The 72089-nt window shown below is 39.0% G+C and overlaps 2 long non-coding RNA genes across 2 annotated transcripts; one reads left to right on the plus strand and one right to left on the minus strand.

Moving 5' to 3' along the window:
- The first annotated feature begins 25596 nt into the window (after positions 1-25596).
- On the plus strand, positions 25597-28300 carry LOC146501961 (uncharacterized). Its single transcript, XR_014869560.1, has 2 exons — positions 25597-27194; positions 27321-28300. It is a non-coding gene; the product is annotated as an uncharacterized LOC146501961 (long non-coding RNA).
- A 27474-nt stretch (positions 28301-55774) lies between these two features.
- Positions 55775-57226, minus strand: LOC146501962 (uncharacterized). Its single transcript, XR_014869548.1, has 2 exons — positions 57020-57226; positions 55775-56943 (listed from the first exon to the last, which is right to left on the minus strand). It is a non-coding gene; the product is annotated as an uncharacterized LOC146501962 (long non-coding RNA).
- Positions 57227-72089: the final 14863 nt, after the last annotated feature.

A 72089-nucleotide genomic window follows, 5' to 3' on the forward strand; every position in this document is an offset into this window, starting at 1 on the left:
CCTGCTGTGCTAATTATTCACAGTACACTTAATTATTTGGCACATCGATCCATGGTCTGCATAAGACCTGACAGCTGGCCGCTGAGAATATGCTTTCAGGCTGCGGCTACAACAAGGACATCATGTGTAATCTGAAGACACAAGAACATTGAAATTGTACTACATTTTTTTCATATCACTCTAGTGGTAGCAATAAATAATTACAATATAGTGTTGATTTTTTGAAGAGTGGAAAAAAGCTCTCAGAGCTGGCTTACATCATAAATTGAATTTACCAAGTTTATTTGGAGTGGCTACAAAAAGTGACAAAGCATTATTCTTACTGGGTTATAAATAAGTTGCTACAGAAACATTGCCTGCAGTAGACTACACTGTGATTACTTGTTCATCTTGTTGTTCTTTCTGCTACTGTCTGTCACACACACACACACACACACACACACACACACACACACACACACACACACACACACACACACACACACAGAGCTGGTGTGGTAGGGCCTCTTATGTTCTGGCTGTCAATCATCTGGATCACCAAACTGCAAAGTAACCTACATCTATCCCGCATCTCTCTGCTATTAGTGAAAGATACAATCAGCTATTGCAATCACTGCCCAGCCGGCATTGCACTGGTGCTGTCCGTGGTGCTGAAGCAGCAGGCTTAAGACCATTTAGTGGCTTTTAGTTCAGATGTTTGATGGAACTTGTGGTGAAGTAGATAATGTGACTGAGGAATATAACCATCACTGACCATGCAATAATCAGCTGCCACAGTTACATATAATTCACATCATGCAGACTATTGCACTCACTATAGTACATTATTTGAAACAAAAATCTCAGCCTGGGTAACTTCAGTTTGCAACATAGAAAATCAAACTTATTATTTTAATAAATATGTAATATACATTTAATACACATTTAAGCTGTATAATATTCTGGATATTTGTAAATTAGCTATCTGTATATATTAGATTTCTTATATTTTGTATCTTTGTAATATATTGTGTCATTTATTGTTGTTCAGTCTGTTGCTGTTCTTATTATATTAGCTGTAACAACATAATTTCCTTACGGATTAATAAATTATTCTGATTCTGATTCTAAATAAAAAAGACGGCTGCTGTAGAGAAAGAAAGAGGATAGGATAAGGTGAAATTGAAAAATGTGAAATTTGAAAGTTTCTTATAAAGGAAGTCTCATTTAGGGTCACGTTCAGGCAGCAGACAGAAGATATGCATACCTTTGCAGCTTGAATCTCATGTCGAGGTTGGTGTGTTCTCGGATTAATTTGTTATGTCTTAATTATCCATATTGCACAATGCCTGGCATGCATTCTTTTGTAGCTTGACCCTCATATCGATTTGGATGGGTGTTTTTATTGAAAAACATCTGACCTTTGTTTCACTACATCATTTTGTGTAGATGGTTGTGGAACAAGTATGAATGTGTCATGGTTAGGGTCATGTTTGGGGTTCCTTCTCTGACAGGTGGTTATGGGTTATGGGTGGTTCTTGTCTTTCTGAGCACCTGTTCATCACCTGGTAACCAACTTTTTAATGACCTGCACAAACCGCAACTCAAAATGGTTGTCTTCAGTCAGTTTGACCATCAGGTTAAAGTCTATTCTTAGGTGATGTCACTAAAAACCAGTGTTGGGACTAACGCGTTATTAAGTAACGCGTTACAGTAACTACGTTATTATTGTGGTAACGCGCACGGTAACTAGTTATTATGCCAAAACCAGGAACGTGTTACTCGTTACTGGGATTTAGATAGGCTCGTTATTCGTTACTTCGTGTGGTGGCTATCGCGGAGCTTCCACAGATTCAATAACATTAGCAAGTGGTGGAGGCAGCAGGTGGATGAAGGAAAAGGGAGGCAAGAGGAGAGACCCGAAGCGGCCGCTGGTCCGAGAGTGTCAGGTGAACTGAACTTCAGGTAAGAAGTTATAACCTGCAGTCCATCTGGGTCAGATATGAACCAAGTTTAGGTGGAGTTTATTTTCGTTATGCTGACTTTTTCGTACTGCGTGCTAGCTAGCATGACGGAGTTTCTATACAGCTGGGTGGGTGCTATGTTACTGATGTTGAACTTTATTTTGTTCATAAGGTTAATTATTAGAGTTGCCAACCGTCCTTCAAAAGACGGAATTCGTATTCAGAGAAAATATTACGCGTTTTGTATTGAGCTGAAAAGGAACAGTTTTTCCCGGACTTCAGCTACAATGAAAAAGACACAAAGTTGGAGTTATTCTGTGTTTACGCTGCACAGCTGCCTCTTCTTCTCTCATCCTCTCACCCTCCCTCTCCTGTTTCTACTTCAATCATGAAACTGATCAATGATCAGCTGATTGGCTTTTCTCTCTTGTTTATTTATCACCCACTTTGCACCAGAAAGAGGAAACCAGTGGATGTCATGGTAAACAACAGCAGCACTTTTAAGCTTGATCAGCTGTTGTTAGAATTTATTTAATATTAATTAAGTATCAGCTGATGTTTGCTGGAGCCACAGCTGTAAACCTGCTGGTCATGATATCGGTTTGAATATGTGGTGAGAGGGAAACATGAAGATGAAACCAGGAGATGACAGCTGGTAACTGTGCAGGGGCGGGTCTAGCAAAGTGTTGCCAGGGTTCCATGTAGGGCATTAAAAGGGAAAGGGGGGCACAAGGAAATACTTTTCTTATTCTCATTTAAAATGTCTCACTTTTAAAAAAATAATTATCTGAGTCTTACAACAAACGATTGATAGATTGCTACATATATACCATCAGAACAGTGTACATCACTGTCACAACAGTGTTTATTTTCATTCAAAGGCTTTATGATTTTTCCTATAATGGTGGGCCGGTCTCTAGCCAAAATGCCCGGGACGATTTTTTTTGTCCCAGTCCAGCTCTGTATGCAGCTCATCTGCAGTCTGGTGTTACCTACATCTTCATATTCAGAAGGCAGAATTTCCGAGTTCTGAGTACAATCGAAAGCACCACGACTGCAGTTTCTGTGTTGGATGTAAAACGCAGGCTAGGATAGAATCAGACGTGGGATTTCTCTCGTGGAAATGTGCACATTATTTTTTCCTTTCTATTGGTAGGTGGCACAGTGCACTTGTGGCAAGTAAGCAAGCTAGAAGACTGGCAATCTTGCTGGGTATCCAGTTACGGAAGCAACACATTAACAAGAGAATTCTGAGTAAAACCAAAGTTACTTTCCCTAGTAACTAGTTACTCTGAAAGTAACGAGTAACTTGAAGTAACTGAGTTACTTTTGATAGAAGTAACTAGTAATGTAACTAAGTTACTAATTTAAAGTAACTTACCCAACACTGCTAAAAACACTTCAAATATTCATTGTTGGGATTTTCTGACACTGATACCCAACAATAGTTTCATGTCAAGGTTCCATCTTTTTGTATATCCTGAACTGAACTTGTAAGCGGCCTCCATTGGGCAACAAAACAAATTCTGGTGAGGGAGAGTGGGGAAGGACAAATTTGTTTATTGTTTGTTTATTATATCCTCAGAGATCCCCAACCTCCCCCCAAAATAGGCCAGAAATTTAGTTTCTCCAAAAAATAACATTCTTGCCGTAGAAGGTTATATTATAAAAACTATATCCCTGTAAGTCCCAGACAGTGAGTTACAAAACTTTACTAACATAAGAACCAAAGGGGATACATCTGCCTTTTAAACATTCCTTCTCTCCACCATGCATTGGGGTACCGGCATCGTGCACTGAAACATTCATGTTTTGATGATCCAACACCATCTGGTTAGACGGTGATGTTGGGAGTTTGCACAGTGTTTGATTTCAGAAGTCTCCTGTGGCAGCAGGCGGAAATTACCTTCCAATTAGATCTAATAGATAAAATTAGAGTCCAAAGCATAAAGTAAAGCCACAGTTATATCCTCAGGCATGGATTGCCCTGGGTTTACAAAATTAATTAGAGACTGCAGAGAGTATGTTGATAACAAACAAAATGGCTTTATTATTTGCAACAGATTTCCTCTGGTTTTTACCCCTCACAACTAATAAAAACTATAATGAAATAAAGCGAGGGAGAAATCTCTTGTTACTAAAAGGAACAAAATGACAAAACAAAAGAATGTTTCTGAAGTTTGGATGAACTGAATTTTATTTGTGCTTCAGCACGACACAAATACAAGAAGGTTATTAAACGCGAGTAATAATGCAGCGATGACAACAGAATAAGAATAATGTAATTAATGTAAGTCGTCTTTTACAGCCTATAAATATTGTTATAGTTGTTGTTGTACTACCTGTTGTTGTAGTTGTTGAGCTACCTGAATAGTTACTTTCATGTTACGTTCATTTTTTTATGTGACATCCAAGTTTATAGCACAATTAACTTTTTTTTTATTTGACACTGGTCTTGACAGAGGCTGATTTCCCTTTAGGATGGAGAAAGTGGCTTTTTCCATTCTTTATGATTTTGAACTGTTTGTTAAATCCATAAGCCACTGAAATGTGGCAAACACTGAAAACAGACCTCTGAGGATCTTTGAAAAAGGCCTTTTCTCAATGCCCCTTTTTTGCTGCAGACTCCAAACTTCTCTCCTAATTGCATCTGATTTTCCAGACTGATAAATCAAACAAAGGGTTGAGTGTCTAGCTCCTGAAACTGGGAATTATATAATAATCTCATGTTGCATATAAGCAAGAAAACCTTTATTACAGTAAAACAAGAGATCAGAGTGGACAGGAGCAGAAAGGGCAATCAATTTACTTGAAGGGCTGATAGACTTTCCCAATAAATCCCAACAGGTTGTAATCCACAGTGTACACCATCACCTGAATGAAAGGAGAAAACCGACACGTGCATTTTACTTCGTTTGAAGAGAAAGACAGATTTTTTAAACCCCAACATCCACTCTCGAATTCTTGTTTTTATTCTGTAGCATTGCATATCATTATTAGCATTATAAGGTGTGTTTACATTCATATATTGTCATTTAGATGCTAGCAAGTGCTGATAAAGTCTTTCCTTTAAGCAAAACGTCCCGAATGGGTTGATTCTGTTGTTTCATCGCTCATCCAAGTGACTTAATAAGCATGCATCAGAACATTTTAAGCAAAACGGTTTATTCACAAAAGGCTTAACATCTTACTGTAGGGATGTAACAGACACTTTGGATATTTATTTGTCAGACAACTCTTGAGTTTGTTGAGTTTTTATTGACTGGGTTTTGGGTCTAACTTTGGATCTCCAGGCAGAACTGGCCTGGTAACGCCTGGGGATCCAGCAGGGAAGTGTTGCTGGGAAGCAGGATGTCTAGAATACATGGACATCTGCTTAGCCTGCTGTTACTGCAACGTCTCTGTATTTTATTATTATTATTATGTAGAAAACACTAAAATATCAACTATACTGTCTATTGTTTTGTTCTTTTTCCCTTTTTCTTTTTCTTAAACCAGTCATGAGATTTAATTGAGAAATCAACAACACTGAACAATCAAGGTAAGCCCATCTTCAATCCTCTGTCTTTTACTCTTTACTCTTAATGGGGCGATGATTTAGGAAATGAACATGAAACCATCAATTGAGGCTACAAACTCATTAGGAAGATGGTAACTGAAGTCATAAATTCAGTGAGGCAGTTCGAGGTCATTTCTCTTAGAGCACAATAAATAAAACTGGACTTCTGTTACAAGGAAACTCTTGATCTGATGTTTCATCCATCCTGAGTCAGTGGCATGACACTGAGGCAAGATTAAAACATTTTAAATTAAAAAACAAACTATTTTGGACTACATGTAGTAATTAGAGACAGTTTAAAAAGTTACAATGTTTGGCTTCAGTTGGGTGTTTACACAGCTCCATATTTGCACCCAAACCTGAACAGGGGGAGCTGTATTAGCACACAACCACCATCAAAAACAGCCGAGAGACCTTGAGGAGGGAGCCTTTTTATTAGGCTAGTCAATGGTCAATTAATTTCTGTATGGCACAGAGGAAGCCAGCCAAATGACCTTGATGATGGAGAAACACAGACTAGGACTACTAGAAAAAAATGTATTTATAAGAATAATAAAGGAGGAGAATAATGTGTGTTAAAATATACATTAATTTCTATTTATAATACATAACATATAAATTATATAAATGATTGTAAATAGTAGTGTAATGATAATAGCATTAACTATAATATCATAAATAAAGACAATTATATTATTACATGTTTTGATTATATAATGACTATTAAAAGAAATAAAACAAAACTTTTTATGTATTCATATGGTGAGCAATATTACTGTAACAGTATTCATTATAGATCCCAATGTGGAAGTATTATATTAATGTAAATGTAATAATATATCATATCTGATATATGTGGGCATGATGTTTGTACATTGCAAATCAGGCATGTCCGTGGGTTAATGGTATGCTAGAACTATAATGAACAGGTTTGAGATACACCTGCTCTGGCTTCACTTTTTAGATCTGGAAAGTACATCCATATTTTATGTGCGATCTATGGTTTTCACCCACTGACACATTTATATGTCATTTTGATGTCAACCATTCATGCAGAATAATCTACAGTAACAAACCCCTATCCTCCAGCTGCACACTCACTTATAGCCCTCTCTGTTTGAGAGATAACAGCACATAATTCAAAGGCACAAGCCTAAAAATTGCACTTGACATCAAGGCAACACCTCTCCCATTAGACTACGACTTTAAAAAAAAAGTGGCTAGTGAGTGGTTAGGGGCAGCAAAGAACACCTCAGATCTTAACATTATAGTAATGGACTTCCTGACATAGGCACTACACCAATGAGCCTTGAATTATGTATGATTTGGAGCCATCTGCACAGCTTCCAGCTTTGATGCATGGCGAGACGATTCGTATTATGCTGCAATGGAGGGGTACCTGCCGGACACTTAACAATTCTGTGAGTGTTGCTGAGGACTGCTGGTTGGTGAGAGGACTGATCTAGCGTTTGTGAACGACTACACTTCCAACCCTTTAGAAAATTTGTCCACACGCTAAATGCGGTGTCACCGTGGACCATTGTTGCTAGGACAACTGCAGAGTCGAAAGTGGATGTTAACAAGCAATGGTGATGTGGAACAAAAAGCCTTTTGTCTAGAAAGGAAGGAAGCGATTACCACACAATGTTTGAGAAAAAAAATGAGATTTATGGGTGGAGTGAGAAAGACTAAGAATATTACCTTTAGAACTCTTTCTATAAATTATGCACATTTACACTGTAAATAGTCTTAATGTATTCTTAATGTTGTGTGTACACATACTGAAAAATTAATCCATTCTCATTACCCAGGTGCCAAATATGACCTTTTTATTAAAGAGACACACAAAGTTTTCTTTGGTTTTATCAGTGCCTTTGACCCACCAAGCAGCAGGAATATGTGATGTGATATGTGAGTGAAATATTCAGGTATAAATAGCATCTCAGTTCAAAATGTTTTTCTTTCTTTTCCAATTCAATGTAGATTTTGTATTTATTCTTAATTTTTGGGTTTTATTTTGTTTTTTAAATTAATTAGTTCACATTTTAGGCACAGTTTTGGTCAACAAATATTCAATTTCACACCAAGCATTAGTTAACTGAGACAGGCCTAGACAACTATCTGAATGGTAGTAGTGTATTGTTACTAAAATGAGAAAAAGCACAACACAAAACTGAGTATGTTCCCCTTTAAAGTCAAGTGAATTAAACTTTAAAGTCAAAGTTTAATTCACTGCCGCCAGCATATTTCCAAAAAGGTGCAGCTTTTATTTTGAAGGCAATACTCAGCTTCGTGTTGTGTCACACTTTTCACAGTTTCAACATCACTCTGAGAGATGCTAGCAAGTGATTGCAGATGAGTGGATGTCTTCCATACAAACTACAGGCAACAGGCCAGCCAAGGAGGTTTTAGTTGCAGTACTCTCTTTGTGACCAATTTCACCTTGTGAATGCCTACAAACATTTGTCAATCACTCAGGGAGTACACATTTTTCCCACAAACCTGAGGTTGCCAGTGGGTCACTGACTGATCTCTAGTCCTGAGCAACTAAGGCTTAAGCAATCGATTTCACAGAGACTGCCAGAAGTCTCTGGCAACCAACCAGATGAGGCATACAATTTTTTTCCTTCCTGACTGGTGGTTGTGAAGGAAAGATCATTGCCAACAGGTCTGTAGGCCTGTGTGACCGGGGTCTAAAATTGCAGGAGGGTTCATGGTACAGAACACACTTAATCAGAGGTAGAGACGTAGTATGTGTCCAGTTAATCCCTTTATTGTATTTTTTGCATTTATCTTTATTTTTGTTCAGACAAAATAATGCTTACATATTTACTTGTGGCCAGTGACTCTGTAATGTTAATATTTATAACACCAACACATTTGCTGTCATATAAAATAATCTTGTACAGTATTTTTGTCATGTTATCCTTTGCTTAAATCTTTGTTTAAGGTTTTGTGTGATAAGTATTTCCTTATAGATTTCGTCAGGCATGAATGGTAGCTAATCCATATAGAGCTATGTTACGCTCCAGTCTAGGGGTACCAGTACGCAACATAAGAGTTCAAAAAAAGAGGAAGTGACCCTGCCCTGGTCCCCAAAACCATACACAGGAAAAACAAATTTCTTAGTGAACAGTGGTTTTCTGTCTAAACTGAAGTGTGACTCCGGGGTGAACAAAGGCCAAAATAACAACCAAAACCAGCTTAATCAGTCAAGGAGGTGCTACCTAAACATTACGTGATGAAAAGAACAAACAAAAGACAAATGCTACACCTAACTCCCTAACTGAATAAACTGGAGGAAACAATACAGAAAACAACAAGGCAGCTCACCCCTTCGGCTTCAGTGACTATTTACAAGGTGCTATTTACAAGAGATAGCTAATTTACACACTATATACAAGTTCACTAGGTCACAAGAATCACAAGTTACAGAGTTTGGAGGCCAGAGTCAGGTCTGCTGCTGCTGTCAGTTGCTGCCCTGGGACAACTGCTAGTGAGGGATTTTGAAACCACGTGATCAGGAGACCAATCAGCAGCCGTCAGCTTATCCAATCAGGGACCTGCAGAGACTTAAAGACACAGGAAAAGAAACAGCCACCAAAACACATTACGGCCAGGGCCGTAACAAGCTACTACTTACCTTGGAAGAATATACCAATTAAAATAAATTGGCACAGAACTCTCTCTATTCAAAAGCAATATAGAAAACATGAGAATTCATTTTGATCTTTTTGACCTCAAAATTTTAGTAGGTGGAAAGTGAAAACACAGTATACATTACATGGAAGCAAAAAGAGGCTTAATTAGTTGCTACAAGGCAGCATAATTCATCAACAGAACTCATTTTCACTTTTTTTATTTTAATCTTGCTGTATTTACTGTGAAAAGAAAAGTTCTAGCAAGAGCACACTGATTTATCATTATCAATAGGGAAGTCTGCTGTCTCCTGCACTCTAATACCAAGGAGAAATAAAGCTGCAGGAAATACTCGAGTCTAAATGGGAAGTCCAGTCTTACTCAGTTAAAGCAATAAAAACAGGCGAAATGGAGCCAGACTGTCTCTGCACAAATTACCAGGGATGGAGAGCATGGGGAAATATACTCAGGCATATATACTCAGGCATATACACCTGTGTGTCTGTGCACATGTGTCTACTATATATACAAGCAGTCTAGTTTCAGAGCTTAGTAGATTAATTTTTGTTACTTATTGTTTTTATTGCAATGTATTTCATCACTCTCTTAGCTTAGTCAGAAAGATCAGATTTAAAGGGTTTGTCCTTGTTTTCTGCTGTTAGAGTGCTGGATACCCATATTAAAGATGTGAATAGTTTTAAATAAATCTCACAGTCACTTTTTTGTCAGGTAAAATATTAGAAAATAGAGAAAAATATGTTTCATTTATTTGTTTTACCACACCAGGGTCAGGGTGAATATTTCAGATTCCAAAGCCTTAAAGTATTCAGTTTCTAGTTATTAATACCAAAAACATTTATGATCCTCAAACCACCAGATATCATTTTCTTACTACTTTAACATTTTTAATCATCTGTTTTACAAGTTTTTGGTGTTCTGACCTAATGTTTTCAATGCCAAACACCACATGTTCAACAGCAAGCTCCCCTTCTGGGTCTAGCTCCAGGCGGGGGACCCAGTTTCCCTCTTCTTGGAAAGTTTTAGAAGTGCATATCTAATTTATTAGTTTTGGGTTTGTTTGTTTTTGTTTGCATACTATGTGAGTGTGTGTATGCATGTATTTTTACATTTACCATATGCATGTACAGAATAAATTAGTCTCAAAATTTTAAAAAGAACTGATTTTTACATATCTGCTCGCACAATCCAAAGGCTGACTACTGGTCAGGCCCAAGAGGTGATTAACTGTGCATCATCAGGTTGCACAGCCTCCAGGAACACAAATGAAGAAACTAATGAATTCCATTAGGATTTAGCAAATGGCCTCTGTCAAGGAACGGCGACCAGGAAAACTGTGTGAGAGCAACGTTGTATGTAAGAGTGCATGTGTGCAGGCATTTAATCACTGGGCAACTTTTAATTAAAGGCTGTGAGATTACTTCAAGCACACAGAGTAAAAATCTGAAAAACTTGGACCTTATTTGGTATTACAGTATGGTTTATTGGGTACGGGGGTACTGTAGCTGAGGAATACAATGAATTAACCCACTGCTTTCTAGCTCTGCTTTAAACCCAGTCACACTCTGCTGACAGTAGAACAACATCCCTCAATGGATGAGGTCATGCATTTCAATTCGAAGCACTTTGGCTTGCTCAAATTGGCAAATGGCTATTCTTATTCTCACCAGCCTAACTTCTTTTAAGAAGCTGTAGTACTGCTCAGCAGCCAACTATGGGCTACTCAGAAAAATAATATCCTGAACCTGCTTTTCACAAGCTCTGTTTTCTTATTTTTATTATAAAAACCTTCTTTGAAACAAAAGTACATTTAAACATCCCTGATTCTCCATTCTTCTCAAGCAAACATTACACACACAGTCTGCATTTGACCCCTTCATATTAATCAGTTTCCACTAACTGTTTATTCCCAGTAATTAAAATAAATTTAATGTATCATATCATTTTCCCTCCATTTTCCAAATCTCGTCACAAAATATGGCACTACCTGACATGTGTCTAACCCAGGTCAGACACATTGCTGATGTGCGTTTTAAATTATTTGCTCTAAATGTGCAAGTCTGAATTGTGTTAGCTTTACTTAGCAAGTTACAGTAATAGAAAATCCTTTGAGATAAAATGTAAAAGACTGAAGGTTATTCAAGCAGGCATAAGGTGGAAGAGTAGACATCAAATTTTCAGCAAGAAGGAGCCAAGACTAACAAACTTACAGTATAAATGCTTCCTGTGAATGGACAGGCTTCAGAAATGGTTAATAATGTGACCAGAAAACATGAGTGATTGATCTCTGTAAAAATACACACAATAAATATTTCTAAAGTAGACCGGGACCTGGACTATAAGGCAAGTTCAACATATTGGAATCAACTTATACTTTCCATTATGAGGCTTCACTTAAACTAACATCAGCAATCAGTCTAAGAAGGGGAAGGTGGTTATTAACTGTTAATAAAGTTTGGCCCTTTTGAAACTGGGAAGGAAGGTCGACACAAATGCTGAGTGTGCAACTTAACAGCTGTGTCATTAAGATGCTGATGGATTACACTGGTTATACCATTAAGTTAATGTTCAAATGGGCTTAACACATCGATGTCTACATGCAAACTGAGTCCTGCAAGAACTCCTCTGAGATCAGACTGAGCCATCACTGGTAACCTGGCAGCATCAGCTGGACCAAAGCATAATGTCTCAGAGGTGTTCTGTTGGATTTAGTCAGTTGACCATATGGGCCAGTCAGTGGTATCAATTCCTTTATCCTCTAGAAACTGCCTGCATACTCTCACTAAAAAGGGGCTGGGCATTGTCGTGTACCAAGAGGAACACAGGACCCACTGCACCAATATCGACTCTGACAATGATTTAAGTATTAAGGATTTAATCTCAAGACCTAAAGGCAGTCAGGGTGCTGTTTCCTAGCTTGTAAAGGTCTAGAAACTGCCTGCATACTCTCACTAAAAAGGGGCTGGGCATTGTCGTGTACCAAGAGGAACACAGGACCCACTGCACCAATATCGAGTCTGACAATGATTTAAGTATTAAGGATTTAATCTCAAGACCTAAAGGCAGTCAGGGTGCTGTTTCCTAGCTTGTAAAGGTCTATGCGTCCTCCATGGATATCCCTCCCCAGACCATCATTGATCCAACACCTGGAGGTCACACTGAATGATGTTACAGGAAGCTAAATGTTCTCCATAGCTTCTCCAGACCCTTCCACATCTGTCATGTGTGTTTGATGTGAACCTGCTTTTATCTATGAAAAGCATAGTGCGCCAATGGTGGACCTGCCAATACTGGCATTCTATGGCAAATTTGTTCCTCATGGTTGTGGGTCTCCTAGCTTTCACTTTCTCTGCTCCTGACTTGCAAGTGTGTTGGACTTTTGTATACTGTCAGGCTACAGCATTAAAGCTGATTTTGTACTTTATTCCTGTTTCCCAAATCCTGCGAGTGGGTCAACATTCTGCATGCCACATAGCCTATAGAAGAGACTCGCTTGCACTGGTTCATACACTGTTAGGTTTCTTGAACTCTGCCTCAATTTTGAATAAAAATCAAGCCATATTTAAAAAAAAAGATTTCTGTCACACTAATTTCTTTAAGGCTTCAATAATTACTAAATTACTGAAGTTGTGATATACTGTATCAGACATTGACCTCTGACTCTGTTTTGAGATGATTTATTTCATGTGAAAATATGGAGTCAAAGTCCTGTTTTTTGTTTGTGTTTGTCGGCTTTCATGCATCATTAAAGCTGGGATTTCCTCTATAACACAGCGTGTTCCAAATTGTTTGGCAGGAACTTCAAGGAAAACTGAATTTTCTTTCCAGCCAGTAATTCTTTCTTCTACAACAGACAGGGATTATTTTCCATCTGGTGTGGGAGCAGCTCATTAATTAATGACTACAAACTGGATCATGATTTGCAAGTGTTTATTTCTTTACTTTAATACTGAGACCATGTTTTATAACTCATACTGTACATTTTGTGTTTGTTGTAACCCTGAGGGAATCTGTAATGGACTGCATTCATTTGTTTGCTCCTGTTCAAATGCTTCGCTCCATTTTTTATTTTAGTTTTAATCAAGATTCCAACTGTTGCTCTATATTCAACTGATCTACACACTGAGACTGAAAAATTAAAGGCCTGACTGGTGATAATGCAGATAACTGGATTTAACTCAGCACCGGTGGGGCAACAATCTGGAAACATTGTTGTGACATAAACAACATGTTTACAAGGCTTCGGGATGAAATGCTGATTATTGTGCATAATGTGGATATTTTAAGAGATTACACTGGAAAATAGGAAGTATTTCTCACTGCAGATAACACCCAGTGTCATCCAGGGTTGTTTTTTCTGGTTCATTACCACTTTCTGGAATCATGTTGTATTTACACTGTTATTCATTTTACACTGTATTTTAAACATCCCAAGGCTCCTTTAAAAGAAATGTGAGTGCTTTAAAATATCAGATTCCAGCATGAACTGATTTTAGTGTTCGGATGACTTGCATGACCAAAACAATAATAACAAAAGATGAAATACCCAAAATACTTTTACAACAGTAACTAAAGTCACCCAAGTCATTGTTTACAGCTTTATCTTCAAGCTAATACGCAGTAAAAGCTGACAAATTCATAAGCAGATCAAAATAAGAGCAAAGAGGAGCTTAAATAGACTTCTGAAGAGAGATTTGTGTGGATAACCACATGCAGCCAGGTCTCGTAGTCTAATCAAATTGCACTGGGACACTGGGTCATATATTGGTGCACTTCCACTTCCTGGTACTACAGGATATAAAACTGTAGCATAAGTCATCCCTAAGTTTGACTTATGCTAGTGGGAGGATTTTTGTTAAATTGGTTTTTAATTCCAGAATGGCAGAATATTCCCTTATGTAAGGCAAACTGGGCCTAAGAATGAAATAGAAACAAAAGATTATGTCATATGATCAAGTGAGGGGTAGCATTACTGAGTATGACGACCACGACAGCTCATATTCTTCATATAAAATCAATAAATGAAACAGACTTAAATTCTACCTGAAAAGGAAGTAACAGGGAAACGTCTCTCGAGAGTGTCAGGATAAAGAGACAGCCGCCGTGTCTGTCAATCTGACATCTTCATACATAAATGGTTTTGCGTCAGTGTGGTTTGTCTCTTGTGATTTTTGTTCAGAGCCTCACATGAATTCACTAAAAGTATTTCTTAAATAATCTGTTGACTTTAAAGCAAAAGAAACAAAACTATACAATTCTTTCTCATGTCTCTAGAGACTGTTGAAGAAAGTTTGTTATGCAATTTTTATGAAACATGTAAATGAAGATAAGAGGAAAAGAGTAGGTTTTTATTTTATTTATATGCACATTTCAATTACACATGCTGCCTGTCTTGCCTGTTTTTTCTTTTTGTTTTCTGTCTTATTCCTCACTGAGATTTAGTGTTTTGTTTTAGACAATCCTATGACAGCAACAATTCAACCTCTTACAGGGGTGGCAGATACAAAACACTTTAAAGTTCCTCTAGTCTGATCGGCCGAGAGAAGTGAGAGCACAACAAACATTTTGAGAGAAACAGAATCACATAATTTAAGGTGAGATGTACATGACTTGGTTATTGTTTTTCCCTAGGTTCCCAAGAAATTCCATTGAGTCCAAAGAAGAAATCATATTTATCGCATTTCATACACATTCTTGCTCTTGAGGTTTCTTCAGTAAAATGCAGCAGTTAGGATTCCTGTATGCAGATTGGGGTTTGACTCTATCGCAGGCACTTTGACACAAAATCAGTCAGCGCTATCCTTCAAAGCAATGTATTCATCAAAACAAAACAAAACAAAAAACTATATAGAAAATCTCACACACATGTGCTTCAAAAACATTTCCCACTTGTCCTTTGTTGCATGCAGGCCACACAAAGACTGGACGCACACACTTGCACATACACAAACACGCATGCAGTCACACCAATACTGCTTTCTTTCATTATTTCTGTTCAAAACTCAATAAATAACCACCACGCCACACCAAATTACAGGACTCTGCAATTTATGCACAAAGAGTATCCAGAGAGAAGGAGGGCATCTATTTTCCCTGATACACACATGCATTCCCACACTCTCAGAGCTACAGCACCAAAGCTACAGCACCTAGCTGTTGGGGAAACCATCACAAGTTGAATTACAATATGGTGATTGAAATAGCTTACAGAAATCACATTTTAAATGGAAGGAGAAGCAACACATATCTGCCCTCCGTTGGTCATGCTGCATGCTCCAACCACTGTTTTCCCTGGTGTGACTGCAGAATAAGTCATCCCTGAGTTTGACTGATACTACTGGGAGGCTTTTCATTAAATTAGTGAACAACAATTTTCCAAATTAGTTTTTTTTTAAATGATGGTTTTGTATTTCAAAAGCTTTATTGTCCCATGATGAAAATGTAAAATGCTTTAATGGCACAGCAACAGTTAAACTATTGAGCTAAATTCTGAACTTTTTTCATAAGGTCTTCACAAATTAAGTCAATGTGACTCATAATAACACATAATTGCACACAAAAATGAATTACGTTTAATGAATTTCAAGTCAAGATGCCACCATTGACATCTAATTTTCCACACGACATCTTGGTGTGACACTATAGCATACTAACTTAACCCCGCTGAGGCAACAGAAGCTGAAGAGAAGGCTTTTTCACAGATAGACTGTTATTGCATTTAACTGGGCCCTGGTGTGTGGAGTAGGTTGGAGTGTTGATAGGTTTTACAACAACAGTAATTAAAGTTATTTGACAGCTCGAAATAGGCAGAGGACACACCAAATCAGGCTGTTGGTACAATTACTGAATTCAGCTAAAAGCTCAGTGTGCTGTCTGTCAGGGCAGTTGGTAAGAATTTTGTAGTAGAGGTGACAAAGACTGCTGAACTTCCTCTGGAGCAAAATATAGTTAACACTGTAAGGGGGCTATTGTGCTTTTCCTTAAGTACTGGCATGGAGGCCTCACCCATCTTCTCTATTCAAATCTGAGGAGCAGCCAATTAGGACAAAGCAGGCTGAAAGTGACCGTGGTCTTAAAGGCAGTTGAGCTCAGACTGAGGATGAATCGTGAGGCTGCACCAAATTCCAGTATATGATATTTATTTATTTATGTAAATGATGCTACTCTACAAAAGTACAGGATTGACATCAGAGGCCAAGCACGTGCTAAAATGTAAATGGCCATCATGGTGGAGTTGACATATTTTGATCTTTGTGTCCAATGCACAATGATTTTTTTTTTTATGTTTCTTCCATTTTCAGCATTAATAGTCAGTTATTTTCATAACTGTAACAGAGCCCACTGCCTTTCCCCCTTTCCTTTTATAAAAGCTCAGCTTTATTCATTGTCATGTCTAGGGATGGGTACCGGTATCCGGTGCCATCATGGCACCGGTTCTGACATAAACGGTAGTAACCAGACCGAAAAGCAGCGCGCATTTCGGTGCTTTATTTCGGTGCTTTTTTTTCCTCAGCTGTGGTACACTTTCTTCTTCCTTACATTTCTATTGGCGGTTGGCAAACAACTGAAAGGTGCATTACCGCCACCAACTGGTATGGAATGATACACTTTAGATTCTAGCCAATCATTTTACGTTTCGAGGATAGTAGGCGGGTCCAGGTACGTACGTTCTTTTAGAGCAGAGCTACAGATTAAAAATGCCCAAGGCAAAGCGGTCAAAAGTCTGGCTGTACTTCACAGCAAAAGATGCAAACTCAGCAGCTGCAACAAGTGCTTTAAGCTGATACTGTCAAAGGAGGTCACACTTTAAATCCGATGAACCTAGCCCTGCCAGTGTAGCAGAAATGATGATGGCAGCAGCAGCCGTTCTTCTCTGCGTGAGTAGCTTAATGTTGTTCGTGTGTAATTTACGTTGAGTAGGCTAACCGCGTTATTAAATTAATGCATGTAACGTGAACTAGCAAACACCATCATAGCTACATGCGGCTGTCTTCTTGTTTGATGGTAGATACTTCCTTCACCCTGGCCAAAAAGGCTAAAATGACCGAAGAAAAAGTGGAAAACAGCTAAACATGAGAGGTTTTTGGACAAAGTTTGTGTTTTTTCCATTGTTTAAGCACTGCTTCCAGCCCAGAGTGATACCATATATGCCCTATACCTGCAGAAAAGACTAACATTGTTATCTTTTTACAAAAAAACAGCTGAACATGAGAGGTTTTTGGACCAATTTTGTGTTTTCCATTCTTTAAGCACCGGTTTGGGCACCGTTTAAGCACCGGCACCGTTTCAAAAGTACCGGTTTGGCACCGGTATCGGATAAAACCTAAACGATACCCATCCCTAGTCATGTCTCAATTCTTCACAGACATGAATCTTTCACATCTCTCAATATAATCTTTTGGTCACTAAAGCCGAAACTCACAGAAGCTACTTGTGTGTGACAAATGATGTGTGAACCATAGTGAGTAGGGCCTTAACAGATCCTATATAACATTTTGTGCACAGTAGCTACCGTGGCTAAGAGAGGGAGTCGTGGGAGAAAGATTTTTTAAAAGAAATGGAGTAGAAATGTAAATCTAATTTTAAAATGAGCAAACTCAGTTTGAGGTTGAACTTGCCTTCAGACTATTTTAACATGCTAGAAGGTTTTTAAACAAAACCACCTGGCCTTGAAACTTGTTGGGCTGGCATTTACTTGGGAGGTGTTTGAATAAACCATCTTCTAACTTAGACCAAAGGTTGTAGAGAGCCCTGAAAAAGAAAAGCTGTAGTCTGAGGAGATTAGTAGGCTAGCAAACAGTTAGGATAGCACCCTCCATGAACTTGATTAACTGTTAAAAGATGGTCATGCCCGAGTTAGTTTACAGTGGAAGTTCAGCATCTAGTGCAAAAGAATAACTTGCAGTGAGATATTTTTTATTATTCCTCAAAACCTCAGAGTAAGTTGGATTTCAGACTCAGCCGACGGTCAAATTTGACCCTTATCTTAAGATTCAAAATTCTGTATTGTTTTCCATACCTGAGAATACTGCAAGGGCCTTTAGCTGTGTAATAATTAAATATAAATGATTTGTGGCTTACATGGCCCAACTTTACTTTTTAGAAAGTTTAGAAACCAGGTCATAATTTAAACCCCTAACAATGATTTTTTGCAAAGTGATTATGCTTATGTTACTTTTATGCACAAATTTCAGAGACAGAGACAGGCTGGTAGAGTGATTAATGGCACTTTCATCACTGTAACATAACACCTCATTGATTCCCATTATGCGTACCTTTACAACTGATTTTATATGTTTTGACTTACAGATAAATGAATGAGGACCAGTAAGTACAAGCAGCATCTCCACTGAGGATTCATCCGCTCATCTTTAATTACTTACAATTTTTTTAACCATAATTAAAGCAGCTTTGCTTGAAATCTAATCCAAAATCCCCCAAGAACACGCTGAAGAAGCTTGCCTCACGTGCACACTCATATAAAGGCAGCACAACTGCATTAAAAAGTCCCAGTAACCCTGAGAGATGCACAAGCTTCCCTACAGGAACACTGCTCGTGAACTGCCATCATAAATTCTAAAAACACATTATCAACTGTACTCACACAACCACATGTCTTTGTTCCATCAGATTCATGTCAGCAGCAGTTTTCTCAGTCGGTCCTAACAACTGTACTGAGATGGTGAATTCAGCCTCATAAATTGTTATGTGTAAATTACCCCCGGGCGGCAATATTGACTTGTTAAAATGAGCTAGGTTCACCATGTTTGCAATAAAACAGACATTTTTTTCCCGTTCACGAATTCACAAACACATACATGCATCATGCACACACACCAAGGCCTAGCCAAATGTAATTTACCAGCTGCTTTCTAATGGGGCTTCATCTTTCAATATAAATGTTAATAATCTATGATTACTCTGTGCTGCTGCAAAGGGAGCTGAGGGTTTCTTTCATGTATTTATGGAAGTTCCTCTCATTCTCTCTGCCTCTGCCTTGCTTTTGGGAAAATGTTTTTGAATACAGACATCAACTGAAAGATTTTCCCCTTTTGTTTTTCCCAGCATGGAGGGAGATGACTGCTGAAGTGCTTCTGTGCATCATTAACCTTCATTCTTTCTTTGTTAATTAGAATTTCTGCACTGTTTTCTTAGTATGAATTCCATGACTAAACAGAATAAACGCATAAAAAACAGAATAAGTAAGATGATTAAAAGTCAAAAGCTGTCACATATTTGACACAAAAATGTCTTTCTTCGATTTAGCTGGATTGAAGAGGTGGCTGAAATCAGCTTTGAGCTCTTTGACTTATGAAAAGGATATACGAAAGAGCCAATAAGCAGAATCAACCTATGCATAGAGCACTATCATGCCTCATACTGAAGTTTATTTATTTATTTATATATTTATTTAATATTGTGAAACACCTGATCGTGTTACGGCATGAAGTGATTTAGTCTTAACACACTGCTGCAACTCCATCTGCTTTGACTGAACAGCTCTAAACAACCTTAAGGTTTTTAGCAAAGACAGGATACTTTTTTTTAAGTGACCAATTATTCCATGTCCACACCAAGCAGGAACCGCCACAGCTGAAGGTCAGAATTTGCAGTTCCTCTAATGACCACATGGGGCTAGTGTCAGAAGTGACTCGGTCTCAATAGACGTCCGTGTGAAAAGCCAACTTCACAGGCCTGAAAGTTCACTTTTATCGAGTGAAATGCTTGTATTTTGTTAGTCTGATTCTTAGCACTAGTTAGCAGATATATGGAGCTACAATCCAAGAATACTTGGCATCGTGACATCAATCCAGTTTTATCGTTTGATGTTAAATAACATCCATCAGGAGTTGATTAGAACTTAAAGGCAAAGAAAAAAAAAAAGCAGCAAGAGACGAGGCATTCTGAGCCTTTGATGGTAAACACCCGAGGATGAAAAGGCCTGTCCATCCACTCTTCTTGCCACCCTGTGCTCATTAAGAAAAAAATGGGGGTGTTATGGAATTATAATCATATGATTGTTAGGATTTATAGACATCTGAGTACAATCTATAATATCTGACCCTTCTTCAAAATCCTTGGAACCACCCCTGTGTGAGAAGACTGTTAGTGAGTCTGAGAAAAGTATGGGAGGTAGTATTTACACACACATACACACACATATGTACACATACACATTTATACACATACATATATGTATGTATATCATTAAAACTGTAACTGTAGATGCAACAGCAATTTTCCTTGGATACTTCAACCAGTGACAAGTAAAGATTGTGCTACCTGTGTGTTATTTACCAAAGAAAAACAGAAAAAAAAATATGACAGTAATGTCATCTTTTTTTTTTTTTTTTTTTGTCATCTTAAAACTGTTATACCTGCTACCTTATAATTGTCATCGCCCTCCGGTATGTCAGGAAAACATGTAGTGTACAAATACCAAGAAAGCTGCTGGGCATGATAACTGCAGCGATTTCATTCGAAAAACATAGCAGCTGAACTTGCTCTGGGGTGGAATTCAATTTTAAATTGAAAAGAACATTTGAATTTTACACCGATAGCTCTTATGGAAGTGTTTTTGACACATCTAGAAATAATTCTGCCTCCATTTATTGCTTCAAAATAAAAGACATTATTCATAAGTTAAGGTACAGAAAGGGCTATTTTCACCACTGGTTATAGAACTACTAAACATTTTGAAAAATCTGACATGAATGCAAGAATTCTCTCTATTTTTCTTTTGCTTTAACACAGTACAAGCAAAGTTTGCTTATTATTTTATACATTTTTTCCCCACAATCAGAGGCCAGATTATAAAGCTGAACATAATATTTTGATCTGGCATCACACCATGATGCCCTCCCAATGGTGTAAAAACACCAAATCAATAGATCCTGAAGCATTCCCATCACCAGCATTAAAATCTTTGTTAAGTAATTCAGACAGCTTCAGGCTGCACCAGTACCATGAACATAGTAGTCTATGGGAGTGGTAATGATGCTCTTTAAGTTAACATAACACAAGAAAAGATATTGATATTTTATACATCTTTGATAGGTACATATTTAGTAGACGTTAATTAGTGTTTGCCCACCAATATTAAATGGTCAACTGCTTCAAGCTGATAGGAAGATGAAATTAACTCAAATAATCACTTGTTACAGTCAAGGTATGCAGAAGAGCATCTCTAAACATATAGAGGGTCAAATCATGAAGCTGTTGGGCTACAGCAGCAGAAGACCACACTGTGTGCCACCTCCTGTCAGCTAAGAACAAGAAAATGAGGCTCACCAAAACTTAACAATAGAAGACTTCAAAAATGCCAGTATTCACTGAGCATGATTTAAAGGCCACAGCAAACCCAAGTATTCTTCTGATAGCAGCTATCAGAGGATGGTTACACTGCTGATAGCACCATATCACAAGGTTTAGATCATCTCAAACTGGTTTCTTGATCATGACAATGACCTCATTGTACCGCAATAGCCTCTGCAGTCACCACGAGATTCTCTTCATGGATGTGCAGCCGTCATGTGCAGCAGCTGCATGTATTTCCCAGAATAATGTTGACAACATAGTTTTCTGCAAACAACACATCTCAACATTTTAGGAACAATATCAACATTTTTTTTGGAACTGTGTATAATAATTCTGATAGAAACGTATCCACTTTCAACCTCTTGTCACTCCCAATATTAAATATTAGTCAACTAATAATCTAAACAACCTACAAAATGCTGTTCTTTTCTTTTGTTCCTGTAAAACAAGATTAAATAAATATCTTGTTTTACAGATATTGTTATGTTCTCAAAAATGTTAACAAGCACAGTTTTCTTTAAAGTTTCCATCCATTAGCGATGATCCATAATCAATTATCCTTGGACCACAGGAAAGGAGTGTGCTCCATTTCCATCCCAGTCTCTGATTAAATGCCCTACCCTCAGCAACCTTAAAAAAAATTACATTGGATTATAGTTTTAATCATCAACTTCATAACAGAATTGAAAGCCACTGTGGAAAGTGCCATTAAACTTGCATTATTTTTAATGCCCAGCAGGGGGACACTTGTCAGGTTGTAAAATTCTAGTTTCAGGAGGGAAAACATTAAACATGTATTACTTTTGGACATAAACCAAAATGCCACAAACTATCATTATTTATTAAATTATTAATTTCATGAAATATTTGCAAGATATTATAATCACCTTTAATTTTTAAACAGTCTTTATAATGGCATTTAAATATTAATGAAATGGGACTAACAGGTTTAAACAAAACATGGTTATTTTCAGTATTGTTTGGTATGAAATCAGGTATTGTTTGGCACAGCTAGTACTACTCCAAACCTTTAACCAATAAGAAAACACATACTGTAACACTCTCTGACAAACTGTTAACATAGAAGCTATCTCCATCCCATTTATTTTCCATTTGTCAGTGTCTGAGTGAGGCTATAATAGCTTGGTAAAGAGCCACATTAGCAGGATGGGGCGCGACAGAGCTATGGATTAATACTCTCTGATCCCTCGTTGTCAAACCCATTAAAATGTATGCAATTTGGTATTATCGCTCGTGCCATGCCTTCCTGTCAACTCCACGTGGAGGCGACTGAGTTTAGAATGAGTCAAAATCAGTGCCTCATTTGCTGTGCTTAATGACTCACCAACTGTTCTGGGTTTTTTTACCCTCTTCTTCACCCTCCTCTTCCCAGCTACCCAGCATAAAAATAACGATAAGACATGCCTATCATTCCTCCGTGCCTGTCAATCAGAATTCACCACTCAAATAACATTCCCTCCAAAACTCCAGCTCCGTGGAGGATAGTGCATGCTACTTTTACCTGTACCTGAAGATATCCAGCTCCTAGCAGCACCATATTTTCTCTCTAAGAGGGAGCAGACGGTCCAACCTCCACCTGGATTTGCTGTGTATAAAAACCCATGTCACAATATTTCTGCTTGAATCACGTCTTATCAGCCTAGTGTAGTACCATTACCTCTGACACTCTGCTCAAACTTTTGAAGTTCTGCATTTTTACCTTGTGCTTTATAAGTTGGTAATTATATGCACTTACCAGCCATGACCATGTCTGCAAGACTAAATACAGTTTTTGCCATATTTTTGGCTGATTAGCTATTTATGTTAACGATGATGAAGATGCAGAAATTTCTAAAACTGACATATGAGACACTTATGTTGGTCATGTTGTCTCTATAGTGGCTCCTTAGTGTAATACTTAATGCATTAGCCTGAAATGTAAAAGATATTTAGTTCGAGTCCAGTAGGCTTGTACACAAATCCTTTGAAGGGTTGTGTCAGGAGTGGTATCCGATGTAAAAATCTGTGATAAATCTAATATGCAGATCCATCTGCTGAGGGAACCCTCATGAAAAAGGGAGCAGCTCAAAGACGTTTTATGCACATTGTGTTTATAAATCAATGTCAGATATTATTTCATCAGATGCGTTTTACTGCTGACCTTCATATTTGCACCATCGTCGTAGAGGGATTCTTCACTGTAATTTATTTGTGTTGTCATAAATGGGATTCGTCCAGGCTGTATTAGTGTACTATTGATTTGGGGACTGAGAAACACGGTGGTTAGCACGATCGCCTCATAGCAAGGTTGTGGGTTCAAATGTCTAGGGTCTTAATGTGAGGAGTGTTCCCCGTGTCTGTTCTCTTCAGGTACTCCTTCCTCCCTCAGTCCAAATACATGAATGGGGTTAGGTTTACTAGTGATTCTAAATTGCCCATAGGTAGGAATGTAAGTGTGAATAGCTGTTTGTCTCTGTCTGTGTGTAAGCTCTGCAGCATAGTGATGGGTCGTTCGCGAACGAAATGGCTCTTAGAGCCGGCTCTTTGAAGTGAACGACGCGAGCCGGCTCCTTATTGGGAGCCGTGAGGTTTGTTTGTTTTTCTTTCTCTCACCCTCTCTCTCGCTCTTTTTTCCACTAAACTCCGCACGCGCGGCCTGTACTTTGCGCTGGGCAGAGGGGGGAGGGGCATTAGTTACACTCGCAGCAGCACAGGAACAGAGCCAGAGAGAAAGAGAGCGAGGGACAACAACATCACATTAGAAAGGTATAGTAATCATCCACTAGTTTCAGTTGCAGATGATAAAGGATTCAGAAATCATGCAGGCCCATATGACAGAGAACGTGCATCTTCTTTTTGTTTTAATATTTTAATTTATATTTAATTGTGTTGTGGTTTGCAGTGTTTTGTGTTGTTTCACGTTAAATTTGTTTAAAAGGAAAAAGCTGAAAATTTAAATAGTTAAAAGTTTAAAATGTAAATAGTTGTTTTTTGTATTATATGATTTATTTATTACATTTTATGTGGAGTGAATAAATAAAGTATATTTATGGTGGCCCTTAGAGACAAAGCACGTACAAACTCCAAAACACGTACAAACTCCTAAGCATGTACAAACTCCAAAACGCGTAAAAAAAACCTCAGACACACTTACAAACCCCGAAGCATGTACAAACTCCAAAACACGTAAAAACTCAGAATCACGTACAAAAGACAACAGAAGTGCTCCAGGATGCTGGCCGCAGTGTTGAGCTTTTGTTACCTAGTGGCTACACAAGCCAGGAAGTATCAACAACCGGATTTGGTGTGTGGTAGTAACAGGTAAATGATTTTTTTTTTAAATTATTTGAATAAATATGAGTGCTTGTCTATAAATACACAAACAATACACACATGCTTTCAATTGTGTAATTTAAGTGATCTGGGTAGCTCTGTTTTGGAAGTTCAGTTAACGCTAGAAATGTGTTTTGGAGTTTGTACGTGCTTTTTGGAGTTTGTACGTGCTTTTTGGAGTTTGTATATGCTTTAGAGTTTGTACGTGCTTTGTCTCTAGGGGCCATATATAAACATATATAAATAAAACCACGTTTTTCAACATTAGTAATTCCTTTTGTGCATAATTTTATATTATTGTTGATAATAGATTAATTAAAGCAACAAAACAACCTGAAGAGCCGGTTCGGAGCCGAAAGAGCCGGCTCTTTTTAGTGAGCCGAGCCGAAAGAGCCGGATCTCTAAAAAGAGCCGGAAATCCCATCACTACTGCAGCAGGCTGCCCCCCGGCCCATTGTGTACCCCACCTCTTTCTCCATGATGTGTAGCTGGGATACACTAGTGGTCTGATGCTAATGCTGTATTTATATAACCCGTGGTTATTTTGTTTGAAGCACACTGAGGTCTTTAGAGTCATTTAAATGGGTGGCGTTAGAGCTTCATAAAAAAAAACAAATACATTTCTGACACCTATATCTTGTTGAGGCTACACAGAGGTTTAAACTTATTCTCCCTTATTCTTAAACAAGGAGTAGCACTTTTACCTCCAAATACATGACAGGGATGACAGATTGTACCATCAACATACAAGTCCCATGATATTCATGGTACCACAATACAGCAATACGTTGCAAGACAGGTATCTACAGTATAATACATCATGACAGCAGATATGAAACTGAAAGAGAACCCCCCCCCCCCCCCATAATTTGTTATATATATAATATTCATCAGATGCATTATTGTTGTTGTTCAAGTAATTTACTAGCTCTACCATTTGCTTACCCCAGCTGTCTGTGCTCTTCACTACTTTTCTCAGGTGAATTCCTTTTTCCTGTGGGTCACTTAAAATAATTTATTTTACATGCAGCAGAAGCACAAGTCATGGAGTAGCAATCTTATTGAGCCATATTGGGACATACTTTGTTTCTGGCATCTATAGCTTTTCATAAAATATTGATATTTGAGGCCACATCCGTTAGCGATGTGGCCTCACAAAAGGCAGGCTACATAAATATGTTGTACCATATTTTGTATGGTACATTAAGGAGTGCAAGTCTTGCATTAGGCACATGGATTGTCCATTGATTCGTCACTTCCCACCACCTAATTAATTCCAAACAAATAAAAAGTGTATTTTAATGGCATACACAACCTATGGTGATGTATTTGCAAGGCATATAAAGTGCTGGTGGTAGATCCAGGCAAACATCAAGACAAATGAAGCATGATCAGATTCTATGACTTCACTTGGAAACCACTTCAGTTCAAAAATAGGAGCCTTCAAAAACACACACTTGTCTCCTATCAGTTCGAACTGCAGCCCATGCTGCGCCTGCTTATTATCTTGGGCTCTGAAAATTCACATCTCTCTCATCTCGTATTTCTCATGTCACACTGGTGTGGAAGATACGGTACAGAGGGAGAGTGGACCACACAATGATCACAGTGCTGAAAATAATGCTGCTGAAAGAACACTGGAGCATACGACGGAGATTAACTGATTCAGAACTGATGGTTTTCTCATTGAGGGTACAGATCATCTCTCCACTTTAATGCTTTGTGCATTGAGTCAGTTCATAAGACACCCCACAAATATCTTATGTTACTGTACCCGCATAGCAGTACATTAATTGCGATGAGGCATTTAATAATTCTCAGTGAATTAAAAAAACATGTGTACTCTTTTAAATATCATAACACATGACTATATGTTCCATTTTGTCCAACAAATTATTTTCTTTCAAGCTCAAGAGGAAAAAGACAATGAAAAAAAGCCCTTGCTGCTGACGCATTTGTTGTTTCAATGTTAAGCACAACCTTGAAGCCATGCACACAAGCACACAGATAAAATGTTTAAAATGTCGAGACTCTATACACAACCACATAAAACATATGCAGATGTTCCCTAGATTTCAGATTTTCTCTGTCTTGCAGCCAACAGTGCAAACAGATGGCTCACGGCTGGCCATCCTAACCATATGCATCTGCACATGTCTGCATGGGTGATTTATACACATGAAACACTTTATCAAAGCTTTATGCAATCAATCAATCAATCAATCAAGGCTTTATTCGTTACGTGCAGGTTGCCCTGCAGTGAAATAGGACTCCCCCCCCCCCCCCGACCTTACACACACAACACAGACATCACATGGGGATACAGGTCGGAGATCGGTAGCGTTACAGAAAAAAAACACTGAAATATACACTACAATGGGAAAGTACAAGAGGAACAAAAGAGACCTCTACTCATGCTGGGCTCCTGGGAGGACAGCATGAGAACAGGAAACAAAAAAACTCCTCTGCACAAAAAGACACATAAATGTCCACAGCACAACATTATGGAGCACGTGACAAGCCACAGGGTCGGGTGGGGGGTGAGGAGTAATCCGAAGCAAACACAGCAGCCATCCTGCCCAGCGCTATCATTCCAGCGCGGGCTCAGACCCGCCGTGTTCCCAGGAGGGAACAAGCATCGAAGGCGTTTGGAAAGGGAGGGGGAATGAGTGTGTGCATATCAGTGTATATGTATGTGTGTCCATGTCCAGAGTTCAGCTGAGACAGTGTCCTTCGCCCTGCTAGGCTAAGTAAACAGTCTTCCAGCCAACCCAGGTGGCCTTGCATGGAATGGGAAGGAACAGACTAAACACAGTCGTTATCAGGGAGTTTTTGTTCTGCTCCAGCCTTGCGACCGCAGCTGGCGCCGAAAGGGTATCCGCATGAAGTGATGGTGCTTTTTACTTTAGTGCGAACAACTCATATGAATTTCAAAGCAGTTGTAACAGTCCAACACTGGTCTCTCAATCTCCCGTTGGAGAGTCACGAGCTTCACCATGATGTTATCAAACTTGCCTCTGTGATATTGTTATTCTTGTGCTCAAAGAGTCGATTCTGAGAACTCACGACCACAGTGAGCCTCCCCAAGATGTCATCCAATTTGTGCTCAGAGATGTTATTTTGAGCGAGTCCATCCAAGATGTAATCCAGTCTGCACTCAGAGATCTTATTCTGAGTATTCACTGCAGTCGTTACCAGTAGCGGTTTTAGATACGGGCGACATGGGCGGTTGCCCGGGGCGGCATCGTGGTGGGGGGCGGCATCACGGGCATCGGCAAAAATTTTTTTTTAAAAATGCTCGTACTCATGCTGCCCCGACGTCATGCCAGTGCATACTGGGAATGTTACAGGCACCGATCAGTTTTTTATCGCCCATTTGCTGGGAGTAAGGGCGCCCTCCGTTTGCGAGGTGCGCCTGCTGCTTGCGGCACAGGGAGGAGAGGGCGGGGCGGCGGGGGATTCTCTGACCGGCTGGAGCAGCATCTAATAACCAACTCGCCAAATAAAACAAAATAAAAACAAACCAAAAAACACGAAAACATCAGACATCATGATACAGACTTATAATTTGCACCGATGTTTTTTCGAAATTCTATATACGAAAAGTGAGCGCGAGAGCCCTCGGTGCACCTGCTCGCTGCTGAAGTCAAAGTAAACTTTATTGTCATCTCCGCTACAGTCCAGTATATAGAGAGACGAGACGACGAGGCTCCAGTTACAGCAGTGCAAGTAAACAAACAATAAAAATAAGAAGAGTAAGAAAATAAATATACACTTTAGGACTCGGGGTAAAGGATCAATAACAATTTAAAATTTACAGTTTGATGATTTAAAGTCTCACACACAACCCGTCGAAAGGGGAGGGGGGCTTGCTGCTTCCAAATAGAGCGCATTTCATTTATAATGTTGTAAATCCAAGCCCCTTATGTATTCATGATTTGAATCCTGGGTTGTGTGAAATCTCAGAAATGCACTCTAGACAAAGTGAAGCTGTGAACTAAGGTGTAGGTGTGTTAGATCATGTTGTGGTGATCCTTGGGTTGAGGGATGGGTGTTCATACTGGAGTGCAAAATTAAAACCAATGTAAGATGGACAAGAAAAGTTCAAAGCCATCAGGTCCTCAGTTTAGAAAAAATAGAAAAGAAGAGGAGGAGAAACGAGCAAAAGATCCAGGTAAGCAGGTGTGTGATTGGATAATGGCAGGTCATCCTGAAACAATCAGAATCAGAATACTTTATTAATCACTAAGGAAATTATGTGGGTTACAGTTGCTCCAAGAAGAAATGGTAAAAAAATAGCAACAGTAACAGACTAAATTCCAAACAATACATTATGTTACACATTTTAATATTAATTAGTCATTGTCAATTGTTGATTTGTCCTATTCTCATTGTATGAGGAATTATGATGGCTGTTTGGTAGCCGTTTGCATACTATGCATACTCTCTCTCTCTTCATATGTGTGTGTGTACAACAGCTTTATGTTAATGTCCTTAATATGTTTTGTCTGTGTGTGTGTGTGTGTGTGTATGTGTGTGTGTGTGTGTGTGTGTGTGTGTGTGTGTGTGTGTGTGTGTGTGTCGGGGGGGGCGCCAGAGGGAGTGTTCGCCCAGGGCGCCAAACAGGCTAGGACCGCCGCTGGCCGTTACCATGGTTCCGAATAGGTAGATATCTTCAGCACTCAGGCTCACCCAAGCCCAGACTTCTCGTTAAGAAAGGGGTGTCAATTGCATTCTGGGACCAGTTGATCAAATCCATAATTCCTCTTTTAGGTTTTAGAGAACAGACTGTGAGAGAATGTTCCAGGGAAAAGTAATACAAAAAAAAAAAAACAAAACACGAGACTAGACAAGGACATAAGAGGCTAAGCAGGGAAGCTAAGGGAAAAGAGGAGGAGGAGGAGAGGAGAAAAGAAAAAAGCCTTCGTCAAGAGCAAGAGCAGAAAAAAAATGTGGTGTGTTTTTTCAAGATTGTAAAACTTACTAAGTTATTGACTTGCTGCAAATACACCCTGTGGCTGAAAACATCTGACTGCATTCCTGAAATAAGATCAAGATTATAAAGGTGTGGTGGTTTTCCAATATTCTTAGGGCTGAAATGAGTTTATGACTCAAATATAGTTGTCCTGCATATATGAGTTAACATAGCTCACGTTGCACTATATACTTCTTCTATGCTTTTAATGTACTTTTGGCAAGATGTATTGCATCATAAGCATGGATGGATTATTGTGACCTAGGAACCTGGACACAATAAATTTAATGGTTACAGTGTTGGTAAGATAAATAAGCTTTGAGTTATGATCATGAACTAAGTGTCTTGTGTTGGTGTGACAATATATGCTAAACACAATCACAGAAGAGTAGCATACAAGAACCTCGTGCTACACAAAGCAGCTCTGCTGGAGAGTAGTACACGCTGGTATCTTTTACTGTCTTTATACATATGTTGCCTGGATAATTTGAAGGATTAGTACCATCACTGAAGGGTGGAATATACATTGCTGCAATAATTAGCTGATCAAACTCTATTTAGAGATGAAAAAAGAGGATGCAAGAGCAGAAGTAATACTCTCTCAACTTCACATCTTTGTCCTTGATGTTAGCAGAATGGCATCACTCATTAGGCAAAAGGAACCCTCTTGTAATTATTTCTTTGGTGATTGCAAATTCTCAACCTGCACAAATAACTCAGCAATAATAAAGAATAGGCGCATCTTAAATCACACACATTTGTCACACCATAATAAAGTAAGAGCCCCGCGAAAGGAAGTGGCACTACAAATGGTTTCTAATCTACATCAAATCATCCTCTTCCAGCTTCTGTTTACCAGCGATTTTATAACTACAAAGATGCTGTCAAAACTCTTTTTGGATCAAAGAAGGCTCATATACATAGCACACTAAAAAAGCAGTTTGTCTTATTTTGTAAGATTTTGAAATTACTGTCAGTTTTAATTTAAAGTTCTTGGCATATCACTGAGTAGTTAACTTGTTTGTGGGCCCCAGTTGAAAAAAACAAAAAAGAAGATAACTCAGAAGTAACTGTAATAACCTGACAAGATGACAGTACAGATTTTTAAATGCATAGCCTGTCAGGGTGTCCACCTTTAAGTCCTCTGAATGGTGAAGCACTGACCTGGAACAAGCCTCATCTCTGGCCCCGAAAGCTTAGAAAGAAAGAAATAGCCTAAAATATAAATCTGGAATGATCAAAAGGGCTACTGTGGACATCAAACAAATGCATATGTACTTTGTAAAACTTGACTTGTTTTCCCCAGATAATGAACAATATACAGGCACCAGAATTGAATAGTGGCAAACATCATTCTAAGAAGGATTACAGTTATAGATTGCATATGGGGGCATAAGATATTTCCAGCTGTAATGGCTAGGGCACACTACCACATTATTTTCTTTTACTTTTAAATCAGTCATAATAGTGGGGATGCAGCAGTGAGAAGATGTGATTGTGGAAACGAAGCGTTCATACATTCCTGGTAAATTAAATTCTAATCTGAAAGGTCAATCTGTGTTTTTTTTATCTTTCAGTTACTGTGAAATGATTGCAGGAAGGATTGCAGTTGCAGCCCTTTTTGTGGATGTGTTGCTTAAAGTAAACTTCCTGCATCATGTTTCATAGACTCAAAGGTACCTGAAGCAGCTCATGTTGGATGACAGAGCTGTTGATGGTCCAAATGTCTCTGCCATATTTGGTCAACTCCAAACTCGATACCACAAAATGCAGTCCTTTTGTTGAAGTATTGAGAATTATGAGGCTTTTAGCAATAGTATAAACTACCACTAACACAGTAGGTAGTTTTGAAAGTGTGTTTAAGGTGTTCTTCTTGTGTAAATGTGTCATGGTCCCTTGGCTTTGGTTTTTGGGTTGAAAGTCTTGGATGTTTTATTTGAACAGATAGTGGTTACCAGGTACTGCAAGCAAGTCTCCACCTGTACAGTATAGCAGCCATTAGCTTGTAAGAATGTAAGAACTAATGGCACAGTGGTTTAACATGACAGTAATCTAAATTAGGGTTGTTGTTTTCTTTTGTTTGTTTGTTGTTGTTTTTTTTTAACTGTGAAGTATACCTAGTAACTCCAGTCCATATATGGAGCTGGAAATGAGCAAAATAGGTCCCCTTAAGATAAACCATATGCCTTCTGAAATATATTATACTGTATATAAAGCAAAAAGAACTACTAAAAAATGAATTGTAATTATAAATTCCAAGAGTATATTGAAGCTACTATCTCAGTGTGTGTGTCAGTGAGACAGATAAAGATAGAAAGATAAAGAATAGTCATCTTTCACATTAATGTTGTTTCATTTTATCACATTAATGACAGTACCGGATATAAGTGGGTGAACACTAATTAATCCCTGTGTAACCTAACTTTTCAAGTGAAATCAAAGTGGAAAAGTGAGAATTTTTTTTTAAAGCCATACACCTATTCTCCATGCCTGTCATGTCAGTGATGATAGATTGAGGTCTATGATATGTATTATTATTATTATTATTACATTTGTTCTATAGAACAAATGTAATAAAACTATGTTTTTATTACAAATAGAACTATGTTCTATTTGTGTTTGGTGATCACTGTATATGGAGCATGTGTATACATACTAAAAAATGTGTGTAATTCAGTGTGTGTTAAATCCTTGACTTTTAGACTGCAATGCAACAACAAGTGACAGCGGAGGTTTATTGGATGAATCAACATTTCAGTGACTTTGCCCTGAGGTTATTTTTGTCTTTCCAACACAAACAACAGCATGAAATGCTATTTTCTTTTTTCTTCTTGTTGATAATGAATTTTGGTCTGTTTCTATTAGAACTTTATCTTATTTGCAAGATCTTCTTGTGATTGTGTTTAGGGTTTCCTGGCTCTTCATTGCCAGCTGAAAAAAAGTTCTTAATGGTCTTTTCTTTAATAATACTACCAACCAAATAATTATACATGGAGTAGCACGGTAGCACAGTGGTTAGCACTCTTGCCTCACAACAAGAAGGTCCTGAGTTTGACACTATCCAACTGGGGCCCTTCCGTGTGGAATTTGCATGTTCTCCCCATGTTCGCGTGTCTTCTCTCTCGGTACTCTTCTGCCTACAGTCCACAGACATGCAATAAATTGGGTTAATTTAGGTGTGAATGAGAGTGTGAATGGCCCTGTAACAGACTGGTGATTTGTACAAGGTGTATACTGCCTCTCGCCCAATAGTAGCTAGGATAGGGTGTCGTCCCCCCCTCCCCCCCCTCCCGCAGCCCTGATAGGGATAAGGAGAAGAGGAAGGAAGGAAGGAAATAATAATACCACCAAAAATATGCAAACACAGTATATCGTGGGTGTGGAATTGAAATCAAACCTTACATATTACTTAAAACCAGTACTTTATCTTCAAATATATTTCTAGTTTCTAACAGCAGGTACCAGCAGAGTAAGCAATGGAGCCCAGACATCCTACTCCCCTGTGGCTGACTACAGCTTGTTGAAGCGCTCTCAAGCCAGATGGGATATGTTGTGTTGTATCTGTGCCAGGCTCTCCTCTCATTTGGACATGCCAAGAGTGTCTCTACGGGGAGACAGTCACAGTTTATCGCGGCTTTCAAGCAGCGTCCTCCACCAGATGATCAAATTGATCACGATGACACAACAGAAAAGTTCGTCTTTGATGAACTGCTTTGTGCTCAGAAATGGCTGTGTACGGCCATTACTTGCACAGAAATCCAAAACAAAACCTCACTTGGCTTCAAAAGAAGCAGGCTGTGGACCCCAGTTGCCCCCCTCCAGGATTATCTGGCATCTCCCACATGGGCATTGAGCACAGCTGGACTATGCAGGCGACAGGTCCTGCATATAAATACCCAGGTTGAATACTTAAATGGCAGATCATCATCTAAAAAAAAAGTTACAGCTCTGCGACCCATTTCTACCTTCCATCTTTAAGTGTTAATTTTATCTTGACCTTTTGCTATAAACCTTAAGTTTCACTAACAGTTTAATGTCTTAGAGCCAATGGCATTAACTCTTGAAGCTGATGAAGACCAACATGCTGTTAGACTACACAGTAGCATAATCACTGACGCAGTGTCAACAGCAGACTTGACAATAAATGCTATGCATATTTCAAACTATATATGCTACTGTAAACCGAATAATTAAATAGAGTTTGTGTTGCAATTACTTATCTGTGGTATGTATATACATATATATATATATATATATATATATACATATATATATATATATATATATATATATATATATATACACACACACACACACACAGCTCCCGGGATCTGCTGGAGCCACTCGCCTAGCTTGGGAGTCACCGCACCTAGTGCTCCGATTATCACGGGGACCACCTGTATATATATATATATATATATATATATATATATATATATATATATATATATATATATACATATACATATACATATATGTGTATGTATGTATATATATATATATATATATATACACGTATGTATATATATATATATATATATATATATATATATATATATATATATATATATATATATACATACATATATATATATATATATATATATATATATATATATATATATATATATATATATATATGTATGTATATAGTGCAATGTCAATGGGTCAAAACTAGTTCTTTGTATCCTAGAGGTGCTAGATTTTTTTTCTCCCTGAGGGGAACTGGATGACCAAGTTCTATGAAGTTAGATGACATCTAACTAGCCTTGATGGAGGAACATGGATGTTCACTCAATGACTTTTGAGCCCTTTAACCCACTTTTTCTATTAACAAAATGTACCTCATCATCCTAGATTTCTTCCAACAGGGTCATAGGCAGTCTCAGAAAATAATACTCATCTCCTACCAGGAGAGCCAGTGTCTCATCCATGGAAGAGAAAAGCTGAGTCATTTTCTCCCACTTGCAGTAATTGTGTGCCTTGGCCTCATATAATAAGGACACCCAACCCTGGTCTTGCCATTTTCATCTACACTATTCAACATTTAAGCTCTCCCATAGCTCTCCCATTCTTCATGAATGTTTCACAACTTGCCATCATTAATAGCCTCGCCCTGGGCACCTTCTCTTCATATCGGGCAGATCCGAATTCCCTTCTGCTCCCTCTATGATCTAGTTAACCTCATTTTTTACCTCTTTCGACCTTGTCAAACTAACTTGATTTGTCTCTTATATTCACATAGCATTTCCTTCAAGTCAGTGAAGTAAAAGTGAAATAAGTTTTTTTTCTAATCCACAAATTTCCTCATCTTAACATACTCCCAAGTGTCATTTCTCATCCTTTTCTTTCAGCATCAAGAGCTGGAGCTCATTAACTGTGAAGCTGCCATCCATCTACACTTTCCATTCTCAGTCCTGTTCGCCACATGCGCATTGCATGTTATTTTTGTTCTTCTTTTGTTTTTCAGTTCAAAACCAGTTTTTGAAATCATCAGCAGTCTGAATGGTTTCTGCAAAAATGTATTCAGTGTCATTCACAAAATATACATCTAAATAAAGTTGTGTTTTTACTGCACTAAGGTCCACTATTCATGCTCTGACTGCAGATTGCCTGTTTAAACACAACAGAGAGATATTCAGACAGTGCAGTTATGATCTATTACCTCTGTTATTCATCATAAACTGAGCAAACTGGGGACAGAAAAATAACATTAACATTGCTTATTTTATTTATTATTTTATTTTATTTTATTCCGTGCTGGGGCTCTGGCTGGGCCTTGGGGGCTTCGGTCCTCGTCGGTGTGTCGCCGAGGTTGTGGGCGGGTGGGTGCACGGGGGCTCAGCCCTGGCGCAGGGGGCCTCTTGTGCATCGGCCTAACCGGGGGGCTCTTGAACTGGCAGGGAGGTTGTTCCATCTTTGCAGGAGTCCACTCTGCAGGTGGGGGAGAGACATAGGAGAGGTGGAGAATAAACTTAACCTGGGTGTCTGTGTCTTGTGTAGTCTGGGAGATGATTGAATGTTGGGGTGGGTACAGTTTCCTCTGCGGTGGGGTGGAGTGGGCTGCCCCGGGTCCTGTGGGGCTTGGCGGTGTTGCTGCCGTAGGCCCCGGTCTGGATGGGCCTGGGCTCCCTTGCCTTGGTGGATACCAGAGGACGGGGGTGCATATTGGGGTCAGCGGGGGAGCTGGCCCTAGGGAGGGACACCCTCCCCTCCCTTCTTTTCCTCCCCATCCCCGGCTGCCTCCCTCTTCACGCTCCACCACACCCACCCACACAGGTAGGGCTTTGGGGTGCGGGTGTGTCACCAGGGTGCAGGGGAGACATTCCCCCCCCTCTGTCCTCTTCTGGCCACCTGTGCCTCAATTTTATCTCACAACTTAGACATCCACATTACTTACACTCTCATAACACACACACATATATATATATATAGGGCCTTGAGGGTGGGCACGTTAACGGCGTCCAGTAGACGGTCTGTGTATTCAAACCTGCCTCTGGCGCCGGTGCCCACCTCTCAATTTTAAATCCATGTAGACATTGAGGGTTCTCGGGAGGGGCCGTGCTAACACCTGCTGCTCTCTGGCAGCAGCACCATGCTCTCCCTTGTTTTAAATACACTTTAGAGCAACACGCAGCAACACTACACTTGAGCGGGAGGAGGGAGGTATGGGGTCTTAACACACCCCTGTTCTCTGCTAGCCATCGGGGCGGGGGGGCTGGGAAGAGATGCTGGCTGTCCGATTGGCCTCCCTGCTGCTGCGGAGCCTGGGGCGGTCTGCTTGCCTCCACCCCGGAGGGAAGGGTAACATCTCTTGGGTCTGGGTGCCGTTTCCATCTCTGGGGGTGAGGATACCTGGACCCGGGGTATAGAGTATGTTTGGGGAGTGTGATTGTGTGTACATGTCCATTTACGTTTATTCCTGCGTTGGGTGAGTGCTGAGTGTTTGTATATGTGTGCATGAGGGTGGGAATGCATGTCTGTGTCTGTGTGTGCCTGTTTGTCTGTGTCTATATGTCAGGTCGGGTCTTAGACTTCACCTCTCTGGGAACTCCAAGGCCCTCCAAAGTGTGGAGGCCTATCTCCCCTCACCACACTCCCTGCCGGTGACTGATGCCCTCAGGGGTCGGTGCGTTGGTGGTTCTTGGTGTCCGGGGCTGGGCGCTCAGGTATGTACCAGCTCACTCCCGGTGACTACTTGGCGGGGCCTGGCGCCTGCTGCTCGGTCAGGCCTCTTCCGGGGCGCGGGGGGCCCTCGGGCCTCCGGCCTCTGTGCCTGCGGCTCGGTTCACTCTGGCACAGCTGGCTGCCGGCAGAGCCGGCGGGCACGCCGGTGCAGCCCCCTCTAGCTTCTGCCCGGTGGCTACTGGGTGACCCCTCATCTGGGGATCCTCAGCCCTTCCCATAAAGGTGGCACGGATGCCCCTCCGGTGGTCCTCCTTGGGCTCTTGCACTCTGGGGCCTCTGGATGTCTGGGGCCTGGATCTCCTCCATGCCTGCTTCATGCCCTGGGGGACGGGGCTATGGCTCTCTACATCCTCTAGCAGACCATTACATGGGGAAACCATTTGAATACAAGCGCGCCGATCCACACAGGTGTGCACATGGGTGTTCACTATTCGTAGACTTAAATCACACCTTTCTTGGCTGCTACTTCAAAGCACATTGTGCGCTGTCTGTCCTGCGTGCTGCACAACAACATTCAATATTTAGTATTTACTGCTGTTTACACTTAGCTAGATTAATGCGATGGTGTTGTGTATAGTATGTTGCATTGTTTTGTTTGTTTTTTTTTTGCTTGTTTTCTATTCTTTTTCTCTCAACAGGTGATCCCGGAGATATTTTTTCTTCCCCCCTTTCTCACTGTCCCTCTCCCCTTCTGTTTTTCTTTTCCTTCCTCTTTCTTTCTCCCTTTCCTATCCCTCACTCATGTCTGTCCCGTCTGTAACAACTGAAAATAAAATAAATAATAAAAACAAAGGTCGATCAAATGGACCAATACAGCAATGCCATGATGATCCATTTGGCAAAATAAATCCATTGGGTATCCTTGTTGGTCTTCAGACAACAATTCTGACGGCTAAAGAACCAAATGGGACAGGCGAAAAAAAAAAAAAAAAAACATTGCTTATTTTCTACTGCCGCTGCTTCATATTAAAAACAAGCGACACGGGATGTTTTTTATTGATCCACAAAACAAGGTAATCGTAATTACTCAACCAGCTGAGCATACGGGGGCACTAGCATTCAGATGTAATTATTATTGTAAAACTATAGGCACCATCCTCCTCTAAGCAGTCCAGAAGGTATGTTGTAAATGTCCATTAAGAAGCAAGTCTCCTGAACTCTGCAGATATTATGAATTAAAATGTGTGTGAGGATTACAAAGATGTGGACTTTGCTGTCAACTCATTATTGACAGGAATGTTGTTTCCCTTTTCATCGTTTAACTACTAACTAACAAACTAATGTTGAACACTGGATAGAGGAGGTACAATGTGTTTCTCTTCCTAGCTACGGAACCCTCGATCAGCTCTTTACCCTTTACCCTCAAGGATATTTGAGGGTGCATAGAGTTTGACAAACCAGGCTTACACATGCTTTGTGTACCTGCAGAAGGCATCTGACCCTTGGAATATCCCGTGGGGGTGCTTTGGGAGTATGGGGGTGTGTGGCTTGCTGTTGCAAGCTATTTGTTCCCTGCGTCTTGGACTCACCCAGGGATCCCCCTTTATCTCAGATTCTATTCATATTTTTATGGACAGAATTTCACCAATCTCATTTCTGCCTTCTTCAGATGATGTGGTTCTACTGCCTTCAGCAGATAGTGGCATTCAGCTCGCACTGGAGCAGTTTGCAGCCAAGTGTGGAGCAGCAGGAATGAGAACCTCCAAGTCTGCGGCCATGGAGTTTTAGAAATTAGACCCCGAGGTGTCTCGGGGTCTTGGTCACAAGTGAGGAGGGGGGCGTGAGATGAGACTGACAGCATGAGATTGACAGATGGATTGTAGGCAAATCCGTCTGTATAACTAAACTCTCAATTTACTGGTCATTCTATGTCCCTGCCCTCAACTATGCTCACGAACTCTGAGTAGTGACTAAAAGAATGAGAAAGCATGCAATGCAATACAAGCAGTGAAAATGAGCTTTCTCCAAAGGGTGGATGGCTTCTCCCGTAGACATAGGGTGACATAGCTCAGCCTTCTGAGAGGGGCTTAGAGCACAATCGCTACTCCTCCACATTAAACCAAGTCCAAGAGATGGGCCTCAAACTCAAGTCTCACAGGTAAAAGTTAAATAACTTAAATCACTGCTACCCCATCTGCCTCCTGAGGTGGAATTTGTCGCTGATTGAAAGTGGAAACAGTCTGTCCAGTATGCTTATTCAGCAATGAAGTACAATCATTATTAAATGAGGCAATAGTAGCCTACTGAGCTTGCTAGTTAGTGGAGATAAGCTCCCTACTGGCAATATCTACAGGAGTGATAATAACTGATAACAACCATTCAATAGGCTGATAACACCGAAAATGTATGCTTATACATTAATATAAAAAGTAATAGCTCTCTAAACGGATATGCATTGCAGGCAAACAAAGAGTCTGGAGTGACTATAAAATTATTCGAGCTGATTTCATTGGGTAGAGATGACCTTTATTCTCTATCTGATGTCTAACATCATTTGTTTTATGTTATACAACTGTGTAGTGTTGTGATAAAAAAAAAATAATAATAAAACAACAAAAAGAAGAAGAAAAAAACCTCATATCTAGTTGTTTTGTTTGTGATGGAGCCTTATGCCCCGAGGGACGTCTTTCCCGTCCAGCTCGCCTGCCTGCCTGTCTGCCTTTAAGCATCTCTCTTGTCAGTGTATCACAGCAAATCAGGCAAAACCTGAGCTTTCTCAGACATAAGCTTGAACTCTATCTCTGTCTCTCATTTGCACCGCCTCCACCTCCAACTTTTCAGCCCACCAACAAATCTGCTTTTTAAAGAACTAACTCTGCACCCTGAAACCTTGAAACTACTTCAGAGGTACACGAGCAGAAGTGCGAAAAGAGGCTGACAAGGAGGTCCACATATCTTCTCGTTTGGTGTCAAGGCTGACAGGGTGTCAAGAGAAAACTGCGGGAGATTAGACAGAACAAGTGCACACACACATGCAGGTACACACACACCCACATACACTCATACAAGACACAAATGTGTTTTATTTCACAGGTATAGAGTGCACACATATTAGTATTCGATAGAGTGCACACATATTAGTATTCGAGTCTTGTGATGGATGTGATGGAATGGAGGGTAGAGAAAGAGAGGTTTAACTAACCTCTTTTGTTGACCTATAAAATAACCTTTCCCGTATCCTTCCATGTGTGTGTATATGTGCATGGGTGTCTCTGTTAAACAGTCAAATGGATAAGGTCATGGTTTGTAAAGACTGCCAAATCTACAGGCCTGGACTGACATCTTATGACAAGGAAATACTCTGTTATTCATAACACTTAGCTCAGTGACGAAATGTTACACAATATCAATGCACGTTTCTCTGTAAAAACAAATTTCATAATCATTTAAATGAATTTGGGCAGACAGTTTGCAATTTAAACCTGATTTTAACCAAAAACACGTACTTAGTTTGGTGTTGTTCTTCTGCCACTGGTATAGTGTACGTTATGTAGTCTTGATTGAGCTTATGTGCTTGAAATAAACTTGCTATATTGCCATTACAAATTATTTGTCTCATTTTCTTATCAAAGAATTCCTTCAATGAATGCTGCCAGTCCCCGTTTTAATATCTTGTTTGTAACTCCGCTATGAAAAACAAAATAATCAAGGTTCAAGATTTAATTCGGATTTGGGCACGCATATTTTTTGACTGGCTGTCTTAACTGTGCATGTGTTGGATGTTTCACTCTAGTTACTGTATATATACAAGGTTTGTGTCTTAGCAGCTTAACAGTCCCTTCTGGAGTTGCATCAGGAAGGCCAAAACACATGCGGAATTGACGACAACAAGACAATGAACTGAGAGAAACTGAGGGTTTAAATACACTGGCTAATGCCGATGATTAGAGATCGGTGAGTACACAGCTGAACTTAATCTAACTAATGATATGTAGGAAGTGGAACAGAACATAATGCACAGACAGACAGATGGCTAACATAATAAAACAGGAAATGCGAACATGTGGAAAATAAACACAGAACATAAATAAACTGCAAACACAGGGTCGACGATCCAGGAACCCTGACACAAACATGGAAAGTAGCCCACTGTGATGACCCCTGGCAACTAGGGAGCAGCTCAAGGTAGTAAACTATTGATGCACCACATCATTTTATATACCACAGTGCTGATTTGTAAATGGTGTGGCTTTTATAAAATCTTTACCTAAAGCTTACATTTTCTAAAGCCCTGTTCATTTGTAGTGGAAATGCACAAAATTTCAATGCAGACTAAATGTATTTGAAACTGTTGCTGAAAATTAAATGTGACTATGCACAATTATTTACACTTCTATAGCTCACTTATGAAATTATTGGGTGAAAACTGTAAATTATAACCTGTCAAAGCCCCTATTTACCAGTAGCTTACCTCAATAAAGAAATGCACCAGTTTCAACTTTGTAAAAGCCAACAAAACTGTGTATCTGCATAAACATCAGCTGCAACTTTGCAATAAAATCCAGATGACGTTTAGATGGTTTCAGAGCAACAACAATCCTTAACCAATTAGTAACCATAATAATTACCTTGGTTTGTGAACAGAATATAAATATTTACTGAACTTAAATGAACCATATATTTATTATTTATTAATTGTTTATTTCACATAGTTTTGCCAACAATGCCAAAATGTAAGGTCCTGCAGATAATCTTTTACAGGATAATGAATTATTAAATGCAAAAACTTTGGTTCCATTTCACTAAAGAGTTGTTATGTTTTGCCTGTAATCACAATGACATAAACTGGACAAAAATAATGTGCTTTTTTTTAAAAAAAAAAACAGCTGCTAAATTATTAAAGTAATGATGTTTTAATATTTATGTAGTTAAAATTAAAATATACTGTTCCCACAGCATGTTGACATGAGGCATTTTCTTTCTAAATATCCACACTGAACAGGGGGTAGTACTCAGAAATAGAGTATATACATCAGTTATGTAAAGATGTTTAGATAATACAAGTCTGACTGTATGGTGTGGGATGATGTTTGCAGCAGGAAAAATAAGCACCAAAGGTTGCAGAGAAACATACGAATTGAATCAGTAGTTATTTGTCAAAATGTGGTACTGCTCTCTGTCCCTGTCTTCCTCTCTCTGTCATTCCCACACACACACACACACACACACACACACACACACACACACACACACACACACACACACGGCGACTCCATCCCTTCACAGCTTATCACTAAGTGCTCCAGGTGAGTTGGTGATTTAGACCCATCATTTCCGAGCCTCTCTGTCGGCCTGTAATGACTCTATCCGGGGCCTTCTGGCAGAGAGAGATACTGAGAACTGAAACGAAGTGCTGAATAGCGACCGCAGGAGATGGACCCACTGCACTGACTGACGATCAATTAGACCTGGGCTTCTCCAACTTTTCTTTTTTTCTTTTTCTTTTTTTATTCACAAGGGTGTCCAAATGGATCGCCGTATCTGACAAGATTTTTTTACAAAAGACTCCACTTGGAGATTTTTTTCCTCAAAAGGATTTATTTGGAAAGGACAGAGAGATTTTTGTAGCTTTGCACCAGCAAAACACTTTAAAGCATAACAGAAGTAAAGATGCAATCCTGAATGCAACTCTGTCTTTTATCATGTCCCTCTTTTCACTGTAAGTGTAAATCGATAATGACTGGATATTTATTTATATTTATATTTATATTTTAAAAATAAGCATTGATCGTGGTACTAATCATACGGCAGGAATCATACGTTAAGAAAACTTAACACACCGTTAGCTGTTTGATGACAGTCAAGCTAAAAGCTTGATAAAAACTTTGTTGCATTTCTAATATTGTGGATAAATTAACTAGACATCACTGTGCAATTTGTGCGTCCTTTGTTTCAATATTGTTTTTCTAGTCCAAAGAGAAATGGCTGAATTACTCCAGTATTTCAAACTGTTGAATCATAGCATACAGAAGAGTTAAAGGTCAAAATCAGGCATCATTGAGCTGTGGGACTGATCTGCTTATGCAAAGGTGTAGCATTACATCTTAACTGGTCACTGGGGAAAAAAAGTGCATTGCCAAGTCGACTGGCAAGTGATTACTGGGAGGCAGCTGGTTGCCTGTAGTTGAAATGGGTCGCAAAGAGGGTGCTGCACCAAAACCTTGTTGTAATTGTTTTTGGCACTAGCAGGTTCAGGCTTTTGCTGGTAGTTTGCAAGGAAGACACCAACTACTCTGAAAATGCTCACTTGGTACTCGGGCAGTGGAAACTGTGGATAACTGCAACGTGAACCAAACAAACAATACATTTCAAAAAGTTCTGCGCTTTTTCTTCGTGGGTAAATATCTCTGTTTCTGGTTTGTGCTGCAATTTTTCACAGTTCCCACGACCCCATGGACCTGCATCCTGGGTCATAGACGAGGGGTCTCCAGTTTCTACAGCTGTATTACTTTTAAATATAAAAGTATAAATAAGCTTTTAAATATACAATTTCAATAAAGAGAGGTGAGTTTTTAGGGATGCAATTAATGTCAGGAGAGCGACCTAAAAAAATCCTGATGGTCTTGACAGCAGGTCTATTTCCAGGGAGTCCTTTTGACATGAAATAGTGGGTTAACACAGGTTTTACTTACAAATTAAGGAAGACTGTTTTCCATTTAGGTCCACAACTTAATGTGATTAGATAGTCATATGTTAAATGGCTTCTGTTGACTTGACTTCACCATGTTCATGCTAAATGGTGAGTAACTATAATCTGACTAATTAACATAATGGTTTTAATAATGGCAATTTTGACAAAATATACTAATAAGTCCAGCCAAATGTGTTGCCCTATTGTGTCCACTTTTCTGTTGTTTTTCGAAGATGCAATCCTGAATCTAGCTAGTTCTATAAAAATGATGATGTGACATTATTTTCCCCAAAACCTCATTATCTCAGTTTGGCTCTGACTGGTTACCCAAACAGTGTGAAGCACAAGATCACTCATTAACACTCCTCACACACAGCCAGAGCATAGTGTACAGAATCATTACCAAATATTTTGATTTCCTTCCATGTTATAGTTTAGGAAAACTAGATAAAACATGTATTTTCTAATATTATTTATGTTTCTTGGATATTATTTAAGGCTCTCAGTCATACAATTTCCCTTTTGTCTGACTGCCAAAGTGTGTGCACTACTTCTTTCCAGGGACTAATTCTTCATTACTGAATATGAAACATTATTTCTCAGTCATGGTACTTAAAGTTATGTTTAAAAGATTTGTTCCCAATCTGAAAATATGATTATTATTATAGCTTTGTGCTAGATGCTATTCTGTAATGATAGATAGCACCTCATTCCAGCAATTCGTCTCAGATGTATTTGCCTTTGTGCTACAAAGGTGTTTCTGTTAAGTATATCTGATGTCTTCTGCAATTTCTGCTTTTGAAAAAAAGTTTTGTACGTTCCCTGTGCAGTTTCTTCTATTTGCTGTTTAAAATCAAAATTAGGCTTTTACTTAAGCAGCCTGGATTCAGGTTTTGGTGATCCCAGGTCTCCCTGTACTCCTGTCAGCCTCCCTTCCTATTTTTGATATTTTGCATTCAGATTCTGAAGGGAGGACAATTAGTTGATCACTCTCTTTTGTGTATATACTCTCCTCCTTCCATGTCACCTGGCAGATCATCTTTCACTTTCAACAGCAAAAGTTTTTCATATGTTTTTCAATTTGTATTCCTATCATTTTTTTTCCAGCTAAGTTGTTAAGTTGCCCTTCCTATGTACGCATTTTGAACTGCTTTTATGATTTTGTCCATCACTCTTGTTGTATGTCTATGACCATTGCCTGGATTTTTACTCAGCCTATTGTGTCCTGTTTTAGAGTGTTGGAGTTTCTCTTATATTTTATATAAGTGTATATATATATACACTTTTGTGAGATCTTGCAAAAGTTTTCAGTTGAAGTCCATGCAATTCCAGGTCAGTACTCAGACTGTGGAAACAACCATAGCGATGGAAGATGCCCGTGGGAGAGATTCATAGATTTTGATTTTGTGCTTGGTCTGGCTTCCCCCCCTTCCTGACACTATGATGACACCCCCCTCCTCCAATCCCTCTCTCAGCAGCAGGACATCTTCCCCCCCGTCCTTCCAATCATCTCCCAGTGTCACAGTGGATCAGGTCAGGAGACAACTGAGGAAGCTTCGCCCCAGAAAGGCAGCAGGTCCGGACAAGGTGTGTCCGAGGATGCTAAAGGCGTGTGCTGCTGAACTTGGGGAGCCGCTACAACGAGTCTTCAATCTCAGTCTGCGACTGGGGAGAGTGCCCGCCCTATGGAAGACATCCTGCATCGTCCCGGTCCCCAAAAGGAACCGGCCCAATGAGCTGAATTACTTCCGACCGGTGGCACTGACATCACATCTTATGAAGACTCTAGAGCGGCTCTTCCTCAACCTCCTCCGACCACAGGTACAACATGCCCAGGACCCACTACAGTTCGCCTACAAGGCAGGTGTCGGAGTGGAGGATGCCATCCTGTACCTCCTGCATAGAGCCCACTCACACCTCGATGGGGGAAAAGGCACGGTCAGGATCCTGTTTCTTGACTTTTCCAGTGCCTTTAATACCATCCGGCCCTGTCTGCTCCAGGAGAAACTGAACAGGATGGAGGTGGACCCCAGTTGGATCTCCGACTACCTCACCGTCAGGCCACAGTACGTCAGGCTGAAGGACATTACGTCTGACACTGTGGTCAGCAGCACAGGAGCACCACAGGGAACTGTGCTGTCCCCTCTTCTCTTCACCCTGTACACCTCTGACTTCTGCTACACCTCTGAATTATGCCACATTCAGAAGTTTGCAGACGACACAGCCATCATGGGGTGTATCTGGGATGACCAGGAAGAGGAGTATAGAAGTGTGGTGAGGAACTTTGTCGCATGGAGTCAGGTGGTCACACAAACCACCTGCAACTCAACACCTCAAAGACTAAGGAACTGGTTGTGGACTTTGGGAGGTCCAGAGCAGGTCCACTGCCGGTTCAGATAGAGGGGGAGGAGGTGGAGGTGGTCAACAAGTACAAGTACCTCGGGCTGTGGGTGGACAATAAACTGGACTGGTCATGCAACACAGAGTCCCTGTACAAAAAAGCCCAAAGCCGACTGTACTTCCTCAGGAGGCTGAGGTCTTTTAACATCTGCAGGAAGCTCCTGAGGATGTTTTACCAGTCGGTGGTTGCTGGAGTACTTTTCTATGCTGTGGTGTGCTGGGGGAGCAGCACAGCAAAGAAGGACTCATCCAGGCTGGAGAAACTGATCAGGAAGGCTGGCTCTGTGGTCGGCATGAAGCTGGACACTCTGGTGTCAGTGGCAGAGAAAAGGACACTAAAGAAACTGCTGGACATTATGGACAATGCTGGGCATCCTCTGCACACGGCCATAAACAACCAGAAGAGTCTGTTCAGTGACAGGTTGCTTCTCCCAAAGACAAGAACCAACAGACTTAAAAACTCCTTTGTCCCACACGCCATCAAACTGTTTAACTCCTCTCTGGAGGGGAGAGGGAGGGGAGACAGGAGGACAAAGGAGGGGGGAACAACTAAGCTGTAGTGCCTCTCCACTTCACTGTGCAATTACCTTTTGTGCAATACTTTTTGTTAATAATCAGCGGTGCAATAGACTCCATACTTGAAATGTGCAATTCACTTGTATTTTTAGTTTTATTTTTATTCCTATTTATTCTATTTATCCCCCTTGTATATTTTATCTATATATGTCTTTGTATTTATATATGTGTGTGTATATATATATATATAATATTCTTAACTCTGTAACTTCTGTCGGTGCTGTGCTTTTTGGAAAAACAAATTTCCCAGAGGAACCCACCCGAGGGATTAATAAAGTTTTATCTAATCTAAACTATGACGACATTAAATCAGTGCATGGCAGCAGACATGGTTTTTATATAAGTGAGTGATATCTGAAGAGAGTTCTCAGTGTAAGGGGAGACAGTCATGACACGGTGGGCTCTGACCTGGCAGTTTTGGTTTAAGTCATTAACAACCAGCTGCAGTACAATGGACAGCTTCACAGGTACTGATCGAAGTACGATAAAAGTCTTCCTCCGGATCTTGCAAAAGTTTTGCAGGATCTCGCAAAAGTCCTTTGTTTAAACTTTTTTTTTTAACTTTGTACTTTTTAAAAACTTTTCTCTCAAATGTCCCCTACAGAGCTCCACATATAATGAAATGGTGCATGTCGAGGGTCATTAAAGTTTGGGGGAAAGTGGAATGTGCAGAAAATATTTTAAGAGAACTCTTAAATTCAAAGAATACAGATACAAATGTACAAGAAAACTCACAACTCCTGATGAGGAAAAGCACCACTTTATATAAAAAGAGTTTTCTTCTGAATAGGCCCAAGTTTTGTTTATGTTTATGTTTAACATTGTTTAAAATTGGTTATAATGTGGTTTGTCAATCCACTGCAGGTGTCGATGTGGAAAGAGGTTAAATGGGAATGTGCTGGTTTAGTGTTGGGACTTGGGCGCTGGAACTAATTGGACTCAAGGCAGCACTTGTGATTCCACCTGACATGCCTCAGTGAATTTCACAAGGATACCAGAAGCAGCATCAACGTGCAACAGACAAAATATATTGTTGTTGTCATTTTATAAATCTGGACATATAAAACCACGTTTTGAATGTTTGGAAACTGTGTCCAGTTATCCTCCTTTCAACCTATCATTCTTTTCAGTGACCATTTAAATTTCAGTAAAATTGTTTCCATCAAACATCTTCCTGGAAAGAATAAAATAGCTTAAAGTAAGCTGTAATAATTGAACATTATGCAATGAAGTTTTTATGTAAGTTTGTGAAACAGAAAATCCAACAGCCATGCCCACTTTCATGGTGCAAATGTGTGAAAATGAGTCTCTCTGCACCAGCCTCTGTGTTGGCAGAGATGCATACATGGGCTCTTACTCCACCTCCACTCTAAGATTTTAAAGTGTACTCTGAAGAGTAGCACAAGCACACTCTACGGGATGTAGCTGCCTCACAATGCAATATTGTATTTTACTGACTTTTGTACCAAGAGATACTTTTGCTTTATTACTCCTCAGTGTAGAGAAGCGGATTTATTCCCTCCTCTTTTTCTAAATCATTTTTTTCATTTGCTACCTAATGTCTTTGTTGATTCACGGCTTTCAGTTTAGACGGCATGTGTGCGTGTATGTTGTTTTTTTTCTTCTCCACATATTTGTTTGGATTAGTTATCTGGCATCAGCTATTTATACAACCCCTTCAGGCTCTTTGTTCAAAGTTTTCCACTTGTTTTTCTGTCCTTTTCTTTCCTCTATTAGATGTCAAAGTTGCCTGTTACCTGGATGTCAGCTGTCTCTTGATACATCCAACAGCAGGTTTTATACCCCCCCAGCTTAATACCAAGTGAACGTTTGGGAGTTTTTTTGGCACGTTCCCAGTTGATCTCATTATATGCACATTCCAAGTGTTAGCTGGGGAAAATATAACTCCAAAGGTTGTTGCTGGATGAAAACCGGATAACAATGCTCCTCATATCAGTGTAAATATCTCTGCAGCTTCTCTATTGTCACTTTCTGACAATCCGTCTCATCTATTGTGGGGTGAACACAGTGGAACCCTCACTGCTGTGCAGTAATGTGACAGACATTACAAATTGTCAGGAAACCTGGTGTCACTCTTTTCACTCTGGAAGTAAACATACAGGCAACTTAGAGGAACTGCAAAGTGACGCGAAAAATACAGAAACCATCCTGATGTGTTTTCTTTAGCTTCACAGGGAACATCTATCATCGAAATGCTAAACAGGTATCAGAGTTTGTGCTGAATTCTTATCCAGTGTTAAAGCAAACAATGCAAGCAATATGGTGGTGATTCTCGTCAACACATGTGGAAAAACATAGTGGCTTAAAAGCCACAGGAAGGGGAAATTGAAAAAAAAAAAAAAAACACAAACACATCAAACACAAAAACCAATCCCATCCCAGCCTATACAAGTCTTCAAAATCTACAATTTCATGAAGAGGAACAAATTAATCCTCTGATCATGTGACAGGTCTAAAAATCCTACCAAATAAAACAAATGGTTGTTTTGTCAGCCGCTCTTTCCAAGATTAAAGAAAAAACTTTAAACACAGAGGTCTATCTTTATGTTGGGCTCATCTTTAACACTTTTCTTTCTGTAAGACATTAGGAAACACATAAAATAGCAGAACAAAAATTGAACATACAGTTTTAATGTGAATTGAATTCTTTGTTCTCTGTTTTTCCATACAGCTGAAGTGATATGCAAGTTTACAGCAATCATCTACACCTACACAGGATGAAAAACAATAAAATGACTCAGCGTGGAAGAATATAGCACAAATGCAATGCAAATCAAGCATTGTTCACTAAAAGTATGATGAATCTGTTTTTCTATTTTTTGACATTTAACCCTACAATGGATACAAAAGGTCACTGAAACAAATGTGTCAGGTATGTGTAAAAACAGTAAACGCTGAATATAACAGTTTACACCAATACCATAGATTTGTTTGGGTAACAGCCAATTTTTGCTCCAGTGCTGACTTTTAGGGAGTGAATGTGGTGTGATGACACCATCTAAATTACCCCAAACATCTGTTTCTGCTACATGTTGTGAAAATTTAAAAAAAAAAAAAAAAAAACCCCTCATATTAGTACCTATTTAGCAAAATCTGTGGCTGCACGATATCATCTTAAAACAACACACTTGAGTAGTTTTAGTAAACCCAATAATGCCGCTTTATGGACCCGATTTGGGTCAGTTTTTACCCACTAATAGAAGTATTCAGCTATCCAACCATGCTCTCATAGCAATGCTGGTAACATTTAAAAGAAAATACCATTACATAGGATGGATGCTTTGTCATCTTTCCAAGCTGTGCACAAGGTCAGAGTGGATATATGTCATCAAAAATCTGGAATGAATTGCACAAGAACAAAAGGCCTACATTGAGACTTGTTGCATACATAACTCATCATAAAGGCAGGGGCACAGATGATAAAAAGCAGTGATTAATCGTCTTCCCGACCTTGCATTGTCATCTGAATTTATAAAATTGGCATGGTATGGTTCCATTTACCCTGTGAACTGGGCAGACCCCAGACTCACTGTAGAGATGATGTTTCTCCAAAAAGTGCTGGAGACCATGGCTGGGAAGAGGAAGGTCTGAGTATCTCTACAGAGACTGCTGCCCCTCAACCTGGTGCTAGATAAATGGCTCCAGCTGAAAACTGATGAATGAATGGATGTAAATTTGGATAGATAGAAATGTTTCAGATTTTTCAAACTAAATGAAAAACTTATTTCTCAACAAGTTGTTTGACTCACTTGTTTTCATTTTTAGGAATATGAATAATTTTCTTTTCAAACTTCTACTCTGCAGTGTGCAGTTATGCTCTGATGGCTCGGTGTAGCCTTGCTTAAATTCAAAACTGATATGCATTAAATTCAATTGCACCCCCTTAAATTCTTATAAATCATCTCCCCTCTGCTGTCTCTCGATCTCTGTAGCTATAATGAGCAGAAACATGGCAAACACTAAATCATCCAGTAGAGCAAATTACCGTAATGTGACAGGAGCCAAGCACCTGCACAACACCTTTATAACTGCAGCAGAAACCCTGTGCTACGAAGTTTTTGTCTGCGTATTTGTATGTGTGTGTTTGTGTGTGTGTATATATATTTTCGGACTCTCCCAAGGGAGAAGGTCAACTCCCAGAATACAGTGGGGCTAGCAATGCATTTAGGGGCCATCAGAGAACCGGACTCTCCTCTCACTGGAGCCTAAAGGTGAAGCTTAATCAGGGGAGATACACACACACACACACACACCTACACACACACACACACACACACACGTACATGCCCACCTTTCTTGGCTGCCTGTTCAGGAAAGGGGGTTTGACCTTTATCAGATGGGAGCACTAACACGCTAATAGCCCTGTCCACACTGCAATTAGAGCTGGTAAGAGAGGAGTTGAACAGAGCACAGTCTGCCACTTAGGATCTGACTGAGAGATGGGAATTGTAGAGGCTGTCAGCTACAGGGAGATGGAGAGAGAAACAGGAAGGGAAAATGAACATTGGAAGAAAAAAAACGAAGAAAGAAATTTGGGAGGATAAAGGGAATGACAACTCTTTTAAAGTCTACACTGACTTTTTTTTTGGGACAGAATGTGATAAGGGGTATTTAATATTTAACTTTAGCTTTAATGCTTTTAAGACAAAGAAAACAAAATACTTGATGGATAATGAGGGAGTGTGGCTCTGGGGTGGTGCTAAATCAAAAGGATTTATATGCTGTATGGTGCTGATTTTAGAAAACTTGTGCAGTACCCATTTGGGGAGAGTGTAACCCATTTTTTTGTAGCTACAATTTACAAATGTCTTCTAAATGTATTGCATGCAGGCAATCATTAATCTGCTGTTTTGGAAAGAGGACAGATATAAGTTTACACTCACTGAATGTATGTGTGTGATGGTGGCTGTGCAGAGCAGGCAGATTGCAGCTGTCACGAGAACCATTCATCCATATAGTGACTGATTTGAAATTTATCACATAAAAGCAAATATAATAAATAACTATAATTCAGTAAAAACGTAAGCTGTCGTTTTGAGAACCAGTTTGAGTTTTATACCAACAGGGACTCACTTTTTGGTCAATCCTCATTTTTGACACTCCTTGCAAAGCAATAATGTTGGAAGTCAAAAAAATAAAACATGTTTCACTCATGTCCCTCTCTTTTTACTCACAGGGTGGAGTATACAGGGGTTACTATAAGGAAGCGCCAATAACAAAGAACAACTTGACCTCACACTTGGCAAACTGCACTTATCTGGGTTCCCAGATGTACCTGCTAAGATTAAACAAGATCAAATGAACAGACGTTGGGATAAAAAGGTAATCAGCTATACAACCTGACCAGTGTTGACTCCTACAGTTTCTTTTTTCAACTGAACAATGTTTTATCATAAGGAAACAGTAAGTGTCACATCATGCAGCAGATTAGTGTTGTGATTCTAGTCCTGTATGTAGGATTGTGAATGCAATACTGGCTGTCTTTGTAGCTCAGTTTTAGTTCCTACCAGCTTCTCAAGAACTCTGTCTGTAGTTTGATGATGACGTGCAGGGTTATGAAAGCTTTTTGTCTTTTAAAGCAGAAATCAGTTTCAGTCGGAATCAGGGTTCAGCCAGAAATGAGACGCGATCAAAACAAAAAGAAAGAAAATGTATGGAGCATAACACAAAACAATGACTACTGATGCCAAAATGCTCAATAAAATGAATCCAGTAGTCAGTGTTTCAGAAAAATATGCAATGATCATGCAAATAAATGAGAGAAACTCCAATGTTCATTTGATACAAACGTCTTTAAGGTCTCACAGGCCTTAAGTGCATAAATGTGATTTCAAAAACCCAATTCTCCCAATTCTAACATTCTGGATTTAGACATGCATTTGTATCAAATTATTTAATAGTATTTATTCTTATTTTTATTTGTGAATTGGCTGGTTTTTCCACTCATGTTCAGTTCACAGTTGATTAAGTCACTTAATCTTGACCTAAGAGTTGTTCAGGTATAAAAAAAGAATCTATATAGGAATGAACCAGTGGTTTGTCTATACATAACAGGCGACTTAGCAATTTTATTTTAGATTATCATTTTAAATTGTATCATTAGGCACATTTACCAGCAGCCTGTCACAAAAACACATCATTTGTTCCCATTTCCTGAATTCATTTCCTGAATCTTTGAAAAATGCCAAAAATAACAAGAAGTGACAGGCCTAAAAACTATTTACAGCACATGAAGAGTATCTCAAAGTCATGTCCTGAAGAAACAAATACAAAAATCCAGCAAAGACCTGACATAAGACCTGAGCGCTACGACTGGCTCTTTAGTTGATCCATCTATTGTTTGCTGAAGCCCGTGGCTGTCAAAAAAAAAAAAAAAATTTTTAAAGAAGGGAATGAACCATCTGGAAAGCATCTGATTGACAACGGCTTTATTTTTCAGCATTACAATGATTGAAAACACAATGCCAACGTAGTTAAAGCATACCTGGATAGAAAAACACACAATAGAACTCTATCAATCATTGACTGGGTCTGTGCATGACTGATTGAAGCAGAACAGACACAGAATGCATCAAAAGGCAGCCAACATCTTTGAATGTCCTTCAAGAAGCTTGGAGAAGTATTCATGAAGACTACTTAATGAAATAAGAAGAAAGCTGAGTTCGGGCTATGTAGAAACATAAAGGCGGTCATACCAAACCAAACAAACCAGACTTTCAAACTTGCGTGTACAAACTCTGCTTTTGCCTTACACATTGTATTCTCGCATACAATTTTTATATGTTTCAATAAGCGACCTTGTCCTAGCAAAATATAAAGAAATGAGGGGTGTCTAAAGAGTTCGTCCTAGTACTGTATGTACGGCTTGCATTTTTTGCCTGCCTGATTTTATCTTGATTAATTTTATTTCTACTACTTCCTAAACCCTTGATAAAATGTTTTTATCATAGTTGAAATAGACTAAAGGTTGATGAATGAAATGAGTTTTTTTGCACCTGAGTGCATAATTTTACCTACTGCATCAACACATTCAGGAGTTTCTGCATAATACATAAAAGACATGATCCAACATCTGGTTTTCTTTGAAATACCACTTTGTGGTGCCATCTACAGTCACCTAGCCTGAAAGAAACTGTAAATGGGGTTATCAGCCATCACATTCATTGTGTGTGTGGTTGACTTGTGAGTGGGTGCATGTGCAGAGCAGAAGGTTAAGTCCCCTCTCTCCCAGCAGATTGAACTGAGAGCTGATGTGATATGAGACATGCCAAGTTATTGGACCCTGGCTGATTGGATGGTAACGGGGAATGATTGCTCTCTTCTTCTTCTTCTTCTTTTCAAGCAGCCATCTAGCCCTCACAAAAGCTTTATTCATTTTTCTCAGAGTGACAGAGTGGACAGAGAGACAGTAGAAAGTGAAGCAGATAAAACCAAAATCGCATAGCAGAAAACATTAGCATGATGTTATGCCTAAAAGACATGATGTGCTGCATTCGAAATTAAATATTGCACTGAAAAGCTTTCCATTTATTGCCGTTTCCAAATGCAGTGTGTGTGTGTGTAGAGACATTTATGTAGATCGTATCCAATAGCCTGGAAGCTTAGTTATATGCAGTTTGGATAAAAACCTAAAACGAAACGAGCAGCACAGCCCACAAGAGAGAACGCCCAAGCTTAAGTTACACTAGGCAAGGCAAGGCAAGTTTATTTGTATAGCACAATTCAACAACAAGGTGATTCAAAGTGCTTTACAGAGACATTAGAAACAAAAACAAATAAAAAGCATGATTTAAAATTGATTAAAACAAGCAAACAAACTAACTAATTAACAAACAAACAAACAAACAAAACAGTATATAAAATCAAAACAGATAAAATCAGAACAGTAGATAAAATCAGTAGTTAAAATGTAAGTTTTGAAATTTAAGCTTAAGTGCGGATTTGGTGCTTTATTCAAATGCAGCTGAGAACAGGTGAGTCTTCAGCCTGGATTTAAATAAACTGAGTGTTTCAGATGATCGGAGGCTTTCTGGGAGTTTGTTCCAGATATAAGGAGCATAAAAGCTGAATGCGGCTTCTCTGTGTGTGGTTCTGACTCTGGGAACTGATAAAAGACCGGATCCAGATGACCTGAGGGATCTGGAAGGTTCATACTGGGTCAGGAGGTCACTGATGTATTTTGGTCCTAAACCATTCAGAGCTTTATAGACTAGCATCAGAACTTTAAAGTCTATCCTCTGACGGACAGGCAGCCAGTGTAAAGACCTCAAAGCTGGACTGATGTGGTCCACTTTTTTGGTCTTAGTGAGGACTCGAGCAGCAGAGTTCTGAATGAGCTGTAGTTGTCTGACTGATTTTTTAGGTAGACCTGTAAAGATGCTGTTACAGTAATCAAGCCTACTAAAGATGAATGCATGGACTAGTTTTTCCAGGTCCTGTTGAGACATCAGATCTTTTATACTTGATATATTCTTGAGGTGATAGTAAGCTGATTTTGTTATTGTCTTAATGTGTTTTTCTAAGTTTAGGTCTGCATCCATCACTACACCCAAATTTCTCGCCTAGTTTGGGGTTTTTAGGTGTATAGACTGAAGTTCTCTGGTGACCTGTAATCGTTTTTCTTTGGCGCCAAAGACTATTACTTCAGTTTTGTTTTTGTTTAGCTGGAGAAAATTGTGGCACAACCAGTCATTAATTTCCTCAATGCATTTACCAAGAGCCTGTACAGGGCCTCGGTCTCCTGGTGACATTGTGATATATATTTGTGTGTCATCTGCATAGCTATGGTAGTTTATTTTGTTGTTCTTTATAATCTGTGCCAGTGGGAGCATGTAAATGTTAAACAGAAGGGGTCCCAAGATGGAACCTTGGGGAACTCCACATGTGATACTTGTCTGCTCAGATGTGAAGTTACCTATTGATACAAAGTATTTCCTGTTTTCTAAGTATGTTTTGAATCAGTTTAGGACAGTTCCTGAAAGACCTGCCCAGTTCTCCAGTCGTTTGAGTAATATGTTGTGGTCAACTGTATCAAATGCTGCACTGAGATCCAGTAAAACTAAGTGTAGCGCCTCTACTCAGGACCAGTACACTCTCACTTCAAATAGAGACCCTAGACATCTTACTAGGTTCAGAAGGAGGTTTTGTTTTGGAGACTCACAAAAGGAGTTGGCTTGGAAGTGAATAACTGGGACCTTTATTGCCTCAGTACCATTTATATACATATACAACACAATAACCCAAATTGCACACTAATAGTGCATTTTAAAAGTGAATACATGTAAAACAAAACAATAAAGACATTTAAATGGAAGATTTATACTGAACTGTATCAGAGCTCTTTGGAATGAATGAAACAGATTAAAGTGTTCCCGTTGTGAAGTTTGAATTGTCCAGTCTGAATTGTCCTTTAAAGTCGTTGAAAACCCAAACAGGTGTACTGTAGGGGAATTGTCAGTGTACAAACCCTATTATCCGGGTAGGAAAAGTAGTGCATAGGGCTTATCTGAAATCCAGGGTTGCTTGAATCAGTTTCTCAGACAAATCCCACAATCCGATCGCATGGCTGGCCACACCATTTCACGATCATCCAGGATCTCATTTGGGCTGTTCTCGCCATCAGTGGTTCTCCAGAATTCTTCTAGTAGTTCAAAAAAACCAATCTACACAAACAGTGCAGAACAATCAATTTCTTTCCCATTTTGTGTTCTTAACATGAGCTCATTAACTTCTTTTCCAAATGTATTAATCACAAATGGCATTCCCTTTAGCTTTACCAAGTTACAAGAGTTACAGTAACTTGTTTGTACCAGTATAAACAATTTTATCAAAATATCACAACAAAGAACATCAGCAGCTTAAACAGTAATGTAAACAGTCATAGCAATGAAAATGACATTCATCCTTAAGGCTTACAAACAAATGTAACTTAATTCAGTGCAAATACTATTAAACTTGAAATATGCTCATATCTATTAAGACATAACCATTCTAATATAAACAGAGCTAGTGCTTCTTCTTGAATAGCTCCCCGATCGGAATATGGCTTCGGTGGGGTGGCTAACAGCTATTAGCAGCTAGCATCGCATCTAGCATCGGCATCGTTTAGCTCAAAGCATTCAACACTTATAACACACTGTAAAGAACAACAGGAGAAGTAAAACAACACGCCAGATTCTCATAGCTCCCGATTGGTTTTTGTTCAAAGGTTTCCGAGCTGAATCGGCTAGTAAAATACATTATCTAACTTAACAGGTAGCTAACAAAAGCACGTGACTCACCGGGATTTCCAGACACAAATAACTTGACAGACGTTATTCCCTATGTGGTCAGAGTTCGGGGCCTAATAAAAGAGTATCTTATTAGCATTTATACATAAAACAATCTGGTCTCATTAACCGGGTTGCAGTATTGCATACCAAGATACTTTTTCCATGCGCTCCGACACGTACTTGACCGCCATCAGAGGGAAAATCTCACAGGAAGAGACAGGTAATACTTCCTGCGCACTAGACGCAAGGTTGTCAAAACACAAGACTGCATCACAGCACCCCCTTGTGGCAATAACAGGCTATAGCCTTAGATTACAAAAAGGGACTTTGCAGCCCTGTATTTCACATGGGTTACATAAGACTGACATTTTTCCACTGTCTGTATTCAGACATATGTCATTAAACACTTTGGTCAGAGCTGTTTCAGTGCTGTGGTTCTGTCTAAAACCTGACTGGAAGGCATCATAGCAGTTATTCTGTTTTAAGAAGTAATTGAGCTGTTGAGAAACTGCTTTTTCAATGATCTTACTTAAAAATGGGAGATTTGAGATCGGCCTGTAGTTGTTCATTTGTGTCTTGTCAAGATTGTCCTTTTTTAGCATAGGTTTTATTACAGCAGTTTTTAGTGATTCTGGAAACACACCTGATAATAAAGAAAAATTGACGATCTGTAACAGGTCTGACTCTAAAGTCTTTGAGACCTTTTTGAAAAAACTTGTTGGCAGGACATCTAAACAGCAAGAGAAGGAGTTCAGTTGACCTAAGATGTCCTCCAGGTCTTTGCTGTTAATCGGGTGAAACTGTTTCATGGTGTTTAAACAGTTTTTCGGTGGACACAGTACATATTCTGGATCTGCTGTTGATGTACCAATTGCTTGTCTAATCTTTTGGATTTTTTCTGTGAAGAATTTGGCAAAGTCATTGCAGGCCATGGTCGAATGAAGTTCAGCTGCCACTGACACAGGAGGGTTTGTTAGCCTGTCAACTGTAGAAAATAAGACCCGAGCATTATGACTGTTTTTGGTGACGATGTCAGAGAAGTAGGACCTCTTTGCACTCCTCAGTTGTAAATTATAATTGTGAAGTTTCTCTTTATAGATGTCATAATGAACCTGGAGGTTTGTTTTTCTCCATCTGCGCACAGCTTTCCTACACTCTCTTTTTTCATTTTTCACTAGTGTGGAGTTTCTCCATGGAGACTTTTTCCTTCCAGAGATAACCTTCACCTTAATGGGAGCAATTGTATCCATTACATTTAACATTTTAGCATTGAAGCTATTGACGAGCTCATTGACTGAACCTCTGGACAGGTCAGGTGTTAATGGGAAGACCTGGTTAAATATCTCACTACTGTATTCAGTTATACACCGTTTTGTGATCACTGCTGTTGATATATTTGTGTGGGCTGAGATTTTACTTTCAAAGAAAACACAGTAATGATCAGACAGGCCCACATCAGACACAGTAACCTTTGAAATGCTCAGGCCCTTGGAGATCAGTAGGTCAAGAGTGTGTCCTCTATTATGTGTGGGCTCTGTTACATGCTGAGTCAGCCCAAAGTTGCCCAGAGTGTTACTCAGGTCTTTAGTCCCTTTATCCTGAGGGTTGTCCACATGGATGTTAAAATCCCCAACAATAATTACACAGTCGAAATCAACACAGATCACAGACAGCAGTTCACTGAGATCATTAAAAAAGTCTGTGCAGTATTTGGGAGGCCTGTAAACATTAAGAAACACAACTTTGGATGGGGCCTTCAGCTGTAAAGCCACATATTCAAAAGACTGAAGGGACACTACAGTCACACTAGGGAAAACATTGGTTGGAAACCAAAGCACGGCCAAAATTATTGTAACTGTGTGCAAGAAACTTGCAATGTTGTTGCCTTTTAACTGGTTGCTTCGAAGACGGAGACCAGGTCTTCAGCCACTTGAAGTCAGTTCCTCTCCTGAAAGTGACTTTGTTTCATCAAGATGGTGATAAAACTGCAATAAGATGGTCATTCTTCTATCAGTTGTCAATTCATTGGGTTAAAGTTGCATGCAATATGAATGAAAATACTTACAGTTAAAAATTAGAGGGCAATTATCTACAAACCTCCCATCAGAGAACGTGTGGAACTGCCTTGCAATCAAAAGTGGCTGCCCAAAGGTTGAGAGTGGTCAGCTGGTCGTCACAATTACTTGGCGAATGTGAAAAAAAAATAAATGCAATCAGCAGTTGAGCGTGGATTTTTCACAGTCATAAGGAGGTTGCCTTTATGTTTTTACTCTACTATGACTCTTTACAAAACACGAAAGTGGTGATTGTAATGTTACATATTAATTTGTAGAGAATTTTAAGATCATTTAAACATTTGTTTTTTGGAGCTTCTGCCTTGGTTATAACTGACAAGAAAGGGATTTCCAGCCCTATTATTGTCAGTGTGACCCTGAGGCATAGTGGGAGTAAAGGGGGATTTTTCCTACATGGTTATGTGTTATGGTATCATTGAATCTATTCGTTCACCAAACTAACCAATGTATAAAAATAACTCATCCGACTATGAATATGCCTGGAACAGAATAAGACTGGAGCAGAGACTTAGAAAAATATTTTTATCTAAACTGACTCAAAGTTGTGAAATATTTAACATGTTCCTTTTCCCCAACCATCCACCGCATGGTTTTCTAAAGGCCAGACAATCAAGAAGTAGAGTGGAAAAGCTCCAAGTACCATTATTTAGTCTCATCCAAAGCTGCCCTTGTCTCTCTCGCCCTCTTTTTTTTTTTTACTATTCTCATATTGCTGCTTTCAAGGAAATCACATTAATGTAGGCACCCACGACTCAGCAAAACAGGTGGGTGGGTTAAGAGAACAGAGAGAGAGAAAAGCAGAAAGGGTTCAGAAAGAGAAGTTAGGGCAAAAAAAAGTGAATAGAAAACAAGAGAGATAATAAAAATAACCTTTTTCTTCAGAATGATTCCCAGTTTGATCCACTTTTAATTATTGGAAATTACTCAGGCCAAGATAAATGTGATGATGAAAGTGTGGAAATAAAAGAAAATAGAAGAAATGGTAATGAGAGAAAAAAAGCAAGAGAAAAAAGGAAGATGAGTGAAAATTTATACATATCATAGAAGGAGGCATGTCAGTCAGCTAAGTCTTAAAAGAAGGGTATAGGAGTGTGTTGCATTCAGCAGGCCAGACACAAATGCTGCAGGTGCATATTTAAAGCTATGATGGTAAGTTATCATCCGCCTCACTACAGAGACGAGGCAGCGTTCCAGTTATGTTCAAGCAGCAGGTGAGCGATTTCTTTAAATCCCTCTTGCCTTCCTATAGCCTCCAGGTGAGAAAATATCAAAGTCAGAAGAGAGAAAAAAGCCCAGAGAGAGTGTGTTCATGTATCATTGTGGGAAAATGGAGTCACACACCCACTTCTTACAGCTGTGGAGAAGATTTTAAGATACAAGACAGACTTTCTGTTTATGATTGATCCACAAGAGGGATTTGTGTGCAAGATGGTATCCTGCAAAAACACAACTCTTTTGATACATCAAAAACCAACCTGTGACATTTTCATAGAAATTAATATTTTGCTGTTCTGTATTACTGACTAATATACTATCAAAATGTATTTAAGTTGGTGGTGAACCTTTTTCTGCAAAGGTTTTTATTAACCTTAGGCAGCTAAAGGGAAATAATCAAAACATCTAGAACCAATAATAGGAACTTAGTAAATTCCTCTTGGTTTTATTTTTATTCATATTAATGAATGTAATGAATGTAATTTATCACTCTGGAATGCAGGAAATGAACCACCAAACTGAACTAAATTTAAATTGAAAGATGTGATGCAGGAGACAACAACAGACTCGAGTGTCCTTGCATATTGATCAAGCAATGTAAGTAAAATTATTTTTTCCCCTCAAACAAATGACATTTTTACCTGGATTCAAATGAGGTTTGAAAGTAGAGCTTTTTACATTCTGTTAGAAGATTATGATTAAGATTTGCATCAAGCACATCAAACTCAAAAGTACCTGGAAACTGGAGACCTGACATGTAGATTGATATTATGGAATAACGACAGCTTCTCACCAACATCTGCATTAACTAGAGCCGTTGCAAATTCACCCCACAGCAGTATTTATATTTATAGCGGCAAAAGACATGCAATATTGATCAAATATTTATGCATATTATAGCCTAATGACTTTGGAGCAGCTTATATCTCAACCTGTTTAAATTATCAGCAGAAATGAATACTAAAACATTCATCAAAAGAGGTTCCAACTGCTGAAACTGTCATTTACATACAATCAGCTAGAGAGAAGACCTATCACACTGTGCGCTGTGTTTGAACTACAAGAACATTCAACTTCACAAACACAGAGACGAGAGAGTGAAGAACTCGTTTCTGATGACAAGTGGAAACTAACGGTGAAAATGAATGTTTTGTACGCTGTTACTCCAGCAAGCTGAGGTGGATAAGACTTCAATCAGCTGAGTGGAGTTCATAAAGAAGCTGAATTTGAATTTGACCAGGTTTCCTGCCCAGCAGGTGTGTGGGTGTAATTCAGTTTAAAAAAAAACAAAAAAAACTGCCATTATCAGTTAGTTAAGCCTCATGTGGGCTAATGGATGCTTAATTTCAGCCACAGAAATTCAGCAACACTCAGAAAAACAGCATGTTGTGCATTACTTTAATTGGGCTGTTTGTACATATTTAATAACTACAAAACAAATGTGACAATATAAGAAAACACAACTAACAAAATTAACAGTGGGCCCAAAAGTAAGTTGGCAATTTTATATTCGTAATTTGAATGTTGTGTGGCCAATTTATTGTTACCTTTCTTTTAACATCTGTTGTTAACTGGTCCTTCATCAAATATGTAACTAAATATCCCATTTTTGATTTTGTTAGGGAATTGCATGTCCTAAAGAAGGCACTTGGTAACAAGTGGTTACGTGACACAACAGAAATTGCTGATGACATGCAGGTTCATCATGCTGAACACACACGATTAGTGATCACGAATTTAAAGTCATTAAATGGGGAAATTCTTTCACAGGCTTCTGGGACCTGAATTTGCACCTCAAACAGCCATAAAAATGATAGACTATTTCCCTCAACAAACAGTGAAAATATCATTAAATTTTGTTCCTTAAAGAGCTTTTTGTTGGAGGAACCAGGGCAATGGTAACTTGCACATATATTAATGGAACTACTAACATAGCTGGTCACAGTTGCTCCAATTTCTTTAATTAGGCCCTCAATCCCCATGTGTCCAATTAAAAAGCTCAAACCCACAGGGAATAGTTCCAGATATGAATGCACACACGTGCAGTTGCCATGTACCATTTCTGTGTGCTTGTACTAATCACCTGGGAGGTGTAGTATACCCAGCTGGTTATTATCACCACAGAATACATGTATTACTTTATCCATTGTCGTTGTCCTGGTGTTACCCTCTTGGATACTAAGCAAAGCCAGGATTTCCGTGGTGACTGACATACATCGATCCCTTGATGAGGAACTCCTGTTTATGATGTCATTGTGGAGTAATTGGATTGTAATTGGTGTTTAATGGTCTGTGTGTTAATGCCACTAGAGCCCGTCTCTGTGGAGGCTCTGTCCTCAACCCAGACGTATCACGGTCCTGCAGGACTTTGTCATGGACTTCTGCCATCGATTTATGATTCCTTCCAGTCGCCATGATTGCATTGATTTTCCTCCACAGGCTCTTAGGGTTTCTTAATTGAAAATCACATGACTTTATGATGTAGTCTCTTGGGTTGACACAGTAGTTATATCTCTTCGGCTGTTTCACTCCTGCCAGTTCAGCACTTTTCAATCCAGAGTCTTCATCCTTATCTTAACAATGGCATAAACGTTTATCACGTCGACCCGACTTGTAACCTGACTCGTTCTTTTCACAACTCATTCCAAATAGGCTTTCCACATGCTAGTTGTACACTGTGTGTGTGTTTTCTTCAGCTTCTTTCCCTGGCCAGCAGACACATGTGCTGGCTCCCCAAAGGCTTCAAAATCCATTAAGAATTCATCAGTAGCAAGATGGTGCTTTCTTAATCAAGTCTGTGTGATCTTGCAGATGCATTCAGTCTCATTGATTCAAAGTGTGAAAAACAAGCAGCATTGGTTTCCACTAAAAAAGAGTTTTGAATGTAATTTGATGCTCCTTTTACGCACTTGTAGCATTTTTCTTTTTAAATTTGGTGCTATATTAACAGCACTCAACTACAATTGCAAAATGTAGGAAAAAAGTATTTTCTATACAATTATGATTACGCTCTATGGTTAAATGTGGAGGCATGGTAAAGTAGTAGGATCCTCTGGTATACCTTTGCTCTGGGACTGTTCTTTGTAGTTTGGTCCCTGCATATCAAATGATGGATAATCACAAATCTACAGCATTGATGGCCTCGTCTGACCTGCAAGGAGCCCTGACCAGCACTTCCACACATGTGAGCAATGAAACAGCAATAATGGACCTCACTAATTCAATTGTGTGAGAGCAAAAAGAACAGACTGTTAAAGCAACAGCAGCATACTGAAGAAAATGTACAAAATTTTGAAAAAGAGGTCCCCTAGCCCCCCACAGAATTTTATGACACAACACATTCCAATGATTGATTGATTAAATGATTGATTCAATACGTGACATGGGAGGTTTTTCAGATACTGTTCACATTTTGACTGGAGTAATATATCACAAGGACAGCATGGGGGTGTGATGGTTAGGATCGTCACCACAAAAGGTCCTCTTTGCATGCTTTCTGTGTGTTCTCACCGTGTATGTGCGGGTTCTCTACAGGTCCTCCCTCCCACAGTGTAAAGATGTGCATGGGGTTAGGTTAATCGTGACTCTAAATTGCCCTTAGGTGTGAATGAAAGTGTGAAAGATTGCCATGTGTTGCCCTCTGACAGCTGGGAGGGTGGAGCCTATCACACTGTAGGGCAAGTGGCAGTATTTCAAAGAGACAGTGGAGAGTGATGGATCACACCTTTATATTTTAGGAGGGAGCAATTATTCCTACAGTGATTACAGGATTAGAAATGCCCAATGTGGGATTCATCTCAGCAGCACGGCAGTGACTGATTGTCTGATTGATGAAACGTGTTGGATGTGTGAGGATTTACTAGATCAGAACGAGAGAACTCTAACATCATAAAGTAAGGAAAACTTTCTGACTTTAAACAAACATGGGAAAAGTCAATGTTGCTTATAAGTTTGAATCCCAAACAGCTTTGCTTACTTCCATTATATATATTCCTCCACAATTCAAGATGTCTTTTTAACATCTTGAACTGTGGGTGTGGTGTGATTCACAGTCTTACTTTAAAATCCTAAAGTTCTTAGCACCACTTGATGTAAATATTAATGTTAGTTTGGTCATTAATACATGAGACACTGAGTTTTCCGAACGCAGCAGCATGACTGCATACCAGCAACCCACGGCACTAACACGCACTCTAATCTTCTGATCTCCATCGCTCTCTCGTTCACTCTCCACCTCTTTAACTGCCTACAGATTATAGTTCATATCTTTTGTTGTTGGGCTTTTAACAGCTGCTAAATGAGGTTGCCTGGAAACACTTTCAGAGTATAGCCCTTGGGAGGCCGGGAGAGCCTACCTAACTTTTATCTTCGATAACACATAAACAATGAGTTCAAATGAAGAGAACAAAGCCTCACCGGTGTTCATGCATGAAAAAGATTGAACAAAGACAAGAAAAGACACAAAAGAGAAGAGAGTGTTTATTTTAGTAATGAGCTCTTGTCTTTCACGGTTTCCGCTTCCACTTGAGTATTTCTCCTCTTTTGGCTGTTTCATGTACACAGCGGATTAAACTGAAAATGAACTTTACCTTGTTTTGAGTGGAGATGCCAAATAGCTTCTTAGACTCAGCTGTGTATATCTTAGCTTGGCTTCGGCGAGATATACAGCATGTAAAATGATTACAACTGGCCCGTGAGAGAATAAGCAACATTAAGTCTTAACTGTGCTTCTCTACTTTACTGTACTCTCTAGTTTTTAACACCATCTTTACGGGAAACATTACATTTTTTAATTTCTAAAATTATCATTATTCTTTATCACTATATCCACCATGCAAATGGGTCACTAATGAACCTCAATGCTCTGAAACTTTGGGCACATGTAGTTATAGTAGAAGCATAAAAAAGCCTTTCACAACTGAAACAAATACCTGGAAGCACTTTTAGCTGCCCTCTTCGTGTTGGTCTAAACTTCCTGAAATACAATCTCAAAAATCTGGGGAGGTTATAGGTTAGATGGTTACACTTCAAACAGGTTGACAGGGTGGAGAAAAATACCTCAGGATGTAAATGGAAGTGACAATCATCTGTGCACCTCTGCTTCAGTGGAAGGAGGCAGCATTTGGCAAAGTTCATTTCAGGAGCATGGGGGAGTGAGCGAGGCTCTGTGCCATCAGGGTTTGTTTTGTTTTGTTGTCTTCTACTGTGATGTGCTTCAACCCCACTGGCACCTTGTCACGTTGTTTTATGTCCTTCTCTAAATTGTTTTGGTGCACAGATGAGCAAAAACTTCTTGAGCAGATGTTCCACACATTAATCTGTCAAAGGGGAGACGACTGCTCTGTGCTACATATTTTATGAGACGAAACACACTTGTTGTCTAGATTTTAGAAACGTATGTAGAGCAGGCAGTATTTCACTTTTAGAGTTCCTAACACTATAGGATGGATTTGAGATGAAACAAATACTATGAGGGTAAAGTGCTTTTAACTTTGAGGTTATTCGTAGAGTTTTAGGGCTGCCTCTAAAAATGGCAGCAAACCAGCGACTCCCAAACATCCAGACAAGGCAAGTGCAAAGTGTTTCAAAAGTGAACTAACCAAAATCATCAACTGATCTTGTGCTTTTACTTTTGGCATAAATGCCACCAGAAAGGCAACAGTACCGCAGTACAGACCTGGCAGAGAACCAGCAGGGAAGTATCCGCTGACAGTCACTGGTCTGGGACTTCAGACTGTCACGAATGATTTGCAAACAAATGTTAAATGTGAACTCTCTAATTAGTTTTGTCCTCTATATCTGGGAGACTGTAACCCAGCTGGTGTCTTCTTTAAATTCTAGCATGCATATGTTGACAACCCCTTCAGTGAACTCTCCCACATACTCTACCACTATGAAAGATGGAGGGAGAGATCATCATAAGTAGTACAAAAAGCAAATGGGAGGTACCATTTAACAATTATTCTTATTTATTTTACAAAAATAGTCTCGGCATCAGGATACTTCATGTCCCCCTTTTGTTTTCACACACAATTTAATTTTTGTCACGGTCTGGGTGAGTCACAGTAATTTCCCAGAGTTCCTGCTCTCCTCCTCGGGGCGGAGCCTTCGTTGCTCCTCCCAGGATCACCACCTGAGACTGAGCAGTATTAAAACCAACATTCTCAGCCAACCTTCACTAGAACATCTGCCGATCCACGTTAGTTATCAGCCTCATGAATCTCACGTTGTTTGTTGCTTTTGTAATTACCTCTGAACCTCTGCTCTGCTTTTTGAAACCTCGGATCACTCATTCTCTGGACTCACCCAGGCCTATTCTTCTCCCCTCCTGTTTGACTCTACCTGCAAAACAAGTAAGACTGTTTCTGATCACCATTCCCGGTTTGTCCCTGCCACACTCGAAGACCGCCCTGACTCTGGTCTCCCTCTGTTGCTCATGTTCCTGGACATTCTAGTTATTTTTCCCCCACAGCTCATATTTTCACAGTCTTCCCATAAGTCATCCTCACAGTGCTTCATAGTTTATTTTCATAGTGTTTCTTAGCAAATAAACTCTGTTCATGTCATTCTATGTCTCTGTCTTCAATCTGCTTTTGAGTCCACTCCACATCTGGCTTCGGCCGTTACAATTTTGCTGTTCATTTACTGTTTGGTTTAGACACCAAAAGGTCACAGTAAGGGTTAAATTATACCCTTCTTTCACAATTATCCTGCATGTCAAAAATATCTTTCCAAAGGGTCCTTACAGCACAGACTCAGACTGCTGTTGTGAAGTGTACAAGTAAACCTTTTGAAGCAGAATCTAAACTACCTGCAATTAATTAGTTTAACAGATCGAACATATCTGTATAAGATATAAGCATATCTCCAAACTAGAAATGCAGTTTGTCCATATAAAGAAAAATAAAGGCTATGTGGGATATTTTAAATCATAAGTTTCCCAAACCTTTAATTTGTAAACCTTTGAAATGATAGTCAACTCATAGCACTTCCTTAAGTCTTCTGTGTACACTTAAAGCAAAAGTTTAGTTTATAGTCAGTATTATCAGTTATGCATAGATGTAAACAACAGGACATAATTACGTCCTAGCGGCCATTGGGGTACCTGGTCAGCTCTACTGCAGAGCTACCGCAGCGATACAAACAGCCCTTCATGCTCAAATTTGCAACTACATCCAATTTAGACTCCCCACTTAATCAACCAACTATGTCTTTGTTGCCACACAGAAAGAACATCCCCAAATGCAGGACCCTCTTTCTGTGTTTCTGTCAGTGCACTGAACCACTGTCCCATCAGGAGAAAATGTTAACTTTAAGGTCAAATGGTGCAACTACTGTGAATGCCAATGGATGTCAGAGCACTGTGAAAGAGTAAAACAGCTGATATACTATATCTGACAATACACACATTATTTTGTCTGTTATTTACAGACCGACATACAAACATATAATTCAATTATATTGAATAATTATAACACAGTAATATAAACAGAAAAAAATCTGCATCACCAACAATATATAAATAACATCTCATGAAGATTAAATTCAGTTAAAGACGAATTGCAGTACCGAGAAAAAACACCGGAGGGGAAAAAGTGTATCTTCCAGCACATTTCCCTCAGTGGACTGGAGAGTCAATCACAAGGACATGAATGATTCAATATCTGGCTTTTCCACATCTCGCTACAAGTACCCTCAGGGAACAACAGAGGCAAGTAAGAGCTCCCATTCTAACCCTTCCTCGTAATGTTTGTTCAGGTTTCAAGCTGTACTATGTATCTTTGCATGATGGAGGGCCCAGACGGCCTACAAGAAGTACTCATCTGAGGATTTTAGGTACTCAAAAACACTGAAAGATGGCATCATGAAACTGCACTCAGTTCCAAGCACATGTCAACACACTTATTAAGATGCAGCTTTCAGAAATGAATAGCAGTGGTACTTAAAACTTAGTCCAATTATTAAGTTTCCATTATAGAAATGCAATTTATTTTAATTATGGAGCCACTCAGAGTCTGTATTTTAGCTGAGCAGATGGACCTAATGCTTGGAGAAAAGCCGCACAGGTTATAAAAGGTCACAAATAAACACTTGAGTGTCTCTTTTTTTGTCTTCGCAAATATCTAATTGTACAAATGTGTTAGTGTAGCTATATCTTAGTCTTAACTGTAGAGTGAGATAACAGCTGAAGCTGCTCTTTCATCTTGAGCCACCCGTAGTCAATAGTTCTCATGACTTTTGAAGGTATTTAAAGCTTCTTTTTTTTCTTTAGACACTGGCTGATTTTTCACTTCTTTTCAATCCAATCGTTGCACCCAACCATTTTTAAAATATTTTATTTGTTACTAGTTTGGAAGCCATACAATATTATTTCTTGGACCAAAGCTGACATTTCCCATATAAATATTAGTTGAAAGCTTGACATATCTCGATATGGTGTGCAATGTGTCTTTAAAAATATCTGAGGATAGTGGACAAGTGGAGAACAAAAAAACTACAGTAAATGAACACTTAGGAAAGTCATGTATGTTGGCACGTTTCATTAAATCATCTGTTTTCCATTTTAATAGTAAAACCTAAAACAATCTGAAATTATTCAAGACTTTTGTACATCATTGAACTGTATATTTAATAAGAAAGTTGCATTGATCTGAAAAAAATTAAATACAGAAAAAGAATCAAAAATTACTAAGATGCTACAAGGCGAAGGTCAGTTTTCTTCCAGGAAGGCAATGGCCACAAAGCAACTTGCAAATGCTGCGTCAGGATGCGTTCTGATTAATTTTTAACAGAGTGGGTATGAATATAACATCATTTTTAAACATTCAAGAATATCAGAATTTATTATATTATCATCGTTGTGCAGTGGATACAAACTGGTTCAAAACAGCGTAAGTAACAGTGAACAACCCCAGTGTTTCATGGAGATAAGCTTATAGAGGCCAACATCAAGTCCTTGACAAGAGCACCTGGAGTTTATCTTAATGTCTCTGGCTTTTCAGTTGTATGCATGTTTCTTCGCAGCTGCAGTGTTGTCATACGGCCAAGGCATGGGTTGTTCTTGAAATTTTTATCCCTTTGTTCTTAAAGAGCGGAGCAGCTTTAAGATTATGCCAGCAGATTAAGCCGAATTGATCACAGCTTCAATGCCACTACTCAACACAGGCTTTGAAGTAGTGTTGGCAGCCGTCTAAAAAAAAGAGCTTCTTGTGATTTTGCTGTCAGATGTAGACTTAAAATGCAGGTGTACAGAGGCTGAGAACATATGAGGAGCAAAACATTAAAACAAAGGATTAAAAAGAAGAGCCAAAAGTAAACAAAAATGACATGAGAGAAATTTTTCTCTCACAAGTGCAGACTATAAGCAGCGATTTGGTGATTTGAGGCCAAAAAAAATGTGTCTAAATAAAAAGTAATGATTTTAAACTCACCGAACCGACCTAAGTTTTTCTCCATACTGAATTAAAGTTATGTAAACACACTGGACAGCAGTTTTAATGGTTTTGTTTATATCCTCAAATAAATTTCCTGAGGTTGCGCAATCCGCTAGAGAAACCAATAAACTTGCTGAACTCACACGGTGATTTGTTTATTTATACACAAGTGCAACTGCTTTAATTTAAGATATGACTTTGTAATAGTTAAATAGAGGGATTACATGAAATATTGCGTTTTACAATTCCTGGGAAACTCTACAAACTACGTCTTGAGAAAGCTGTGAAAAACTTTCCATGAGAAACGTGAAAAAGCCTGCTGGGTTTCAAGGTGCCATCTTATCTTTGATAAATGTGATGTTAGAGTTAGCAGATTATAAATTTTAACCACCAGGAAACCTCGAGTGTATCATGTTATGTGAGGTCATGCTTTTCTGAGAAACTGAGGTTTTCCTACTACACACAGAACCATGTTTTAGAAGACTATTTTTACCCCATAGGACCCCGAATACTACGCGAGAAAATGAAAATCATCAAATATGTATAACCCAGCAATCTGAAAAGTACCAATAAATCTATAAATATAAATATATAAATTACAAAGAATGATGTATATTACTGGATAATCAAGGCCGCGTTGCTCACGAACTAAGACAGTTTGTTTGAGTTTGGCAGCGTTTACCAGTGTAAAAAACAGAGGGTGTGAAGTATTAATTACAAAGCTTAATGATTCAAAATAAAAACCAACTAAAGAAAAGTAAGAATATATGAAATATCTAGAAGCTGCAGTCAGAGGGTACAAGTAAAGCTTGTCAGCAGTCAAATAAAAGCCTGTTGAAGTCAAGGTAAAAGATAAAAGATTTAGTGGGGAAAGAAGTTGAGTTAAATAATTCAAAGCTGAAAGCACTATTTGGAGTCTAATGTTAAAATGTAATGTTAAATGTAAAAAAAAATAAAAATACATATATGGCTGATGTTTACTGTCAGCAGGTGATCTACATACATTACTATTGTATAAAATCAGATGAAATGTATCCATGAGTATTGATGGAAAGGTTGAGTTAACCCACATATCCCTGTGTTGAGGCACAGAACAGCTACCCTATCCTTTGTTGTTGGCATGCACCCTAGTAGGAAGCCAAATACGTTTTCTTTGTCATATTTTTAATTTTATGATTGCTCGAATGTTTTCATTTGAAACCTGGACTCTTCTACCCTGAAGTCGTCTCTTTGTAATAGATGCAGCCTTACTGAAATATGCAAGACCTCCAGTGAAGAAGACATCATATGGATTGGAGCATATGTTCATATGATCCTAGATGCAGGTTTTGGATAACAAGTGGGTCAATTGTCTTCGAAGCTAATGATTTCTGTAAGTGTTTGTGATCAGATGCAGGGAACTATTCTTAATGTGAAATAATTTCTATTTCTAAATCTGTCCGAGAGCCCAAATAATACAATATTGTTTTTTATCTTGTCCCTTGCGCACAGAGATTCCTTCAGAATTTCAGATGATCATATTATGGTTTGTAGATGATGAGATATTAAAAGGCTTTGTAATTTTATGTAGGAACATTTAGACGTGTTTTCCAGGAGAGTGACAGACCTATGTTCATCTTTTAGAGAAACTCTTTAAACTCCTTACTTTGTACAGAAAAGTTACTCTCCTGTTGACAGTTAACTTAATTAGTGGCACAATGTTATTTTTCCTTTTAGTTTGTTCTTAGTACCTCTTATTTTTACAGCCTTTTGTTACTTCCATCCCAACTTTTTTGAAACGTGTTTGAAAAGTATGCCTCAGTTCAAACATTTGTTCAACTGTGAATAAAATGAAGACTTGCAGGATTTGCAAATAACTAGATTTCTCTCTTATTCAATTTTATGAGGAAGTCTAATTTTGGGGGGGACTGAGGTTGTTTAAAATATTGAGTAACTATGTACATAACAGCATTTGCACTGTATTGTTCTTCACTTTACAACTTATTTCCAAGAGTTAAGGGAGTTAAAGTGTCTTTCACTACAACAGCTCTTGCATGATGCTGCTATGATGACAAACCTTCAACTGCAGCAAAAAGATGAATTAAAACTAGTTTTTTAAACAGTGTATTCAAATAAATTTTAAAAGATGCGCAAAAATAAGAAAAAAAAAGAAAACAGAGACAGCATTGCCAGACATTTGATATCTACCTCCATCACCATGTGTCAAATATATTGAATGCAGCTGTTTGTTTCAAGGTAATATCAAGTGAATACATCCCTGGTCCAAAGACATTCCTCAGGATCTTTCACTGAGAAGCTGCAGCATCTATTCTGTCAAACTGAAATGGAGGTAGTGGCTGAAAACCAGATTAATATTAGTGATGCACTCTTCTTCCAATCTGGCGTTTACTGTGTATCTGTATCTGTAACAATGACAGTGAGTGAATTCATTTTAATTCATGCAAGCAGCAAACACTCCTGAAAACTAAAAAATCAAGAAGAATATTCTTTAAA

This window comes from Neolamprologus multifasciatus, chromosome 15, assembly GCF_963576455.1.
Source record: "Neolamprologus multifasciatus chromosome 15, fNeoMul1.2, whole genome shotgun sequence".
Taxonomy (NCBI): domain Eukaryota; kingdom Metazoa; phylum Chordata; class Actinopteri; order Cichliformes; family Cichlidae; genus Neolamprologus; species Neolamprologus multifasciatus.